Genomic DNA, 69,434 nt, shown 5'->3' with positions numbered 1-69,434 from the left:
GCCGGTATGATGGATGCTATCCAGCCTGTGTGCCCTGAACTGTCTCTGAAATGACTTTGTTGGAATTGTTTACTTGTTTTGCCTGCAATGAAAGGCCATTTATTTTCCTTTGCTTGTCGTATAGTTTATGAAGCACCAATAAACCAGCCTGGACATTTAAATGAAAGCGGTTCCTGTGCTACCTCACCACACACCCAAGTGAGTAATATTCCCACAGTACGCACATCCCTTTATGTAGCTGTATGTTTGTGCTCTATGTATGCAGTGGGTACGGAAAATATTCAGACTACTTTACATTTTTCACTCTTTATTTCATTGCAGCGATTTGGTAAATTCAAAAAAGTTCATTTAATTCACATTAATGTACTCTGCACAGAAATGTAGAAATTTATTGCCAATTTAATAAAAAAGAAAAACTGAAATATCACATGGTCATAAGTATTCAGACCCTTTGCTCAGACACTCATATTTAAGTCCCATGCTGTCCATTTCCTTGTGATCCTCCTTGAGATGGTTCTACTCCTTCATTGGAGTCCAGCTGTGTGTAATTAAACTGATAGGACTTGATTTGGAAAGGCGCACACCTGTCTACATAAGACCTCACAGCTCACAGTGCATGTCAGACCAAATGAGAATCATGAGGTCAAAGGAACTGGCCAAGGAGCTCAGAGACAGAATTGTGGCAAGGCACAGATCTGGCCAAGGTTACAACAGAATTATACTCAAGGTTCCTAAGAGCACAGTGGCCTCCATAATCCTTAAAAGGAAGAAGTTTGGGACCACCAGAAGTCTTCCTAGACCTGGCCGTCCAGCCAAACTGAGCAATCGTGGGAGAAAACACTTAGTGAGAGAGGTAAAGAAGAACCACAAGATCACTGTGGCTGAGCTCCAGAGATGCAGTAGGGAGATGGGAGAAAGTTCCACAAAGTCAACTATCACTGCAGCCTCCACCAGTCGGGCCTTTATGGCAGAGTGGTCTGATGGAAGTCTCTCCTCAGTGCGAGACATATGAAAGCTGCATAGAGTTTGCTAAAAAAACACATGAAGGACTCCCAGACTAAGATAAAAAAAGATTATCTGGTCTGATGAGACGAAGATAGAGCTTTTTGGTGATAATGCGGTATGTGTGGAGAAAACCATTCACTGCTCATCACCTGCCCAATACAATCCCAACAGTGAAACATGGTGGAGGCAGCATCATGCTATGGTGGTGTTTTTCAACTGCAGGGACAGGACGACTGGTTGTCATTGAAGGAAACATGAATGCGGCCAAGTACAGAGAGAGCCTGGATGAAAACCACTTCCAGAGTGCTCTGGACCTCAGACTTGGCCGAAGGTTCACCTTCCAACAAGACAGTGACCCTAAGCACACAGCTAAAATAACAAAGGAGCGGCTTCAGAACCATTCTGTGACTATTCTTGACCGGCCCAGCCAGAGCCCTGACCTAAACCCAATGGAGCATCTCTGGAGAGACCTGAAAATGGCGTCCACCAACGTTCACCATCCAACCTGACGGAACTGGAGAGGATCTGCAAGGAGGAATGGCCGAGGATCCCCAAATCCAGGGGGGAAAAACTTTTATCATTCCCTAGAAGACTCATGGCTGTACTAGCTCAAAAGGGGCTTCTACTCAATACTGAGCAAAGGGACTTATGACCATGGGATATTTCATTTTTTCTTTTTTAATAAATTTGCAAAAATTTCTAAATTTCTGTGTTTTTTTTTCAGTCAAGATGGGGCACAGAGTGAACATTAATGAAAAAAAAATAACTTTTTTGAATTTACCAAATGGCTGCAATGAAACAAAGAGTGAAAAATTGAAACGGATCTGAATACTTTACGCACCCACTGTACATGTATGTGTGTGTACTATGTGTGTGTACTATGTGTGCATACATGTGAGTGTAACATGCAATTTGTGTGTATCTGTGTGTCACATACTGTGTGTTTAGAATCCACATTTATAAATGTTGTTTGTACTGTCGGGAGTCCATAGATGTTTACATCAGCAATCGCCCAACGAACGAGCAAAATGCTGCCTATTCATCGAGTGATTGGATTGTTTATGCCACCACAGAAATCATTGTTCTCAGCAGCACATCGCTCAATGCAGACTGCAGATATGCTGCTGATAACATGATACTGTATGGGGACAGATTGATCTACTAGTGATTGTTCTGTCTTGATAATTCTTCCTCAGCCTGTGTAAAGAGGCTGTGAAACAAGCACAGAAGGACTTCAATATCGTCGCTCGCGCTCGTGTAACTCGACCTATGTAAATGCAACATAAATGTTTCCACATGATTTTGCAATATGTGAGCAATTGGGGACCCACCTTAAACTTTTGCCCATGGCCCCACTTTTTCTCAAAACGGCCCAGCATACATGAATATGCTCTGACCTAAACCCTCTATTATAGTTCCGGCAGGATTGTTAGTGTCGTTGTCCTGCTGGAAGGTGAACCTATGACCAAATTTCAAGTCTTTTGCAGCCTCTAACAGCTTTTCCCTCCAGGATCGCCAAGTATTTATCTCCATCAATCTTCCCTTCAACTTTGACCAGCTTCCCTGCCCCTGCTGAAGAAAAGACTCCCCACAGCATGATGCTGCCACCAGCATGTGTGACGGTGGGGATGGTACTTTTACGGTGATGTGCAGTGTTAGTTTTCTGCTACATATAGAGTTTTGAATTTTGCAGAAAAAGTTCTCCTTTGGTTACACCTGACCAGAGCCCCTTCTTCCACATGTTCGCGGTGCGACCTACAGGGCATTTTCAAAAATGTCTTTCTTCTTGCCTCTCTTCCATAAAGGCCAGATTTGTGGACTATACGACTAACAGTCATCATGTGGACAGATTCTCCCCCCTGAGCTGTGGATCTCTGCAGCTCCTCCAGAGTGACCATGGATCTCTTCTCTAATTAGTGTTCTCATTGCATGGGTGGACAGCCATGTCGTCGTAGGTTTGCAGTTGTGCCATACTCCTTCCATTTTAAGATGATGGATTGAACAGTTCCCCGTACAGAGCTTGGGCTATTTTTATATAACCTAACCCTGCTTTACTGTTCTCCATGACTTTATCCCTGATATGTCTGGAGGGTTCCTTGGTTTTCATGATGATATGTGATCCCAAATGTTTTCACACAAACATTGAAACTAAAATGTGTCTAGCAAAAACTAGCCCTTGTAGGGTGATGGAGAAATAAAAAAAGTTAAGGCTCTGGAAACAAGTGGAAAAAAAACGAAAAATGGAAAAAAAAAATTGTCTGTGGCTGAGGTGGGTTCAATTAAACATTTCTGTCTACCTGCATTCACCGCTAGGTGGAGCTACCTACATATAGAGCCTTGACTGATCATGCATCTATGTTTTGTATTCGAAGATACAATGTAAGATCCTGTCTGCAGCCACCACTAGGAGGAGCTCCCTGTATACAGAGATACATGATTAGATTCTGTCTGCAGCCACCACTAGGGGGAGCTCCCTGTATACAGAGATACATGATAAGATCCTGTCTGCAGCCACCACTAGGGGGAGCTCCCTATATACAGAGATACATGATAAGATTCTGTCTGCAGCCACCACTAGGAGGAGCTCCCTGTATACAGAGATACATGATAAGATCCTGTCTGCAGTCACCACTAGGGGGAGCTCCCTGTATACAGAGATACATGATAAGATCCTGTCTGCAGCCACCACTAGGGGGAGCTCCCTGTATACAGAGATACATGATAAGATCCTGTCTGCAGCCACCACTAGGGGGAGCTCCCTGTATACAGAGATACATGATAAGATCCTGTCTGCAGCCACCACTAGGGGGAGCTCCCTGTATACAGAGATACATGATAAGATCCTGTCTGCAGCCACCACTAGGGGGAGCTCCCTGTATACAGAGATACATGCTAAGATCCTGTCTGCAGTCACCACTAGGGGGAGCTCCCTGTATACAGAGATACATAAGATTCTGTCTGTAGTCACCACTAGGGGGAGCTTCCATTGAATTGAATGCTAGCTGTATAAGAATGCTCCTCCTAGTAGTGATGGCTGTTGGCAGAACATTGTCGCTATAGGGATATTTTCAGATAATGTTAGATAATATTCCTGTGGCCCTTTAGACAGAGCTTTACCTCCAATGGTCTCTGGTACTTTTAAAATCTTTTTTGAATAGCTGATTAAGTAAAAATATGGGCTTTATTTTGGACACTGATGATTCTGCAATATTTGGGTTTGTTAACCCTTCTCCTTCTAATAAGTAAACAATAATTAATCCAGCACTTGTATACCCTATCCGTGGCCAACTTCGCCTCCAGTGTATTTACCCTTTATTGTCCTCAGATAACCAGATTTGCACATGGTTTCTGACCGGCGTAATTCTTTCTATTGATTACTACATTATTTATAGGTGCAGCTTCACTAGCACTTCAGAAAATGGTGGCAAAAAAATATAAACTTAGGATCGATGGGCATTTGACCAGTGACATACTGCCAATGGCTGTCGCTATGGAGCCCATGAGCCAGAGAGTCCCCCCTTGTCATCGCCCGGTCAACTGCATCAGCATCCTGGATGCCAATACAGTTGACCGTAATGATGAGAGAAGGAGCGTCAGCTCCTTCTGCCATTATTCCCCCTCTGGCGTCTCAGCGCAGCGGGCATGATGATGTCACCACACAACACCCGCTGCCCTGAGATATGCAGGCGCATCATAGCACTTGCTGCTGATACCAAAGCTGTAGGGGAACAAGTAAAAGAGACTAATATTGTATTTTTTTAAATCAGTGAGTACATTGTGGTGGCCATAATACTGTATGGAGGACTATGGGGAGTGAATTATACTCTATGGATGACTATGGGGAGTGCATTATACTATATGGAGGACTATGGGGAGTGCATTATACTATATGGAGGACTATGGGGAGTGCATTATACTATATGGAGGACTATGAGCTGCATTATACTGTATGGAGGAGTATGGAGTGCTGTACACTATATGGAGGGCTATCTTGGAGCTATTATAATATTTGGAGGGCTGTGTGGGGCAATTATAATATTTGGAGGGCTTTGTGGGGGCCATTATAATATTTAGAGGGCTATATGTTGACCATTACAATATTTGGAGGGCTATGTGGAGGCAATTATAATATTTGGAGGGCTATGTGGGGACCATTATAATATTAGGAAGGATATGGGGGGCCATTATAATATTTGGAGGGCTATGTGGGGACCATTATAATATTAGGAAGGATATGGGGGGCCATTATAATATTTTGAGGGCTATTTGGGGACCATTATAATATTAGGAAGGATATGGGGGGCCATTATAATATTTGGAGGGCTATGTGGGGACCAGTATAATATTTTGAGGGATATGGGGGGCCATTATAATATTTGGAGAGCTATGTGGGGGCCATTATACTCTACACAATAAATTATTCTGTGTGAAAATTTGTGTGGAGGGCTGTGTGAGGGCCAATATACAGTGTTGTAAAGTGTGGGGCTCCATTGTGGCCTGTGAGGGGGGTCACAGTTGAGGTAGGGTACAGTAGGGTCATCATACTGTGCGTGTGGAGGAATTTGCTGTGGGGGTATCAAACAGTGTTTGGGGGGCACTTTTGTTGGCATGATGCTTTATGGGGGGGTAACAAAAGAGGATTCTAGGCCTTCCGTAGGAGGAAAATTAGTTTGTAAGGACAGCAAAGTTTTGATATTTGCTCTTCTGTTACCCAGCCAAATATTTTTTGTTTTAGTTGGAGGGGCAAATTAAACTTCTGTTATGGAGCTCCCTGATTTCCATGTATGCCAATGCATTTGACCTAAGCTCACATCACCCGTCACCCACTGACTGCTTAGTGTCTGTATAGACCTGATACCGTCTTGTTCTTTCTCTACATTACTGTACATATCAGACGTCATGGACGGTGTCACGGGTTTAACGTGACAGAGAGGAGTCAGAAGACCTTCACATTAAATGGTGCAGGTTTCTTTTAGCAGTGCACTTCTCAGTTGAGAGCTTTTGGAGGCTTTCCTGCATTAAGGCTCTCAGCTGTTCACTCTTAGACACTCCCATCTCCTATATAATCTGGGTCCTGGCTAGCACTCATTGTCAGAGCAAGCTTTTGCTTCATGGCTGGAGGTTGTGGTTGGTTGTTATTGGGGAAGGCGTTTGGTGGATTCAGGGATAAGGAACTAGTCCCTGGTCCTGGGACACCCGAAAACAAAGTCGTGACAGACTGTTGATTCCTACAGCAGGTACATGGGTTTCTGAAAGTCCCATTTGGATGAACTGGACAGTGACAGACATTTGTTGAATAAATCTGCAGAGGGTGAATATCCCCTTATTGTCCAGATCTGTTCATCTTATATCTTATATTCCTGTAATGAAGGGACCTGCGCTGAGAATGTTGTCTTATCTGAGCACAGATAGATACTGTAGATAGATAGATAGATATGAGATAGATAGATGATAGATAGTTGATATGAGATAGATGGCAGAGATAAAGATGCTTCACTGTAGGCATCAACGAGCCCCCACTATATTTTACTGTAGACATCACTGAGCCACTAAGATACTTCACTGTAGGCATCAATAATCCACCACCATACTTCACTGTTGTCATCACTGAGCCACCATCATGTCTCACTGTAGGTTGGGAGTTTATTTCATTCTTCCTCCTACAGATACATCGATGATCCATATGGCCAAAAAGTTCCAGTTTTGTTACAGTGCTTCCCAAAAATGAAATCCCAGAAGTCTGTGGCTTCTTTATGTTGCTTTTATGCTATTCAAGCCATTTTTTCTTGAACTCTTGGGTCAGTATAGATCACATTTCAGAGTTTGAGGATAAGATCTTCAGGATTTAGTTATTTTGCAGACTAAATCATGAGCGGCTGTTGCCACCAGATCTCACTGCAGGTGATTTGCATTCGAGGGGTTTGCACCACCTGCCTCCTCAGGAATATGGTGGCAGCCGATAACAGATTCATCTTTCTGCCACATACAGGCAGTGTAGCTGGAGCCATTGTATGTTTTTCCTTTTGTGTACAAGACAATGATCTCTTCACTTGTTTCTGTACCTCTCTATTGCCAGCAAAAGAATGTTAGTGACCATTGCCCACGATGAATGGGTTGGGATTCTTTAGGAACGTTTCCAGAAGCTGACGTCTAGCTATGCATCACATTAGCAGCAGGTCATAACAGCCAGAGGAGCAGCGGCTCATAACAGCCAGAGAGGCTCTGCTAAGTACTAAAAATGCTGGTCATGAAAGGGTGATTAATTACGAGACTGAAGTAGTCAGCAAAAGTGGTAATTTTTCCTGAGTTTGTAAAATGTTTCTTATATTAGTTGTGTTCAAATATTTACATTGTTCTTGTTGGTTTATTACAAACAGAAGAAAGGTTGTAATAAATTGAACTTACAATTTGGGGTTGTGAAAAGTTTCAATTGGAACTAGTGATGAGCGAATATACTTGTTACTCGAGATTTCCCGAGCACGCTCGGGGGTCCTCCGAGTATTTTTTAGCGCTCAGAGATTTAGTTTTCATCACCTCAGCTGAATGGGGATTCCCTAGCAACCAGGCAACCCCCACATGTACTTATTCTGGCTAACAGATGTAAATCATTCAGCTGCGCAAGAAAAACTAAATCTCCGAGCACTAAAAAATACTCGGAAGACCCCCGAACATGCTCGAGAAATCTCACTAATTGCAACTGTAAATAGATAGATGATAGATAGATAGGTGATACATGATAGATTGTAGATAATAGATAGATAATAGATGGATAGATACTACAGATAGATAGATAGATAGATAATAGATAAATAGATAGATAATAGATAGATAGTAAAAAACGAACAGCACAATAATTCACAGAGGGTACGAGGCCTCCAAGCAAACAGTATAATACTTGCCAAACTAAACAGAAGAAAAAAAAAAAGCCGAGGATGAGTGGGGCAGAATAAAGTTTTTTCACTTTTTTCCACCTGAAACAATTGGAGTCCTGCCTTCATTTTTTTCTTTTTTTTCTGATAGATAGATAATAGATAGATGATAGAGAATGAATGATGAGTTTTGGGAGGACAGCCCGTGCCTCCTCTCTTGTCAGCTTACATACAATGCACAGAGCTTCTCTCCGTCTGTGGCGAGGGGTTCTCATGGCCTCGACCTCTGAAATTACAGTTGCTCATTTCTTTCCCTGCAGTTCTGTGCAGACATTGTGTCCAATGGAAAGAAATCATAGCTAGTTGCTGGCGCTGCCCCATACCCATTCGTCAGGAGGAAAGCTCAATATTGTTACGTGGGACCGGAACAAATCATAGAAGGATCTGCTACACGGATGATTAGAGATCACATCCATGAATTATATTTGTTGTAAAAATAGGGGCTGCATATTGGAGGAGAAAGATCCTTACTGTCAGTGAATTGTTGCTCACATCCAATGGATGAAAATCTGACCAGCAGTGGTGAGCGAGCGTGCTGGGATACGGTGTTATCTGAGCATGCTCGTGTACTAGCTGAGTGTCTCCGAGTGCTCGAATAGTATTGTTGAGTCCCAGCGGCTGCATGACTTGGGACTGTGCACGTGTTGTGGCTTTTGAACAGCCGTGTGATCTGCAGCCGCGGGGACTCGAGCATTCTCGGCCTGATCAGAGCACGTTCGCTCATCACTAGTGACCGATCCTCGCTGAGGGTTTGTTACTAATAAGGGGCCCGGATTCATACAGACACCATTAATGTAATAAAATGTAACACATGTTTATAAAGGTCTTTTAAGTATTGCTGGGCGGTCTGGAAAGTGAGACCCCCACTGATTGCTCAGAGAAGGGCTGCATGAGTTCACTAGGAAGTCTATGAGTGTGCCCACCACAGGAGCTGTGCCGTTCTACCTGCTGGTGGTCTCTACTGTACTCCCACCGATCATCAGAGCGGCTACAACATAACTAAAAAACTTTCCAAAGTTCAGCCACACTTTGGCATTATTTTTGTTAAAGGAACCTGAAAGGAACCGCAGCAACTCAGCCACGAAGTGTAGACCCCATAATGCTACAGAGCAGGGGTCCGAGTGCTATGGGGCAGAGGACAGAAAGGACCACCGCTCTGCTGACCCCATAAATGCAGAGTCCAGACCTCCTCTGGTATCAGCACAAACACTGCGCCCCCCACCAGGAGCTTCATGGCCGAGCAGCTGCATGCGGCCGTACATCACCAAGCACAATGCCGAGTGTCGGAGGGAGTGGTGTAAAGCCGCCACCACTGGACTCTGGAGGAGACGTGTTTTGTGCAGTGATGGATCACACTTCTCTATCTGTGTCTGATGGAGGAGTCTGGGTTTGGTGATTCCAGGAGGACGTTACCCCCTGACTGCATTGTGCCCCCTGTACAGATGGTGGAGGAGGATAATGCTATGGGCTGTTATCAGGGGGCGGCCTCGGACCCTCAGCTCCAGTGATGGGAAATCTTCAGCATAAGACATTGTGGGCATATTTTTGAGAACAGGTTGAGGTTCGCCCTTCTCTGTCCCCCATGACTGTGCCCAGTGCACCAGCTCCATACAGACATGGAGGAGAACATGAGCGGCCGCACAGAGCCCAGGCCTCAGCCCTCCTAGACCGGGGATTGTGAGCCCGGACCCCCAACATCAGGGTCTGACCCCACAAATGTCTTCTGGATGAAGGGACAAAAATTCCCACAGACGCCACCGAAATCTTGTAGAAATTCTTCCCAGAAGAGCGAGAGCCGTTATATCTGCAGAGGAGCGACTCCATATTATGTCTATGGCTATAGAATGGGGGTCAGACAAGCTCCCGGCGGGGGGGTGGAGGGGGCACATACTTCTCTCCATGTAGTATATATATATAGACCTTAGTCTTTGCCCTCACAGCTGGGCTCGTGCAGCTTCTGTCCCTGCGGTGCGCGGTGTCTGCCAGATGATTACAGTAATGTCGCTGCCGTTGCATAATTAGATATTTGTCGGTCTCTTATAGTCAGTAAGAAGCCAGATGATAACAAAATTGCTGATCGACCAAATAAATTCAGATTTCAAGAGAGTTCAACGCAAGGACAGTAGTGGCACAACGATAAGGGTGTCAGCAGTGCACGGGTTAATGGTCAGATCGTGGAGACGACCCTAAGACACTGTCCCAGTCCTAAATATGTGTCCATACAGCAGTGCTGCTCATTGTATGGTGCCCCCACATTGGGGGATATGCAGGGGGCTTAGTTATAGGAGACGAAGAGGTCCCGTCTGGCTCCACGGTCTTCATTCTCCAACACGGCATATGGTGATCACGGAGGAGGATGCACACAAAGGATCGCTCACAAAAGCCCACCACTGTACTGAGGGGCCATGGTCACACCTTCACATTTCAGCAATAAGCAGGTTTCATGTTGACGGGACCAGTGGTGTAACTAGAGTCCGATGGGGCCTGGTGCGAAATTTGGACCTGGGTCCCCACCTGCATGTTGGTCAGATGTGTGGGACCTTGTAGCGTTCTAGGTCCTATAAAGACGTATGTGTTCGCCTCCATATAATAATGTCCCCCAGCTGATAATCTCCGGCATCATGGCCCTTATACTGTAATAATGTCTCTCATCCTAGGTCCCTTCCTGTATAATGGCCCCCATCCTATAACAATGTTCCCATCCTGGGCTTCTTTCTGGCATCATGGGTCCTATCCTAATATAATGACTTACATCCTGTGCCTCTTCCTTGTGCAGTGCTCCCCATCCTGAGCCCCTTTATTGTATAATGCCCCTCATTCTGGGCCCCTTCTTGTATAGTGCTACCCATCCTGAGCCCTTCCTTGTATAATGTCCCTATCCTGGGCCCATTTTATAATACTCCCCATCCTGTGTCCCTTCCTTGTGCAGTGCTCCCCATCCTGTGTCCCTTCCTTTTATAATACTCCCCATCCTGTGTCCCTTCCTTGTACAGTGCTCCCCATCCTGTGTCCCTTCCTTTTATAATACTCCCCATCCTGTGTCCCTTCCTTGTACAGTGCTCCCCATCCTGTGTCCCTTACTTTTATAATACTCCCCATCCTGTGTCCCTTCCTTGTACAGTGCTCCTCATCCTGTGTCCCTTCCTTGTACAGTGCTCCCCATCATCTGTCCCTTCCTTGTGCAGTGCTCCCCATCCTGTGTCCCTTATTTGTACACTGCTCCCCATCATCTGTCCCTTCCTTGTGCAGTGCTCCCCATCCTGTGTCTCTTCCTTGTGCAGTGCTCCCCATCCTGTGTCCCTTCCTTGTATAATACTCCCCATCCTGTGTCCCTTCCTTGTGCAGTGCTCCCCATCCTGTGTCCCTTCCTTTTATAATACTCCCCATCCTGTGTCCCTTCCTTGTACAGTGCTCCCCATCCTGTGTCCCTTCCTTTTATAATACTCCCCATCCTGTGTCCCTTCCTCGTGCAGTGCTCCTCATCCTGTGTCCCTTCCTTGTACAGTGCTCCCCATCATCTGTCCCTTCCTTGTGCAGTGCTCCCCATCCTGTGTCCCTTCCTTGTGCAGTGCTCCCCATCCTGTGTCCCTTTTATAATACTCCCCATCCTGTGTCCCTTCCTTGTGCAGTGCTCCCCATCCTGTGTCCCTTCCTTTTATAATACTCCCATCCTGTGTCCCTTCCTTGTGCAGTGCTCCCCATCCTGTGTCCCTTCCTTGTGCAGTGCTCCCCATCCTGTGTCCCTTCCTTGTACAGTGCTCCCCATCATCTGTCCCTTCCTTGTGCAGTGCTCCCCATCCTGTGTCCCTTCCTTGTGCAGTGCTCCCCATCCTGTGTCCCTTCCTTGTACAGTGCTCCCCATCATCTGTCCCTTCCTTGTGCAGTGCTCCCCATCCTGTGTCCCTTCCTTTTATAATACTCCCCATCCTGGGCCCCTTACTGTTATAATGTTCTGCTACTCTTCTGAAACACATAACAAAAAATACATGTATTCTTCTTACCTTCCTCCGTTCACACGACGTGTGGCGTCCACTTCTGTGGCTGACCTCAGTGTCCCAGCACAGGCAGCATATGACATCACTGCCATTCACCCCCCCTCCCCCCATGACTGGCATGTAGATGTCAACCGCCGGCCTCTGATTGGCCGTCAGGGTGTATTGCAGTGTAGGGAGCCGGCAGATCTCTGCACTGCAATAGACTTCAGATGAATGTACATCCAGTTGAAGTAGGCACTGGCATCGGCGGGCCACGCTCCCGCACAGACCCGGTTGTGGTCGCTTGCTCTGCGAATGCGATAGTTACGCTCCAGGAAGTAACGTAACACAGGATCCATGGCTGATACCAAAAAAATCACTCACTCTTCATTGTTAAAGACGTCGAGGAGAGGATTATGAAAAGCCTGAGGAAATCGATCCCGGCAGATGCAGGTCAGATGAACGACATGTCGCCGTGTACTGAAATCACTTCGCCTGAAGCCCTCGGGTGTCAGCAGTGCAAGGGTTAAAGGAGAATACAAAGAAGCATTTTAATTGGCTACTAGATGTCATGTTAGATGGCCAATCGGACCCGTTATAAGTTTATAACATAACATTGACCTCCCAGGAGGAACTGGGTCACACCCCTGAGGAATCACTATTACAAACCATATTAGCCAGAATCCATATTTAGCAGCGGAATAAAGAACTAAAATTGAATTATTTTTATTTTTATTATACCAATATATTTACAAAAACTTTATATACATTTCTGTATTTATTTTGTATTTATTTTTTTAAAATGTAATTGCTTTTTCTTTTTTATTTTGTCCTGTTTTATGCAAATGTAGCGAAAAGGAAACAGTCATGAAAATTATATTTATATTTTAGGATAAAATAATACATAAAATGGCCCAATCTGGGGCAGTGTCCCGCGCGCACCTGCAGAGATGATGCAAAATAAAACGTACAATTCAGCTTCTATTTTTGGATTTTCCATTCTGTCTTATTTTAGGAGCACAGACGAGATGCAGAGCAGCACAGGAGGAACACGTAGCGAAAAATGTGAAGGGTTATATCAGCAAGACCTCTGGGCGATGTACAGCAATCTAGGAGCACTATATTGCAGAATGGTTGCAGGGTTTGGCGCCATAGAGCTTCATACCAGGAGAGAACGGCAAAATCTATGAAACTACTGAATGCTCAGAAGTGGGAACTGCAAGGTCTTATATAGGAAAAGTATGGCCACCACTGATCATTATGTACCCAGATGTGGTAACAGCCTGGCATTATATAAGGTAAATCACAGCACTATGGGCCGCGACTATAAGTATTATGCACATGAATTACCAAACCAGACATCAAGATACAGACGGGTGTTTCCTGCCAAAAAATAATCAAATTGATCAAAACTCAGACAACTGCTACCTGTCATCAGCGTGACCATTGCATCAGCACATACCTGTCTGGAGAAGAGGGGACCGAGGTCATCTGCAATCAGCAAAGGAGCTAATGATGACATATCTGAGCAATAGTCTGCACAGGACACTGACCATCCACATATATTATTAATCCTGTATTATACCCCAGAGCTGCACTCACTATTCTACTGGTGCAGTCACTGTGTACATACATTACATTACTGGTCCTGAGTTACATCCTGTATTATACCCCAGAGCTGCACTCACTATTCTGCTGGTGCAGTCACTGTGTACATACATTACTGATCCTGAGTTACATCCTGTATTATACCCCAGAGCTGCACTCACTATTCTACTGGTGCAGTCACTGTGTACATACATTACATTACTGATCCTGAGTTACATCCTGTATTATACCCCAGAGCTGCACTCACTATTCTGCTGGTGCAGTCACTGTGAACATACATTACATTACTGATCCCGAGTTACCTCCCGTATTATACCCCAGAGCTGCGCTCACTATTCTGCTGGTGCAGTCACTGTGTACATACATTACATTACTGATCCTGAGTTACATCCTGTATTATACCCCACAGCTGCGCTCACTATTCTGCTGGTACAGTCACTGTGTACATACATTACATTACTGATCCTGAGTTACATCCTGTATTATACCCCAGAGCTGCACTCACTATTCTGCTGGCGCAGTCACTGTGTACACACATTACATTACTGATCCTGAGTTACATCCTGTATTATACTCCAGAGCTGCACTCACTATTCTGCTGGTGCAGTCACTGTGTACATACATTACATTACTGATCCTGAGTTACATCCTGTATTATACTCCAGAGCTGCACTCACTATTCTGCTGGTGCAGTCACTGTGTACATACATTACATTACTGATCCTGAGTTACCTCCTGTATTATACCCCAGAGCTGCACTCACTATTCTGCTGGCGCAGTCACTGTGTACACACATTACATTACTGATCCTGAGATATATCCTGTATTATACCCCAGAGCTGCACTCACTATTCTGCTGGTGCAGTCACTGTGTACACACATTACATTACTGATCCTGAGTTACCTCCTGTATTATACCCCAGAGCTGCACTCACTATTCTGCTGGTGCAGTCACTGTGCACATACATTACATTACTGATCCTGTGTTGTTTCCTTTATTAGGCTCTGTGCTCACTATCAGGGATAGCCGGGTTTTGGACTTTCTCGGGTAACTTGTTTTCTTGGAAGTGTTACCTTTATAACAAACATTGTATCTTTTTAATATAAAAAAAATAAACTGCTCCAACATAAAAGGAGCTCAATTAAACTATTACGGATTAATCTTTGCTGACTGTTTCTAATAAGAGAGATATGAGTGCAGCTCTGGAGTTACTGGAAGTGGCAAATTGTCTGAGTTGCTCCAGTTGTATAACAGGTTTGCTGTTCTTGATTGACGCGTCATGGCCGCTGCAGATGATATTACAATGTTCGTGAGATACATTTTGTAAGTGTACAGCCGCTTTGTACTCAGTTTTATCCAAGTGTAAAAAATGTGCAAAACAAGGTAGTAAATACTCCAAATGCTTCTCAAGAAAAGGCGAAAATGCACCAAATTCATCGGCAGCGTAATGCATTTTGCCGGATAGTTTGCAACAATGTATCAAACCAAGAAATACACTTATAAATCTCAGGACAGCTCACACAGGGTTTATTACAATGTATCAGTCCAGGAAAGAAGCAAAAAATGGACTCCTAGACCCAAGGCTGGAAGTTTTCACCTGCAGTCGTGTAACAATGTAACAAACTCCAGCTCTGTGACAGCGTTACATTTCTATAGAGAAATTGATATTTGAATAATAAACTCTGAAAACTTTGCACAAGAAAGGGAAACTTTCCAGTGACTGCAATTAAAGGAGGCGAGAGGGCAGTGAAGGGCAGACTGATGGTTTCCTAACCTCATTGTGAAAGGTAGAACTCTCCCCGATGTAATGGGAGGTTACGTCATAAAGCCGCGGTGTCACCCCCTGACTCAGCGCCCGTCTGCCCTAAATACAGTATGACGGGGCAGAGGGCACCAGGGCGAAGGACGGCGAAATCTAGGCTCAAAACTCAATTCTCAGTTATTAGAGGGGGGTCTTTTGTGAAAGCCCCTCATCTGTAAGTCTCTGGAGGAACCACCGTGTCCTTATAAGACGAGGGCGAAGCAATGGGTTCACTGTAATACATATTCTCCCCTATGGGGGCGCTGTAAGAAGGTGACCCCAAATCAGCGCACCATATGATCAGTTTATTATGGGAACCCTTTAAACTTAAAGGGATGGTTTCCAGCAGAACACTGATCTAAATAATATTATTTCCAAAAGACTTTGACGAGCAAAGTGTCAACTTCCAAGTCCACCAATTGTCCTGAACTGTAGAACCGCAGCTTTGTGTTCTGTACGTTTTCCCCTTCGTATGATATCAGCGCCCGACCTTCTGTTTTGTCTTGCAGTAAATATAGAAGTGATATAATATTACCACCGAGCAGCTCATCACTTCCTCCACCCAGAGATTAAGGGGGTATTCTAATCTTAAAAAATAATCATCTACCGTAATTGTTAGACTGGTGTGAGTCCCACGGTGGCCAGAATGCGATGAATACAACGTCCTATCACTATATGTGACCACCAGAACACCTAACAGGAGTACGTGCCCACGATCAGGAATTGCTGCCGTCTTCTTGATGCTGCCGTATTGTAGTGGTTATATTCTTGTACATAGGCGCAGTATTATAGTAGTTATATTCTTGTACATAGGCGCAGTATTATAGTAGTTATATTCCTGTACATAGGAGCAGTATTATAGCAGTTATATTCTTGTACATAGGAGCAGTATTATAGTAGTTATATTCTTGTACATAGGAGCAGTATTATAGTAGTTATATTCTTGTACATAGGAGCAGTATTATAGTAGTTATATTCTTGTACATAGGGGCAGTATTATAGTAGTTATATTCTTGTATATAGGAGCAGTATTATAGTAGTTATATTCTTGTACATAGGGGCAGTATTATAGTAGTTATATTCTTGTACATAGGGGCAGTATTATAGTAGTTATATTCTTGTACATAGGGGCAGTATTATAGTAGTTATATTCTTGTATATAGGAGCAGTATTATAGTAGTTATATTCTTGTACATAGGGGGCAGTATTATAGTAGTTATATTCTTGTACATAGGAGCAGTATTATAGTAGTTATATTCTTGTACATAGGCGCAGTATTATAGTAGTTATATTCCTGTACATAGGAGCAGTATTATAGCAGTTATATTCTTGTACATAGGAGCAGTATTATAGTAGTTATATTCTTGTACATAGGAGCAGTATTATAGTAGTTATATTCTTGTACATAGGAGCAGTATTATAGTAGTTATATTCTTGTACATAGGGGCAGTATTATAGTAGTTATATTCTTGTATATAGGAGCAGTATTATAGTAGTTATATTCTTGTACATAGGGGCAGTATTATAGTAGTTATATTCTTGTACATAGGGGCAGTATTATAGTAGTTATATTCTTGTACATAGGGGCAGTATTATAGTAGTTATATTCTTGTATATAGGAGCAGTATTATAGTAGTTATATTCTTGTACATAGGGGGCAGTATTATAGTAGTTATATTCTTGTACATAGGAGCAGTATTATAGTAGTTATACTCTTGTACATAGGAGCAGTATTACAGTAGTTATATTCTTGCACATAGGAGCAGTATTATAGTAGTTATATTCTTGTACATAGGGGCAGTATTATAGTAGTTATATTCTTGTACGTAGGAGCAGTATTATAGTAGTTATATTCTTGTACATAGGGGCAGTATTATAGTAGTTATATTCTTGTACGTAGGAGCATTATTATAGTAGTTATATTCTTGTACATAGGGGCAGTATTATAGTAGTTATATTCTTGTACATAGGGGCAGTATTATAGTAGTTATATTCTTGTACATAGGGGCAGTATTATAGTAGTTATATTCTTGTACATAGGGGCAGTATTATAGTAGTTATATTCTTGTACATAGGGAGCAGTATTATAGTAGTTATATTCTTGTACATAGGGGCAGTATTATAGTAGTTATATTCTTGTACATAGGGAGCAGTATTATAGTAGTTATATTCTTGTACATAGGGGCAGTATTATAGTAGTTATATTCTTGTACATAGGGGCAGTATTATAGTAGTTATATTCTTGTACATAGGGAGCAGTATTATAGTAGTTATGTTCTTGTACATAGGGGCAGTATTATAGTAGTTATATTCTTGTACATACTGTAGGATCAGTATTATATAAATCCTCTGTGTTTCTTAGTCACATTTATTACCTTATTATTCCTCATTTCGCCTTTGACTTTGACCTCACTGTTTATCTTTGTTGGTTGCTGACCAGATTGATCTTTCCATTATGGGTTACCCTAATTATTATTACATTGAGCTTCCTGGTCTGATCAGTCTTATTATTTTAGATATTTTCCTGCTTAGTGTCAATATATTAATATTTTGTTTCCAGATGTTAGGGATGTTTTTGTGGCATTGAGATGTCAGGGGGAGGGGGATGATCTCTAACCTAAAGGACACAGACTTAAGGTACCGTCACACTCAGCGACGCTGCAGCGATATAGACAACGAGCCGATCGCTGCAGCGTCGCTGTGTGGTCGCTGGGGAGCTGTCACACAGACAGCTCTCTCCAGTGACCAACGATCAGGGGAACGACTTCGGCATCGTTGAAACTGTCTTCAACGATGCCGAAGTCCCCCTGCAGCACCCGGGTAACCAGGGTAAACTTCGGGTTACTAAGTGCAGGGCCGCGCTTAGTAACCCGATATTTACCCTGGTTACCATTGTAAAAGTAAAAAAAAAAAACAGTACATACTCACCCTCTGATGTCTGTCACGTCCCCCGGCGTCCACAGGGTTAAAACTGCTTTCGGCAGGAGCGCTGCTAATGCACGCGCTGCTGCCGAGAGCTTCCTGCACTGAATGTGTCAGCGCCGGCAGTGAAGCAGAGCACAGCGGTGACGTCACCGCTGTTACGGCCGGCCGGCGCTGACACATTCAGTGCAGGTTAGCCGCCGGCCGGGGACGTGACAGACATCAGAAGGTGAGTATGTACTGTGCTTTTTTTTTACTTTTACAATGGTAACCAGGGTAAACATCGTGTTACTAAGCGCGGCCCTGCACTTAGTAACCCAATATTTACCCTGGTTACAAGTGAACACATCGCTGGATCGGTGTCACACACACCGATCCAGCGATGACAGCGGGTCATCAGCGACGAAATAAAGTTCTGGACTTCTAGCTCCGACCAGAGATATCACAGCGGGATCCAGATCACTGCTGCGTGTCAAACACAACGAGATCGCTATCCAGGACGCTGCAACGTCACGGATCGTCGTCGTTCTCGCTGCAAAGTCGCTTAGTGTGAAGGTACCTTTAGTTCACGACACCATTACTTGATTCTCGGGTGTATGGACAGGAGGATGGTTCATGAATGGTGCAGGAGATTGGTAATGGTGGGTTGGATAACAGATGAATGATGGAAGATGGATATCTGATGAATGGGTGATTATCATAAATGGAGATAAAAGTTATGCAAATCATATTACAAATAACTCAGCTATTCCAGAACCAGATATAACAGAAATAGATGAAAATCAGGAGTGTAACGATCGAAGTTGCAGATGGTGTAACAGTGACCGAGGATGTGCGGGAAGGGGCCCAACGACACCAATGTCACCTGGATGGCAGTGACATGTGCTGGAGAAGAACGGAAGTGGCCCAGAATTGGGACATTATACCAGGATGAGGGGCTTTATACTATAATAGAAATATTATACCAAGACGGGGACATTATATCAAGATGGGTCATTACACCAGAATGGAGAATATTATACCAGAATGGGGACATTATACAAAGATGAGGAGATTATACCAGAATGAGGGGACATTATATCAAGATGGGTACATTATTCCAGGATGGGAACATTATACAACGATGGAAGATATTGTACCAAGATAGGGACATTATACCAGGATGGGGACATTATGCCAGGATGGGGACATTATGCCAGGATGGAAGATATTGTACCAAGATAGGGACATTATACCAGGATGGGGACATTATACCAGGATGGAGACATTGTGTCAGGATGGAGACATTGTGCCAGGATGGGGACATTATGCCAGGATGGAAGACATACTAGAATATTAATATTATACCAGGATGGGAGACATTATACCAAAATGGGGACATTATTCCAGGATGGGAACATTATACAATGATGTCAGACATTGCACCAAGATGGGGACATTATTCCAGGATGGGAACATTATACAATGATGTCAGACATTGTACCAAGATGGGGACATTATTTCCGGATGGGAACATCATACCAGAATGGGAACATTATACAACAATGCGAGACATTGTACCAAGATGGGGACCTTATATCAGGATGGGAATATTATTCAGTGATGGAAGACATTGCACCAGGATGGATCATTATACCAGGATGGGAGCCTTTCTACAAAGATGAGGAGATTATACCAGAATGGGAGTACATTATATCAAGATAAGGACATTATTCCTGAATGGGAACATTATATAACGATGGGAGACATTGTACCAAGATAGGGATATTATACCAGGATGGGAGACATTATACCAGGATGGGGACATTATGCCAGGATGGGCGACATACTAGAATATTAATATTTTACCAGGATAGAGACATTATATCAAGATGGGGGCATTACACCAGAATGGGCGATATTATACCAGAATAGGGAGAATTATACTAGAATGGAGAATATTATTCCAGGTTAGGGACATTATACCAGGATGGGAGACATTATACCAAAATGGGGACATTATTCCAGGATGGGAACATTATACAATGATGGCAGACATAGTACCAAGATGGGTCATTATACCAGGATGGGAGCCATTATACAAAGATGAGCCTATACCAGAATGGGGGTATGTTATATCAAGATGAGGACATTATTCCAGGATGGGAACATTATATAATGATGGAAGACATTGTACCAAGATAGGTCATTATACCAAGACCGAGAGACATTATACAAAGATGAGGAGATTATACAAGAATGGGGGTACATTATATCAAGATGAGAACATTATACAGCAATGGGAGACATGGTACCAAGATGGGAGACATTATACAAAGATGAGGAGATTATACCAGGATGGGAACATTATACCAGGAAGAGGCCCAGGATGAGAGAAATTGTTATAGCATGGGCCTCATGATGATTATTTCAAGAATGAGCCAAGACGGGAGACATTACATGGGGGTCGAATACGTATGTCTTTACACAGTGGCATGTAAAAGTTTTTGCTCCCCTGGTCAATATTACTGTTGTTATGAACTGTGGGCCTAAAGTTAAAGATGATACATTTCCTTTGTACTTTAGACAAAAAAAATATAAATATATTTTCATCTGTTACATTTTGTAAATTACAAAAAGGAAAATGGGCTGATGCAAAAGTTTGGGCGCCCTTGGAGATTTGTGTGCTCAAGGATCTAGGATCTAGAATACTACAAGATCCCCTACGTCTGACCGCCATGCAGGTGGGGGCCAAGGTCCAGATTTTGCACCAGGGCCCATCGGATTCTAGCTACGCCACTGATGAAAATGTCCACAAGATGAAGGACTGGTGTTCTTCGGAATTCCTGGTTATAGGGGGGAATCGCTCTGTTCTCCAGCTGATTAGATAGCACAAGGCCAAGGTCGCCGCAGCTGTAAACTTTGCATGTGAACTTTTTTTCTTCAAAAACATAAACAAAAAAGTTTTTTTTTTGGTTTACACTGAAGAGTAAAATAAATGCCATGGCTCAGATGTCACCGGACGTGAGCGACGGGCAGCGCCACCCTACAGTCTTAGGACGTTGATGATTGCTACGTGACGAATCCCTGATTATCCCGTTCGTTAGCAGATCTGGATCATGTTTTGTTCTGCAGATGATCAGAGTCCAGGCGCTAATGAGACGGACACTGGGAAAGGAGGCGTCCAAGGGGATCGATGCTGCTCACAGCGTAGCACGGAGTTACACAATTCCCTCATATCTTACTGAAGGGTTAATCAAAGGTTAAGTTCCAAAATTCTAAAAATAAAATTCCAATTCGGAGTGTAAATTGTATTCAATTTTCATCAGCAAAAATCTTATCAGTCCTGAGCTTTGATATTGATTGGTAACCAATACCAGATGGGTGGTGGTCCGACTCCCGACAACCACCATCAGCTGTTAGCCGGAAGCTTCTGTTTTCTCCTCTCCTGCATTCACACTGCTTAAGGGGGTTGTACATTGTCATCTCTGCCCTTTAAATAGCACTTTTCGGTCCCGATGGTCACATGACTGCTGGGCGTCCCATCCAGTTCTCGGATTGTTAATGTCACCTCTCTTTTATGACAAATGACCAGGGCTCTTTGCAGTGCACTAGTTAAAGTGGTCTTCCCACCTTGTCATTTTAATGCATAGGATGGAGAGTTTCTGGTGATCGTGGAGAGAGGAGTCGTGCTGGGGCTGATGTTAAAAGTTTGGGAAAGGGGACAATATCCCAAAAGGTTCCCAGGCTATTAATAACAGCTGACAGCTGTTTGCTTCACCTTTTCTGGTTCACTTACAGGGGATTCCCCCCAAAATGGCATCAGGCCCCCCTATGAAATCTAACCAGCAAAGGCTAAACAGACAGCTGTGGGTTGATATTAATAGCCTGTGAACCTTTTGGGATATTGTCCCCTTTCCCAGATTATTAACATCGGTACCCAGGCGTGGGCTTTCCCTGTGCTGGTTATGAAAATTACGTGGGAGCCCACATCGTATTTTTTTATTTATTTTATACACAATGTACACAGCGGGTGCTGAATACAACTCCCATCATTGTCCCCTGATCTCGCTGATCTCAGGGAAACCAGGCAACAATGATGAGAGTTGCCTTCAGTAACTGGCACCTGGGGCACTCTGGGTTCATTTTTACTGGAAGGTGGGCACTCTGGACCATTACTACTGGAGAGGGCACTCTGGAGCCATTATTGCTAGATGGGCTCACTCTGAGCCATTATTACTACAAGGGGGGCACTCTGGACCATTATTACTGGAAGGAGGGCACTCTGGACCATTATTACTGGAAAGTGGGCACTCTGGACCGTTATTGCCGGAGGGGGGCACTCTGTGGCCATTTTTATTGGAAGGTGGGCACTCTAGACCATTATTACTGGAGGGAGCAATCTGGATCATTATTACTGGAAGGGTGCACTCTGAGCCATTATTACTATAAGGTGGGCACTCTGGACTATTATTACTGGAAGGAGGGCACTCTGGTCCATTATTACTGAAGGGGGCACTCTGGACCATTATTACTGGAAGGTGAGTACTCTGGACCATTATTACTGTAGGGGCACACTCTGAACCATTACTACTGGAAGGTGAGCACTCTGGAACATTATTACTGGAGGGGGGCATTCTGGGGACATGGTTACTCAAGGGGGCGCTCTGGGAACATGGTTACTGGAGGGGGCACTCTGGGGCACTATTATTAGACGGGGTACGCTGGGGGCATTCTTTCCTAAAGACGTTGGTCAATTGGTATTAACATAAGAGGGGGCATCATTACTAGAAGGACACTCTGGTTTGTGTAGGTGAGGAATAACTGGGGATGGTGATGTCAATGTGAGAAGTAACAGGTCCATGTGTTACCGACTCTGCAGAGAAAAGTCGGCAGGAAATCACTGTCTACTATATAATTGTCTAAGGGTCACTTCCGTCTGTCTGTATGTCCTTCTGTCTGTCTGTCTTTCTGTCTGTCTGTCACGGATATTCATTGGTCGCGGCCTTTGTCTGTCATGGTAATCCAAGTCGCTGATTGGTTGTGGCAAAACAGCCACGACCAATCAGCGACGGGCACAGTCCGGCGGAAAAATGGCCGCTCCTTCCTCCCCGCAATCAGTGCCCGCTCCGTACTCCCCTCCAGTCTGCCCTCACACAGGGTTAATGGCAGCGGTAACGGACCGCGTTATGCCGCGGTGTAATGCACTCCATTACCGCTGCTATTAACCCTGTGTGACCAACTTTTTACTATTTTTGCTGCCTAGGCAGCATCAATAGTAAAACGATCTAATGTTAAAAATAATAAAAAAAATAAAAAATTGTTATATACTCACCGTCCGTCGGCCCCCGGATTAGGAACAGGCCTTTCCCGCTCGTGGCGCTCCAGTAACCGGTCCATGCTGCGATCTTGCGAGACCGCAATGCACTCTTGAGACCGGAGCGCACGAGCAGTGTCGGTAACCGCTTCACTTGGATCCGGGGGCCAACGGAATAACTATTTTTTATTTTATTTCTTTTTTTTTAACAGGGATATGATGCCCACATTGCTATATACTATGTGGGCTGGGCAATATACTACATGCGCTGTGCTATATAGTATGTGGCTGGGCAATATACTACGTGGCCTGTGCTATATACTATGTGGGCTGGGCAATATACTACATGGGCTGGGCAATATACTACATGGGCTGTGCTATATACTACGTGGGCTGGGCAATATACTACATGCACTGGGCAATATACATGTGGCTGGGCAATATACTACATGGGCTGGGCAATATACTACGTGGCTGGGCAATATACTACATGGCCTGGGCAATATACTACGTGACTATACAATGTGGGCTGCGCAATATACTTCGTGGGCTGCGCAATATACAATGTGGGCTGCGCAATGTACTACGTGGGCTGCGCAATGTACTGCGTGGCTGTGCTATACACTACGCATACATATTCTAGAATACCCGATGCATTAGAATCGGGCCACCATCTAGTATATATATATATATATATATATATATATATATATATATATATATAGGAAAAGTGAACAATTCCATCAGAAATAACGTCAGCTGTAAGTCATTATCTAACTGTGCAGTGATCACATATGTTCTGCAGGACTGGTATCTCACTATATGGCGGTACCATCAATGTTTTGACACTGATTTCTTTTTTCATTAGTAACAGTTCATGCGATTCAGTCACTCTATAGAACTATGTAGTATATGGTGGTGTATAGCGGTTTTCTTAGTGATTTTGGTCTTTCTACAGTGTTTTGTTCCGTAGACATATTCACCCGCTATATGGTGGTAATGGTGGAGGTCATGGAGTGGCGGTATTATTTCAGCCTAGCATATTGATTTTTTGGCAATAATGGTTTTGTATACTGTGCTTGCACAGAACAGTATGCATCATCTTGTCGCTGTATGGCGGCACAGTGTGAACATACAGAGGACGTATACAGTAGTAATGTATATCACTGTACATGGAGAGGTGGCGGGGCGTATGGGAGACATGTCACTGCGCCTTGGACTAGGGGTGAAGTTTGCCATAGGATCATCCATGAGTGTTTACTAGATGCAGATCCTATTTCAGGGACCCCCACCTGATTTTGGAATCCGGCTCCGTGATCCTCGTCCCTATTGTCCAAGAATGAATGGAGAAGAGGCTACATGTTAGCGTCCACATGGGATCACTAAAAAGTGATTGAGCCCTTAGGGGCTAAAATGACAGGTCCAGCGCGGTCTGCTCTGCCTGTACAATAGGTGCTGGACTCTCCTAGGTCCTGCAGAACCTCTTGGTTTTCATACAAGGGGTGGATTGGGGTCTGGTCCTCCGGTCCAAGAAAAAGGGCGACGTGTCTATAAATGGTGGAGGGGTCTTATGTGACATTTTATATGGGGTCACCCTGGCTCATTAAAATGGCACACACTATGGGCGGATGCATCCTCCTGGGTATTGTAGTGCCTCCATAGACCTTTGCCTTATCTTAAAGACACAGTTTCAATGTCACAATATCTATAATTAGATTTGACCCCTGGTCCTCTCTCTTGGGGGGGACGACGTTTTGTCTTTCATCCTCGGCTGTCACCATTCACTTCTGTCCTGATTTCCCAATTTCCTTGTCTGTTTCTATATTGAAATGGCAGATTTATGCCAAATTGTTACCAGACAGAGGCGCGTCCAGTGCTAGTGCGGTGACAGACAGCACAGTCCAGCCAAGGACAGCACCCAGCCACCATTCCTGCACGGCTATGTCTGACCCGGGTGACACTGTCACAACACAATGTGGAGCTTCACCCCAGTCTGCAGGTCGGAAAATGATGTAGCAGAGCCGACTGACGTCAATCATCAGAAAACACCATAAGATGGAATGAAAATCCATTCCCCTCAGCTACATCCACATATCACTTCTGTGTTATTATCTACGCTGCAGAAGCCATTACACGCCCTCAAGTTTAACAAGATGTCAACCTTTGGTATTCCATTTTTTTTTTTCTAAAATTTTGCGCTAACTTTTTTCTTTATAGTTTACGGAATTCTCTAATTCTGATACAGGGCTCCAAATCCACTGAATATACAGAACATTCAGAAAATTACTACCGCCTGCAGCCACCACTAGGGGGAGCTCACAGTATGCAGTTTATATAATCAACTCACAATGTGTGAAGGAAGCTCCCCCTAATGGTGACTGCAGACAGGATCTTATCATGTATCTCTGTATACAGGGAGCTCCCCCTAGTGGTGGCTGCAGACAGGATCTCATCATGTATCTCTGTATTCAGGGAGCTCCCCCTAGTGGTGGCTGCAGACAGGATCCTATCATGTATCTCTGTATTCAGGGAGCTCCCCCTAGTGAAGGCTGCAGACAGGATCTTATCCTATATCTCTGTATACAGGGAGCTCCCCCTAATGGTGACTGCAGACAGGATCTTATCATGTATCTCTGTATACAGGGAGCTCCCCCTAGTGGTGGCTGCAGACAGGATCCTATCATGTATCTCTGTATACAGGGAGCTCCCCCTAGTGGTGGCTGCAGACAGGATCTTATCATATATCTCTCTATACAGGGAGCTCCCCCTAGTGGTGGCTGCAGACAGGATCTTATCATGTATCTCTGTATACAGGGAGCTCCCCCTAGTGGTGACTGCAGAAAGGATCTTATCACGTATCTCTGTATACAGAGAGCACCCCCTAGTGGTGGCTGCAGGCAGGATCTTATCATATATCTCTGTATAGGGAGCTCCCCCTAGTGATGACTGCAGGCAGGATCTTATCATGTATCTCTGTATACAGGGATCTCCCTCTAGTGGTGGCTTCAGACAGGATCTTAACATGTATCTCTCTATACAGGGAGCTCCCCCTAGTGGTGGCTTCAGACAGGATCTTAACATGTATCTCTGTATACAGGGAGCTCCCCCTAGTGGTGGCTGCAGACAGGATCTTATGTATCTGTATACAGGGAGCTCCCCCTAGTGGTAGCTGCAGACAGGATCTTTTCGTGTATCTCTGTATACAGGGAGCTCCCCCTAGTGGTGGCTTCAGACAGAATCTTATCGTGTATCTCTGTATACAGGGAGCTCCCCCTAGTGGTGGCTGCAGACAGGATCTCATCATGTATCTCTGTATACAGGGAGCTCCCCCTAGTGGTGACTGCAGACAGAATCTTATCATCTTATCCTGTATCTCTGTATACAGGGAGCTCCCCCTAGTGGTGGCTGCAGACAGGATCTTATCATGTATCTCTGTATACAGGGAGCTCCCCCTAGTGGTGACTGCAGACAGGATCTTATCATATATCTCTCTATACAGGGAGCTCCCCCTAGTGGTGACTGCAGACAAGATCTTATCATGTATCTCTGTATACAGGGAGCTCCCCCTAGTGGTGGCTGCAGACAGGATCTTATCATGTATCTCTGCATACAGGGAGCTCCCCCTAGTGGTGGCTGCAGACAGAATCTTATCCTGTATCTCTGTATACAATGAACTCCCCCTAGTGGTGGCTGCAGACAGAATCTTATCCTGTATCTCTGTATACAATGAACTCCCCCTAGTGGTGACTGCAGACATGATCTTATCATGTATCTTTGTATACAGGGAGCTCCCCCTAGTGGTGGCTGCAGACAGGATCTTATCATGTATCTCTGTATACAGGGAGCTCCCCCTAGTGGTGGCTGCAGACAGGATCTTATCATGTATCTCTGTATACAGGGAGCTCCCCCTAGTGGTGGCTGCAGACATGATCTTATCATGTGCACGCAGGAGGCGCACGTGGTTCGTGGACCCACTGTGCCGTGGACTGAGGAGATCCTGGAGGGGTGTGCCTAAGTGAACAGGTAACTCTTCACTATAGCCCCTGATGGTGGGGTTAGGCTTGACACTGGATAGACACCAGGTACTACTCCAGGACAGACCTCGGACACACAGCATCTCCCCCCAAAAGGGACAGTGCACTGTAACCGCAGATGCAGGCCGGTAGTGTAGGTATACTGTCTGGCACAGCTGACTCACAGTCAGGCAGTTACTGGCAGACACAGCTGATATACAGATGTGCGCTGGACTTGCACAGGTGATGTATAGGCAGGTGGATACGGGCAGACATGGCTTGTATACTGGCAGGTCAGTGCAGGTGGGCATGACTGATATACTGGCAGAGGAAAGACCCAGGTCAGACTTTACGGACAGGAACAGCTTCAGTAAGAACTGGCTGACAGACAGGAAAGGTTCCAGTTCGTAGGCGCGGACAGGCAGGGAACCACAAGGTGTGGTCAGGCAGGGTACCGAAAGTGGAGAAAAAGGAGTAACAACGGAGCATAGGTTTAAAATAGTAAATTTTATTTAGATAGCAAGCATAAAGTGCATAATAATCATAATTAAGGTGCAAAAGGATGGTGCAGGAGTGGTGAGTTACCGCCGGTGCGCAGTGCTGCTACATGCATCGTGTATCAAGTACATGGGAACGGGCAGCCATAATCAAAGCTCAGCCCGTAGGTAAAACAATGTACCAAAGCCCAACAATATAAAAAACAGCACTTACCAAGATACCGCAGCTGAACAAAGTGCACCGGATCGGCTCCTCCCAAAGCAAGGACCCCCGACGCGCGTTTCGCCTTATAATTAGTGAGCTTTCTCAAGGGGAACGTTAAAGATAGGTACGGAGGTCGCATGCGGGCCGCATGCAGAAGTAGGCGGAGCTAGCGGCGGAGGTGCGGCCGGTGGCGGGGCTTCACGGAGGAAGTCCGCAGCCTGCCGCAGATCAGGTAAACGCTAGTGTGAAACTAGCCTTAGAGATAGGTACTAGTACAGATACAGCAGGTTTAGTGAAAGATCCAGATTTAGATACAAACAGGTTCAGGGATAGGTCCTAATTCAGACTAGACCAGACACAGGTACAGGTTCAGGCCTGGCCATACAGACCCAAGGAAGCAGGTTCAGAGACAGACATAGGACAAAACCTGGCAACTTAGTAGTTGTACCAATAATAAAGGAGAATATTGCTCAGGCACATCAACAGGTAAAGGTGCCTTAAGTACCAAGTGCCTCCCAGCAATTGGCTTTGGACACATTAGAAGCACACGCACTGTCTCTTTAACAATCAGGAAGTTACCGCTTGTGCGCCCTAAGAACGCTTCCAGGCAACAAGCACAGCAAGCAGAGGATAAGGAGCCTACAGCACGGCCAAGAGTGGTAAGTCGGTGTCTCTGCATGGTGGAGGATGGGAAGCCATACAGGGACGCAGACAGTAGTGTTACAGCACCCCCCTTACGCTCCCTCTTTTTCAAGCCTACAAGGATCGTCTGCAGAAGAAGTGAAGTCCAACTCTCCCCAGGACCCCGTAGAGTCCAGTACATCAAGACATCCTTGGATAGAACAAAGCGGGTGTAATAACAGGAACTTTAATTGCCAAGTCTCTCTCTGCCCGGCAAGATCATCTTCCACCATGGAAGATACAACAAGCTAGACTTCCTCTGCCTGGTTGGTGGATAGCAGAGACCTGAAGGCTTCCGCCTTGATGTTTTTGTCAACCGGTCACTTGAGAACTGAAGACACCCTCACAGGGTTCATCTTCTGCCAGGTGTCCAGAAAAATATGTCCTCGAGGCGCGGCAGGTTCCTGGGAACTGTTTACTGGTACAATCGTTGGAGATGTGTGAAGAAATAGTCATCACTTCCCTTTTTTCGGATACATCAGAACACCATGACTCGACGACTAGCAGACCAGTAATGACTTGACTGTCCACTACTACAGTTAAGGTCACAGGTGGAGAGAGAATACTCTTGCCAAGGGTAGCCTCTCCTACAGACTCAAGGCTTCAGAGTACTTCAGGCTTCTCAGGACAAAAGACGTGTAATGTTCTATATAACTGCTGCAATCGCTTTATCCCTCGGTACGTCGGCGTTCAGAGTGCTGCTCAAGCAGCCAAACCCGGTCAACTTGCATGATTTCAGAGCAGATGGCCAACCCATGAAGCTGGGGAACAAGTGGTCTTTGGAAAGATGGAGCTAGGCATGACGATTTCCTCACATGCGTCACTACTTCAGTCCGCTCCCAAGCTCAGAAGGGAAGATGTAGCAGGAGATTCGTGACTTGGCTCATCGAGGACCCCTCGGTAGGCAGCCAGCAAGATCTGTAGGTCCGAGGTGACTGGATCCATTGTCTCCTACGAAGGGTTGAGCCCAGTAGCGTAGCTACCGGGGGGGGCAGAGGGGGCCATCGACTCAGGCACGGTGCTCTGAGGGGGCCCACCTGGAGCTACGCTACTGTAACTGCATCGGCGTGCGCAGCGCGCCGATGCAGTTACATTCTGCGGCAGAGCAGGAAGAATCAATCTCCCTGCTCTGCCGCTATGGGGCCACTGAGCAGGCGGGGGGCCCGATGCCAGCAGTGGGCCCTCGCCGTCATCGAATGGTGAGCTGTATCGGCAACTAGCCGATACAGCTTACTGCATTGATGAGGGAAGGAGCGCTGCGCTCCTTTCCCCATCATCCCCCTGTCAGCGTCTGACTTCACTTGCAGACGCCGACACTGACAGTGGGCGCGGTGACGTCACCGCCCTGCGCCCGCTGTCAGGACAAGAGCAGGAGCAGGGAGCGCCGCTGGAACAAGGAGGAACAGAGGTGAGTATTGTGGGTTTTTCTTTATAGGGGCTGCCTAATACACTACAGGATCTGACTATGGGGGGGGCTGCCTAATACACTATAGGATCTGACTATGGGGGGGCTGCTGCCTAATACACTACAGGATCTGACTATGGGGGGGGCTGCCTAATACACTACAGGATCTGACTATGGGGGGGCTGCTGCCTAATACACTACAGGATCTGCCTATGGGGGGGTGCTGCCTAATACACTACAGGATCTGCCTATGGGGGGGTGCTGCCAAATAGGTGCTGCCTAATACTACAGGATCTGCCTAAGGGGGGGCGCTGCCTTATACACTACAGGATCTGCCTATGGGGGGTGCTACCTTATACCACAGGGTCTGCCTATAGGGGTACTGCCTTATACTACAGGGTCTGCCTATAGGGGTACTGTCTTGTACTATATTGAGGACTATCTGTCACATCTATATATATAATTGTCTAAGGGTTTTTCCGTCTGTCTGTCTGTCTGTCCTGGAAATCCCGCGTCTCTGATTGGTCGAGGCCGCCAGGCCTCGACCAATCAGCGACGGGCACAGCATGGCGACGATGATGTCATAATGGAAATCCCGCGTCTCTGATTGGTCGAGGCCGCCAGGCGACGGGCACAGTATCGACGTAGATGTCATAATGGTTGCCATGGCAACGATGATGTCATAAAGGTTGCCTCGACCAATCAGCGACAGGCACAGTCTGCCGTGAATTCTGGAATCATCATTGTCCATATACTACGGTGACATGCATATTCTAGAATACCCGATGCATTAGAATCGGGCCACAGTCTAGTTATACTATATGGAGGTTATCTATGGGGCCATCATACAGTGTGGGGATTACAGTAAAGGGGCCATCTTACAGTGTTGGAGCCATCAAACAGTTTGGAGTCTACTAAGGGGTCAGTATACTGTGTGGGTGGTACTATACATTGAGGGGGCATCACACTGTGTATAGAGGAGCTGTACAGGGGGAGACTCGGGACATTATTAAATGTAAAGTGGGCACTTATTGTTATAGGAGAACTCAGGTTATTGTGGCTATCAAAGGGGCACACAGGGCAATATTACTTTCTAGGGGGCAAAATATGGGCAGTGTTTTCTAGGGCACTTGCACCTGGCATTACTATATTATAGAGGGGTGCTTTAGAATTGACACAGCAGGTGCAGTAATAAGGACACATATGGCAGCAGCGGCTCAGTATTGGGGTATCAGGTGCAGTAATAGGGACACATACGGCAGCAGCGGCTCAGTATTGGGGTATCAGGGGCAGTAATAGGGACACATACGGCAGCAGCGGCTCAGTATTGGGGTATCAGGTGCAGTAATAGGGACACATATGGCAGCAGTGGCTCAGTATTGGGGTATCAGGTGCAGTAATAGGGACACATACCGCAGCAGTGGCTCAGTATTGGGGTATCAGGGGCAGTAATAGGGACACATACGGCAGCAGAGGCTCAGTATTGGGGTATCAGGTGCAGTAATAGGGACACATACCGCAGCAGCAGCTCAGTATTGGGGTATCAGGGGCAGTAATAGTGACACATACGGCAGCAGCGGCTCAGTATTGGGGTATCAGGGGCAGTAATAGTGACACATACGGCAGCAGCAGTTCAGTATTGGGGTATCAGGGGCAGTAATAGGGACACATACCGCAGCAGCAGCTCAGTATTGGGGTATCAGGGGCAGTAATAGGGACACATACGGCAGCAGCGGCTCAGTATTGGGGTATCAGGGGCAGTAATAGTGACACATACGGCAGCAGCAGTTCAGTATTGGGGTATCAGGGGCAGTAATAGGGACACATACGGCAGCAGCGGCTCAGTATCGGGGTATCAGGTGCAGTAATAGGGACACATACGGCAGCAGCGGCTCAGTATTGGGGTATCAGTGGCAGTAATAGGGACACATACGGCAACAGCGGCTCAGTATTGGGGTATCAGGGGCAGTAATAGGGACACATACGGCAGCAGTGGCTCAGTATTGGGGTATCAGGGGCAGTAATAGGGACACATACGGCAGAGGCTCAGTATTGGGGTATCAGGTGTAGTAATAGGGACACATACGGCAGCAGCGGCTCAGTATTGGGGTATCGGACAGTAATAGGGACACATACGGCAGCAGAGGCTCAGTATTGGGGTATCAGGGGCAGTAATAGGGACACATACGGCAGCAGCGGCTCAGTATTGGGTATCAGTGGCAGTAATAGGGACACATATGGCAGCAGCGGCTCAGTATTGGGGTATCAGGTGCAGTAATAGGGACACATACGGCAGCAGCGGCTCAGTATTGGGGTATCAGGTGCAGTAATAGGGACACATACGGCAGCAGCGGCTCAGTATTGGGGTATCAGGGGCAGTAATAGGGACACATACGGCAGCAGTGGCTCCGTATTGGGGTATCAGGGGCAGTAATAGGGACACATACAGCAGCAGCGGCTCAGTATTGGGGTATCAGGGGCAGTAATAGGGACACATATGGCAGCAGTGGCTCAGTATTGGGGTATCAGGTGCAGTAATAGGGACACATACGGCAGCAGCGGCTCAGTATTGGGGTATCAGGTGCAGTAATAGGGACACATACGGCAGCAGCGGCTCAGTATTGGGGTATCAGGGGCAGTAATAGGGACACATTCGGCAGCAGCGGCTCAGTATTGGGGTATCAGGGGCAGTAATAGGGACACATTTGGCAGCAGCAGCTCAGTATTGGGGTATCAGGAGCAGTAATAGGGACACATACGGCAGCAGCGGCTCAGTATTGGGGTATCAGGGGCAGTAATAGGGACACATACGGCAGCAGCGGCTCAGTATTGGGGTATCAGGTGCAGTAATAGGGACACATACAGCAGCAGCGGCTCAGTATTGGGGTATCAGGTGCAGTAATAGGGACACATACGGCAGCAGTGGCTCAGTATTGGGGTATCAGGGGCAGTAATAGGGACACATACGGCAGAGGCTCAGTATTGGGGTATCAGGTGTAGTAATAGGGACACATACGGCAGCAGCGGCTCAGTATTGGGGTATCGGACAGTAATAGGGACACATACGGCAGCAGAGGCTCAGTATTGGGGTATCAGGGGCAGTAATAGGGACACATACGGCAGCAGCGGCTCAGTATTGGGTATCAGTGGCAGTAATAGGGACACATACAGCAGCAGCGGCTCAGTATTGGGGTATCAGGTGCAGTAATAGGGACACATACGGCAGCAGCGGCTCAGTATTGGGGTATCAGTGGCAGTAATAGGGACACATACGGCAGCAGTGGCTCAGTATTGGGGTATCAGGGGCAGTAATAGGGACACATACGGCAGCAGTGGCTCAGTATTGGGGTATCAGGGGCAGTAATAGGGACACATACGGCAGCAGCGGCTCAGTATTGGGTATCAGTGGCAGTAATAGGGACACATACGGCAGCAGCGGCTCAGTATTGGGGTATCTGGTGCAGTAATAGGGACACATACGGCAGCAGCGGCTCAGTATTGGGGTATCAGGTGCAGTAATAGGGACACATACGGCAGCAGCGGCTCAGTATTGGGATATCGTGCAGTAATGGGGACACATACGGCAGCAGTGGTTCAGTATTGGGGTATCAGGAGCAGTAATGGGGACACATACGACAGCAGCGGCTCAGTATTGGGGTATCAGGTGCAGTAATAGGGACACATACGGCAGCAGCGGCTCAGTATTGGGGTATCAGGGGCAGTAATAGGGACACATACGGCAGCAGCGGCTCAGTATTGGGGTATCAGGTGCAGTAATAGAGACACATACGGCAGCAGCGGCTCAGTATTGGGATATCAGGTGCAGTAATAGGGACACATACGGCAGCAGCGGCTCAGTATTGGGGTATCAGGGGCAGTAATAAGGACACATATGGCAGCAGCGGCTCAGTATTGGGGTATCAGGTGCAGTAATAAGGACACATACGGCAGCAGCGGCTCAGTATTGGGGTATCAGGTGCAGTAATAGAGACACATACGGCAGCAGCGGCTCAGTATTGGGGTATCAGGTGCAGTAATAGGGACACATAAGGCAGCAGCGGCTCAGTATTGGGGTATCAGGGGTAGTAATAGGGACACATACGGCAGCAGCGGCTCAGTATTGGGGTATCAGGTGCAGTAATAGGGACACATACGGCAGCAGCGGCTCAGTATTGGGGTATCAGGGGCAGTAATAGGGACACATACGGCAGCAGTGGCTCCGTATTGGGGTATCAGGGGCAGTAATAGGGACACATACGGCAGCAGCGGCTCAGTATTGGGGTATCAGGTGCAGTAATAGTGACACATACGGCAGCAGCGGCTCAGTATTGGGGTATCAGGTGCAGTAATAGGGACACATACGGCAGCAGCGGCTCAGTATTGGGGTATCAGGTACAGTAATAGGGACACATACGGCAGCAGCGGCTCAGTATTGGGGTATCAGGAGCAGTAATAGGGACACATACGGCAGAGGCTCAGTATTGGGGTATCAGGTGTAGTAATAGGGACACATACGGCAGCAGTGGCTCAGTATTGGGGTATCAGTGGCAGTAATAGGGACACATACGGCAGCAGTGGCTCAGTATTGGGGTATCAGGGGCAGTAATAGGGACACATACGGCAGAGGCTCAGTATTGGGGTGTCAGGTGTAGTAATAGGGACACATACGGCAGCAGCGGCTCAGTATTGGGGTATCAGGGACAGTAATAGGGACACATACGGCAGCAGCGGCTCAGTATTGGGGTATCAGGGGCAGTAATAGGGACACATACGGCAGCAGTGGCTCCGTATTGGGGTATCAGGGGCAGTAATAGGGACACATACGGCAGCAGCGGCTCAGTATTGGGGTATCAGGGGCAGTAATAGGGTCACATACGGCAGCAGCGGCTCAGTATTGGGGTATCAGTGGCAGTAATAGGGACACATACGGCAGCAGCGGCTCAGTATTGGGGTATCAGGGGCAGTAATAGGGACACATATGGCAGCAGTGGCTCAGTATTGGGGTATCAGGGGCAGTAATAGGGACACATATGGCAGCAGTGGCTCAGTATTGGGGTATCAGGGGCAGTAATAGGGACACATACGGCAGCAGCGGCTCAGTATTGGGGTATCAGGGGCAGTAATAGGGACACATACGGCAGCAGCGGCTCAGTATTGGAGTATCAGGGGCAGTAATAGGGACACATACGGCAGCAGCGGCTCAGTATTGGGGTATCAGGGGCAGTAATAGGGACACATATGGCAGCAGCGGCTCAGTATTCGGGTATCAGGTGCAGTAATAGGGACACATACGGCAGCAGCGGCTCAGTATTGGGGTATCAGGGGCAGTAATAGGGACACATACGGCAGAGGCTCAGTATTGGGGTGTCAGGTGTAGTAATAGGGACACATACGGCAGCAGCGGCTCAGTATTGGGGTATCAGGGACAGTAATAGGGACACATACGGCAGCAGCGGCTCAGTATTGGGGTATCAGGGGCAGTAATAGGGACACATACGGCAGCAGTGGCTCCGTATTGGGGTATCAGGGGCAGTAATAGGGACACATACGGCAGCAGCGGCTCAGTATTGGGGTATCAGGGGCAGTAATAGGGTCACATACGGCAGCAGCGGCTCAGTATTGGGGTATCAGTGGCAGTAATAGGGACACATACGGCAGCAGCGGCTCAGTATTGGGGTATCAGGGGCAGTAATAGGGACACATATGGCAGCAGTGGCTCAGTATTGGGGTATCAGGGGCAGTAATAGGGACACATATGGCAGCAGTGGCTCAGTATTGGGGTATCAGGGGCAGTAATAGGGACACATACGGCAGCAGCGGCTCAGTATTGGGGTATCAGGGGCAGTAATAGGGACACATACGGCAGCAGCGGCTCAGTATTGGAGTATCAGGGGCAGTAATAGGGACACATACGGCAGCAGCGGCTCAGTATTGGGGTATCAGGGGCAGTAATAGGGACACATATGGCAGCAGCGGCTCAGTATTCGGGTATCAGGTGCAGTAATAGGGACACATACGGCAGCAGCGGCTCAGTATTGGAGTATCAGGTGCAGTAATAGGGACACATACGGCAGCAGCGGCTCAGTATTGGGGTATCAGGGGCAGTAATAGGGACACATATGGCAGCAGTGGCTCAGTATTGGGGTATCAGGGGCAGTAATAGGGACACATACGGCAGCAGCGGCTCAGTATTGGGGTATCAGGTGCAGTAATAGGGACACATACGGCAGCAGTGGCTCAGTATTGGGGTATCAGGGGCAGTAATAGGGACACATATGGCAGCAGCAGCTCAGTATTGGGGTATCAGTGGCAGTAATAGGGACACATACGGCAGCAGTGGCTCAGTATTGGGGTATCAGGGGCAGTAATAGGGACACATACGGCAGCAGCGGCTCAGTATTGGGGTATCAGGGGCAGTAATAGGGACACATATGGCAGCAGTGGCTCAGTATTGGGGTATCAGGGGCAGTAATAGGGACACATACGGCAGCAGCGGCTCAGTATTGGGGTATCAGGGGCAGTAATAGGGACACATACGGCAGCAGCGGCTCAGTATTGGGGTATCAGGGGCAGTAATAGGGACACATACGGCAGCAGCGGCTCAGTATTGGGGTATCAGGGGCAGTAATAGGGACACATATGGCAGCAGCAGCTCAGTATTGGGGTATCAGCAGGATGAGGAGTTTGTGCAGTTTGGGAATAGATGGTGATGGGGCTGGAATGTGAGAAGTGAAATGTGTCTTTGTTGTAATCTCTGCAGACGAGTCCTGGGTGGAAGAAGTTGTTATGTCGGTCTGGGCCATATGGAAAAGACGGGAAAAGTGAACAATTCCATCAGAAAACATAAGCGGTAAGACATTATCTGTAACTGTGCTGTAATCTCATATATTCTGTAGGACTGGTATCTACCACTGACAATATGGTGGTAATATCTATGTTGGTTCTCCTCCACTATTAGGGCGCGTCACCGAATTGTAATCAAGGATACCTGGTTAGGGGCCACTCAGAAGCTTCGCCCCCCCTGAACCAAAATCCTAGCTACGCCTCTGGTTGAGCCATGTTATGGCATCTCCTGCTAAGTAGGATATAAGGAATCCTACTTTAGCCAGATTGGAGTGAAAATTATTACCAAAAAGTTCGTAGTGCTGCATGCACTGCACCAGGAACCCACGGCACTGCTTAGGATTCCTATTATACCGTGATGGATCAGATAGGACTGATGTGTAAGCTGCAGGTTGCATAGGCATGGTCACAGCAACTGGAACTTGGATGGATGCAACGAATGTCAGGGCCTCCATTCGGGTATCCAGCATCTGTACATGAAATAACATTTTTTCCTGTCGTTCTCACTGCCAAAATAGAATCTTATTATGTATCTCTGTATACAGGGAGCTCCCCCTAGTGGTGGCTGCAGACAGGATATTATCATGTATCTCTGTATACAGGAAGCTCCCCCTAGTGGTGACTGCAGACAGGATCTTATCACGTATCTCTGTATACAGGGAGCTCCCCCTAGTTGTGGCTGCAGACAGGATGTTATCATGTATCTCTGTATACAGGAAGCTCCCCCTAGTGGTGACTGCAGACAGGATCTTATCACGTATCTCTGTATACAGGTAGCTCCCCCTAGTGGTGACTGCAGACAGGATCTTATGTATCTCTGTATACAGGGAGCTCCCCCTAGTGGTGGCTGCAGACAGGATCTTATCATGTATCTCTGTATACAGGGAGCTCCCCCTAGTGGTGGCTGCAGACAGGATCTTATCATGTATCTCTGTATACAGGGAGCTCCCCCTAGTGGTGGCTGCAGACAGGATCTTATCATGTATCTCTGTATACAGGGAGCTCCCACTAGTGGTGACTGCAGACAGGATCTTATCATGTATCTCTGTATACAGGGAGCTCCCCCTAGTGGTGGCTGCAGACAGGATCTTATGTATCTCTGTATACAGGGAGCTCCCCCTAGTGGTGGCTGCAGTCAGGATCTTATCATGTATCTCTGTATACAGGGAGCTCCCCCTAGTGGTGGCTGCAGACAGGATCTTATCATGTATCTCTGTATACAGGGAGCTCCCCCTAGTGGTGGCTGCAGACAGGATCTTATCATGTATCTCTGTATACAGGGAGCTCCCCCTAGTGGTGGCTGCAGACAGAATCTTATCATGTATCTCTGTATACAGGGAGCTCCCCCTAGTGGTGACTGCAGACAGGATCTTATCATGTATCTCTGTATACAGGGAGCTCCCCCTAGTGGTGGCTGCAGACAGGATCTTATCATGTATCTCTGTATACAGGGAGCTCCCCCTAGTGGTGGCTGCAGACAGGATCTTATCATGTATCTCTGTATACAGGGAGCTCCCCCTAGTGGTGGCTGCAGACAGAATCTTATCATGTATCTCTGTATACAGGGAGCTCCCCCTAGTGGTGACTGCAGACAGGATCTTATCATGTATCTCTGTATACAGGGGGCTCCCCCTAGTGGGGGCTGCAGACAGGATCTTATCATGTATCTCTGTATACAGGGAGCTCCCTCTAGTGGTGACTGCAGACAGGATCTTATCATGTATCTCTGTATACAGGGAGCTCCCCCTAGTGGTGTCTGCAGACAGGATCTTATCATGTATCTCTGTATACAGGGAGCTCCCCCTAGTGGTGGCTGCAGACAGGATCTTATCATGTATCTTTGTATACAGGGAGCTCCCCCTAGTGGTGACTGCAGACAGGATCTTATCATGTATCTCTGTATACAGGGAGCTCCCCCTAGTGGTGGCTGCAGACAGGATCTTGGATCTTATCATGTATCTCTGTATACAGGGAGCTCCCCCTAGTGGTGGCTGCAGACAAGATCTTATCATGTATCTCTGTATACAGGGAGCTCCCCCTAGTGGTGGCTGCAGACAGGATCTTATCATGTATCTCTGTATACAGGGAGCTCTCCCTAGTGGTGACTGCAGACAGGATCTTATCATGTATCTCTGTATACAGGGAGCTCCCCCTAGTGGTGGCTGCAGACAGGATCCTATCATGTATCTCTGTATACAGGGAGCTCCCCCTAGTGGTGACTGCAGACAGTATCTTATCATGTATCTCTGTATACAGGGAGCTCCCCCTAGTGGTGGCTGCAGACAGGATCTTATCATGTATCTCTGTATACAGGGAGCTCCCCCTAGTGGTGGCTGCAGACAGGATCTTATCATGTATCTCTGTATACAGGGAGCTCCCCCTAGTGGTGGCTGCAGACAGGATCTTATCATGTATCTCTGTATACAGGGAGCTCCCCCTAGTGGTGGCTGCAGACAGGATCTTATCATGTATCTCTGTATACAGGGAGCTCCCCCTAGTGGTGGCTGCAGACAGGATCTTATCATGTATCTCTGTATACAAGGAGCTCCCCCTAGTGGTGACTGCAGGCATATTTTAGGCACGGTTCATAATTTGGATTATTGGATGCTTTTCTGCAGTTGTTGTGCAGCACAGACAGATGATTTTAGAGCAACAGGGCAGTGCTTGGAACAATTGATGCTGGATAGACTGGAATGCAACTGTACCCGGCAGCAGAATACTAATAGGACGCCACGGAGTCGAGTCTGCGGCACTGAAATGTTGACTAGCAGTGTAGCAGAACTGGGAGTGAAGAGAGGCTCAATGGAGAGATCAGCAGAATAGAACAATGTAGCAGAGCCCCGCGATGCAGCAGAGTGGAGCAGGTCAGACTCTCAATGAGGATTTAGCAGGAGACTCCCCATTAGGATGCAGCAGAGCCCAGAGTCATTCTCAGTGAGCCCGGAGAATAACATAGGATGTAGCAGAGCCCAGCAAGTAGACTAAAGGCGAGGAGGCACAGCTACCTGCGCTGAAGAGTAAAAGCATCACATAAAGGAGAAAGGAAGTTATATGCCATAAAACGCAAAAATGTATTATAGTATATTAAAAATAACAAGTAATACAATGAAAATCAATGGGGACACAAGTACCTGCGCTGAAGATTAGATGAGGGAGGAAGAAGTGATTGTAGCGGGTGGGCTGCCATACTGCCCAGACCTGCAGAAGTCGCATCAGAGACCACCCGGTGGGGAACAGAAGGGCCTGGGACATATACAGTCACCTAATGATGCAGTCCTGTATAGAACCAGGTGACAAAGTCAGCTCTGCTGCATCACCACATAGACAAATATAAAAAGGGGTGAAATCACTGGGCCCCTCAGCTACTGAGCTACTAATTACCAGACCCCAAACTGGACATTTATTAATTGTGGCAGCGGCTGAGCAGGGTTTGTGCAAATCTCCAGAGCAATGATGGAGCAAGACGTTACCAAAGACCCCATTGTTCCCCATCACCAGGGCCGGTGCCAGCGGCAGCACTGATCACCCTCCATGTGCAGGTCCAGCAGCTGGCACCTCTGCACCAGGGCCGGCACCAGCCTTCACTCCTCCCCCCGCAGCCGCCGCTTGGTTGCGTCCTCCTCCCGTCTATATATAGAGGGCGCAGCGCTCGGCCGCCAGTACCGTGCAGAGTCCGGGGGTGTGCGGTACTGCAGGAGGCGGCTGCACCATGAAGACGATCATCGCTGCGTACTCCGGGCTGCTGCGGGGTGAGCCGGGCTCCTGGCACTGCCATTACTGCATATGCCAGCGGCCCATTACTGCCGTGCCGGCGGCCCTTTATTGCTGCCCTTTACTGCATATGCCAGCGGCCCTTTACTGCTGCCCTTTATTTCCGTGCCGGCGGCCCTTTACTGCTGCCCTTTATTTCCGTGCCGGCGGCCCTTTACTGCTGCCCTTTACTGCTGCCCTTTATTACCCTGCCGAGGGCCCTTTACCGCACAATCATTTCTAGGTTGATTTGCTGATTAGTGATTGGGGGCATCTGCGGCTGATTCCCCCATTATCCGGGGGAGACCTCCTGTACCGTTATCTGCCATTACTGGGTGCATCACATCCTGACCTCTGGGCTGCAGAGCCTGCCCTCCTGTGGTTGGGGGCTTGTGGTCTGGAGTAATGGTGTAGGGTCCTCTGTACTGGGGCTGCTGGTTTCTATCAGACAGATGTAGCAGAGCTGGTTGTGTTCTGCATTATTTGCTGCACTCTGGTATGATAGATGATGACGCAGAAACTTGCAGTCCTATGTAAGGCTACATAGAAATAATTGTTGAACTTGTTGACTAACTCAACTCAGCTACATAAGTGCATTTTTCTACTGCATCCTCCATAGATGCACATGCATTAGTCTGCATCCTGTGGCTTTAGATTGGGGTAGGACTACCACACCCAGCAAGACCTCCCTAATGAATGTAGGAATTTATGTTAAACTGCTCAATAAATGCTGATGTAGCAGAGCTGGATTTGTCATGCCAAAGATGCATGGTTTGCAGTCTGCTCAACATGTAAAATCCACCTGTTTATATTGCATAGAGCAAAGTCCTATCTCTTCCTCTACTTATGCATCTGTGGGCTTGTTGGGGCTTGTAGTTCAACAGGTGGCAGAGCAAAGCACTATCATCTATCCAGGAATGTCACAGAGCGGAGTTAGGCTACGTTCACACTTGCGTTGTGCGCCGCAGCGTCGGCGCCGCAACGCACAACGCAAACAAAAACGCAGTTGCGTTTTGAACAAAAAACGCAGCGTTTTGCGCCGCATGCGCCCCCCCCAAAGTCTAGACGATGTTTGGCATTTTTATTAGAAAACGCATGCGTCGTACAACGCACCACGACGCAAGTACTTGCGTCGTCTGCGTTGTCAATACAAATCAATGGTAAAAAAGGCGCATCGACGACGCAAAAGCGACGCAAACACGACGCATGCGTTTTTTAAGAAGTCGGCGCCGCACAAAAAATGCAACATGTTGCGTTTGCTGCGCCCTGACAGGTGCGCCCTAACGCCGCATGTGGCGTACAACGCACCAAAACGCATGACAACGCATGTACATGCGGCGCCATGCGGCCCCAATGTTAAAGATAGGGCCGCACGACGCATGCGTTTTGTTGCGGCGATGACGCTGCGGCGCACAACGCAAATGTGAACGTAGCCTTAGTCAGTGTGTGACAGTTTATATGTAGTATTACATAGGACTGCAGGAATCTGAATTGCCATTACTCGTTTATCAGAATAGATCACCTGCAGTCCTGTGTAACTGTTGAGCGCAATGACCCGCACAGCTCTGCTACATCTGCCTGTTTGAAGGAAAAAATGAAATGTGCCCAATTAGTGCATTAATCTGTAAGCTATGGCTCTAACGAAGCTACAACCCTCATTATTCTGCTGTCCTTGCATGCTGGGAGTTGTAGTCCCACCCCGGTTGGAGAGACAGGTAATGCAAGGGGTATGTCCCAGGTGTAGTTAGTAATCACTGGCACATGATGCCGGGGTCTGCGGACCACCATAGCATAGAGGATGTGCAGAAGACGGAGCTTCTCATGGAGAGGAAGTAAGAGGAATGTTTGCGTTCCAATATTACAGGAAGTTTATCATAGTATCGGGGTCTTGTAGATTGTATAATGAACCCCCCGACCCCCACACAAATATGTGATCATGATGTAAAGCGCAGACTGATACATTGTAACAAGGACAGGAAATATTTGTTCTTCACCTGACAGAACTGGGCAGACTGGAAACCACAGTAACAAACCCTCAGCTGTGGATTTCTGGCCACGTTTTCAGCCTTCAGATGTCAATTAGATTGTTTCCATTCACTGATGGCGGCAGCGGTCTGGATGGTGAGGAGGCGTACAGAGGTGGAGGAGAAAGTTACAGGACTTGTGCTCAGACAACAATGGGTTAAAAAGTGTTACATTACCTTTACTAGTAACCATTAATAATCTCCCCGCTGCTCAGGTGTTCTGAACCGGCTGCAGCTATGACTTGTGACTGCTGCAGACAATCACTGGCCACACATGAGATCCGAACCTGAGCGGCTGATGAGCCAGTGACTTATCACCGTGGATGATGGAAGTCAGGTTATTGCTGCATGTACATTCATCATCCATATGCACCCTCATGTAGAAAAATAGTGAGTGCAGCTCTGGGGTATAATACATCATGTAACTCAGGATCAGTAATGTAATGTATGTACACAGTGACTGCACCAGCAGAATAGTGAGTGCAGCTCTGGGGTATAATACAGGATGTAACTCAGGATCAGTAATGTATGTACACAGTGACTGCTCCAGCAGAATAGGGAGTGCAGCTCTGGAGTATAATACAGGATGTAACTCAGGATCAGTAATGTATGTACACAGTGACTGCACTAGCAGAATAGTGAGTGCAGCTCTGGGGTATAATACAGGATGTAACTCAGGATCAGTAATGTAATGTATGTACACAGTGACTGCACCAGCAGAATAGTGAGTGCAGCTCTGGAGTATAATACAGGATGTAACTCAGGATCAGTAATGTAATGTATGTAAACAGTGACTGCACCAGCAGAATAGTGAGGGCAGCTCTGGGGTATAGTACAGGATGTATGTAACTCAGGATCAGTAATGTAATGTATGTACACAGTGACTGCACCAGCAGAATAGTGAGTGCAGCTCTAGGGTAAAATACAGGATGTAACTCCGGATCAGTAATGTATGTACACAGTGACTGCACCAGCAGAATAGTGAGTGCAGCTCTGGGGTATAATACAGGATGTAACTCAGGATCAGTAATGTAATGTATGTACACAGTGACTGCACCAGCAGAATAGTGAGTGCAGCTCTGGGGTATAATACAGGAGGTAACTCAGGATCAGTAATGTAATGTATGTACACAGTGACTGCACCAGCAGAATAGTGAGTGCAGCTCTGGGGTATAATACAGGATGTAACTCAGGATCAGTAATGTAATGTATGTACACAGTGACTGCACCAGCAGAATAGTGAGTGCAGCTCTGGAGTATAATACAGGAGGTAACTCAGGATCAGTAATGTAAAAATGTCTCTCTAAATTGTTTTCCGTGAAGGAATGCCCTTGGACACGCTTCCATTTCTGTATTTTGTGCTTGGCGCCCATCCATTCTCTGCCTTGTTCTCCTCCCTCCATTCTCTGCACAGGTTCTTGTTTTCTTCAGTACCTGACACTATACATAATTACGCTTTGTTCCTCCTCATGAAATAACCAGTGGCTTCTCGGTGGCTCCCTGCGATCCGCTGTGAGAACCGACTGTAGGATTTCATGGTCATTTACTATTTATAAGCCTCTTGGACCAGGTTCCATTGCTGGGAAGGTGGAGATCATTGGCCGGTCACAGAGCTGGATAACGAGTCGCCTCATTTTTTTTAGCTCCTATATATCAAATTTTACGTCCTGTTAGGGCCCCTGTATACAATAAATTTCTTTAATCTGGAATCCAATGTTTCCAGCAGTGTGGGGGCATTTAACCAGTCTAGCTTCTCCATTTTGTGTTTGTGCAATGCGTCTAATTGAAATAATTGTTTTCTTTCTTCAAGATTCTAGATCAATATTTAGAGATACTTATGTTTTTATGCCATAGTACATCATATAAGAGATCTTTATTTTGCAATGAGCTCCCTCTAGTGGTGGCTGCAGGTAGCCAGCATTCTGTATTTCAGAAATTCGCAGTTCTGTATCCAAATACTGAAATTGCAGAAATTCTTTATTAAATGTATCAAGTTGTTAAAGGTAAGTAGAGCCTTGAAGAAAAATACAATATTCTTCATCTGTTGACTGCTCTGGACATGGTGTAGTTTAATATTCATATCAAATCATAGTAGGCATTCTCGGACTCTCCAACAGGCAGGACATGCTGGGATTTGTAGTTACACCGGTCTCCATAAAAGTTAGTTGGACTTACAATATACTCCAGAAAGATTAATTTCCGGTCCTTGCATCTCGGAACAGGATGGAGGGCAGCGGCCGGACCTCTGGCACTGAAATGGTGCTGATAAAATATGCCGCGGATAAGCTGATCAGGAAGATTTGTGGAGGCGAAGTCCAGTGTGTCAGGTCTGGAGCGGAGACCCATTGGTTTATGAGCCGTGTCCTTAGTTAACTGTTCCGGCCACAGTAAGGGAGATCCAGGAATTGGGTGACTAAAAGTGCCGCCATGTTGGGTGCTGCACCCCAATCCTCTGCTAACTTCTTTCCAAAGATACATCTGCTTTAAAATGTAGATCTTCTCTAGTCACATACAAAGCTGCATTCAGAAATCCTACCGGTCTGGTTTCTGTACATAGGATACTACAGTGCGTTGAATGTTGTTGTTGTAAGTTTGGCGTTTTAGTGCACTGCAGGTTCTAGAATACTCCAGTCACACCCAGAGCTGCATTTAAGGCTTTTGCTTGGAATGTGTCACATCCAGAACTGCATTCATGGCTACTGCTTGAATTTTGGGCGAATAAATTAAACTAATGAGGGATCTTTATCTCTGCAGGGACGGGATCCAGCATCCTCTCCACAGTCCATGACCTGCCCTCCATCCCCCGGCTGTCCAAGTCTCGCGTGGAAAGACATCTTCAGATTTTCTCGGTGTTACAATGGGTTCTCAGCTTCCTTGCTCTGGGTAAGATCTTTACTGCTCTACCAGGTGACCTCCATTTATGGCAGGTGCTGCAAAGCTGCAGGGGTAAAAATGGGTTTAAAATCTGCTTCTTCTAATGTGTTTCTATGTCTCCCAGGGGTGGCGTGCACCATCATCCTCCTCTACATCTTCTGCACCGACTGCTGGCTCATCGCTGCTTTATATCTAGCCTGGTTGGTGTTCGACTGGAATACCCCCAATAAAGGTACGATTATTCCTTCCCTCACTAACTCTGCGTAAATAAATAGTTCAGATTACAAAGTTTCTTACAACCATATCTTCTAAGAGAATCTCTTTCTACACTTATGAGCCTCTTCTGCTCCACCTGCCTTCTAGTCCGAAACCTCCCCCAGCCCAAACCCATCTTAGTCATTACAAGATGGCTTGTCGGCTCACTGAGTCACTGGAGGATCAGATATCTGCTGCTGCTTTCCAGTAAGTATTTCTTCTCGCAGGGCTGGCTTCACAGCTACACTGCTGAGTACCATTGTATAATGGCTTCCATGCCGCTGCTGGACATTAGCTACATAGGAGAACCGGAATCCCTCATATCTGTGTATGTTAATCATGGCAGCCAGTCTTCACCCACTGAAAGTTGTAGATTGAGCTTGAGGAGAAGAAAAGTGCTGAAACATTTTCTAGAACTATAACAATACTTTTTTTTACTTTATTTTTGTTGCTTTTTTTGTCCTGATTAGCCTTTGTGTGAAGGTACCTTTACATTGCTAAAGCGACGCTGCAGCGATACAGACAACGATGCCGATCGCTGCAGCGTCGCTGTTTAGTCGCTGGAGAGCTGTCATACAGACCGCTCTCCAGCGACCAACGATGCCAAAGTCCCCTGGTAACCAGGGTAAACATCGGGTTACTAAGTGCAGGGCTGCGCTTAGTAACCCGATGTTTACCCTGGTTACCATTGTAAAAGTAAAAAAAACCCCCACATACTCACATTCCGGTGCCCGGCATTCGCTTCCCTGCACTCCTCCTGCATCCTGTGTCTGCACTGTGTGAGCGCCGGCATTACAGAGCACAGCAGTGACGTCACCGCTGTGCTCTGCTTTCACTTTACGGCCGGCCCTCAGTCAGTGCAGGAAGCAGATGGCAAGGGACGTGTGACAGACATCAGAGGGTGAGTATGTACTGTTTGTTTTTTTTACTTTTACAATGGTAACCAGGGTAAATATCGGGTTTATCCCGCGCTTAGTAACCTGATATTTACCCTGGTTACCATTGTAAAACATTGCTGGTATCGTTGCTTTTGCTGTCAAACACGACGATACACGCCGATCTGACGACCAAATAAAGTTCTGGACTTTAATCAACGACCAGCGATATCACAGCGAGATCCAGATCGCTGCTGCCTGTCACACTCAACGATATCGCTAACCAGGACGCTGCAACGTCACGGATCGCTATCGTTATCGTTTAGTGTGAAGGTACCTTAAGATGACGGGCTCCTGTGTCTGGATCTCTCCTCACCATCTGCTTCTTCACCAACAAATTTCTTAAAAATGCGACGTGATTTGGATTTTCATTGAATTGATTTTGTGCATCTTTAGTAAAGACCTTCTTACATGGGCTGATGGGTCCTTATAACACTGGTCTCAAACAAAACTCATTCATGGGTGCATTGTCTGTGGCCCTAAAATCATAGCTGAAGCCAACAAGTCGCCCCAAATTGGGGAATGTGCTGCCTACAACATGCACTGTTAGGAGCTATTGTATTTCTTATCCTGTATTATGCTCCAGAGCTGCACTCACTATTCTGCTGGTGCAGTCACTGTGTACATACATTACATTACTGATCCTGAGTAACATCCTGTATTATACCCCAGAGCTGCACTCACTATTCTGCTGGTGCAGTCACTGTGTACATACATTACATTACTGATCCTGAGTTACATCCTGTATTATACTCCAGAGCTGCACTCACTATTCTGCTGGTGCAGTCACTGTGTACATACATTACATTACTGATCCTGAGTTACCTCCTGTATTATACCCCAGAGCTGCACTCACTATTCTGCTGGTGCAGTCACTGTGTACATACATTACTGATCCTGAGTTACCTCCTGTATTATACCCCAGAGCTGCACTCACTATTCTGTTGGTGCAGTCACTGTGTACATACTGTACATTACATTACTGATCCTGAGTTACATCCTGTATTATACTCCAGAGCTGCACTCACTATTCTGCTGGTGCAGTCACTGTGTACATACATTACATTACTGATCCTGAGTTATATCCTGTATTATACCCCAGAGCTGCACTCACTATTCTGCTGGTGCAGTCACTGTGTACATACATTACATTACTGATCCTGAGTTGCCTCCTGTATTATACCCCAGAGCTGTGTGGGGGAAGCGGTTACATACAAGTCTATATATCAATGAACAATGTATCTGTGATGGAGTGGTACTGAGGGGGTCCTGCCATCGGGGGGCTTACAATCTACAAGATACTGGGGAAGGAGACTGTAGGTTGGGTTGCGGCAGCTCCGGTGGTGACAGGTTACGTTTTAAGGTTCCTAATGTTGGAGACAATTGGACTTCTTGCATTCCGGAGGATGGTGGACACTCGGGAGAAGTCTTGGAGGCGGTTGGGTGAAGAGCGTCATTGAGCGCAGGAGAGGAGCAGGTCTTGTGAGGACCGGAGATTACGTGAGGGAAGATATCGGGAGATTAGTTCGGAGATATATGGAGGAGACAGATTATGGACGGCCTTGTAGGTCAATGTTAGTAGTTTGAACTGGATTCGTAGGGTAATTGGGAGCCAATGAAGAGATTTGCGGAGAGGCGGAGGAGTAGCGAGGAGAGATGGATTATTCGGGCAGCAGAGTTGAGGATGGACTGGAGAGGTGTGAGAGTTGGCATGGAGGCCAAAGAGGAGGATTTTCCAGTAGTCGAGGGAGATAAGGGTGCTAACACTTCAGTACATCCAGAGTTGAATAACGTTTGGATTCTGGAAACATTTGTGAATTGTAGGTGGCAAGAGCTTGGCTGTGCGGTGTGAAGTAGGACTAGATGTAGTCCAGGGGCGTAGATCGGAGCATCAGCGGATAGGTGGTACTAGAATCCATGGGACTCTTGAGTTTTCTCAATCCAAAAGTATTCATGGAGAAGAGTAACGATCCAGGACAGAGCCTTGAGGGACACCAACAGAGGATGCGTTGAGGAGGTAGTGTGGGAGATGCTGAATGTGTGGTTTGAGAGGTATGAGGAGATCCAGGATAGGGCGAGGTCTTTGTCAAGGGAAGAAAGGATCTGTAGTAGGAGGCAGTGGTCAACTGTTGCAGGCAGAGGACAGGTCTAGGAGCACAGAGAATTGTCTGCTGGCTTCGGCAGTAAGTCGTTAATAATTTTGGTCAGGGCAGTTTTGGTGGTGAGGACAGAAGTCTGATTGTGGGTTGTCGAAGAGCAAGTTGGATGCAAGATGGGACCTGTTTGAGGAGTTTGGAGGTGAAGTTGAGCAGTGATTTGGGGTGACAGCTGGATTTAGAGGTCGGGGGATGGTTTATTCAGGATCGTGGCAGGTATAAGCACAGGGGAAGGCGCCGAGGTTAGCAATGGGTTGAGGGGATGGGTTATGGCAGGGATAAGCCTGGTGGGGAGGAGGTGGGATTTGGAATAAAGCGAGTGAGCTCTCCTTCAGTGATGGTGGGGGGCAGGTTATACGGGTGGTGGTCTGGTGTTTGGACGGTCGGTGGTTGCTCAGTGAAGACATTTCTTGTTTGCTGCACATTATAAAAAGATCGACCTCATTTCAGCTGGAGGTCGGAGGAGGGAATTAAAGGGATGGTCACCACGGAATGACTGTTTAAACAAAGTGCAGACACTTGGTGCACCATGGCACGGCCAAACTGTATGTGCACCGTCCCAGGTTTCAATCTGTCTTCTCCCCTCTTTGGCTCTACAATGCCAGAGCTGTCAGTGGGGGGATTAGAGATGGTGGGAAGGGGGCTCTTAAATGTTCGGCCACTCCAGCAGAGGGCTACAGAGTCCAATGCTGACGAGTGGTGGGGTGAGAATATGGCGGAGAAGAGCAGGTGTGTGACTGTCCTGGTGGGGGAGGTTTTATTTTCAAGGGGGTATTAACTGCTGGACTTGGGAGAGGGCAGGAGAAGATGTCAGGGATGAGCATGTGAATAGATGGTGGTCAGATGGGGACCAGGTGGATGAAGATGAGGTTTTGTGTCCATCTGTGTGAGTGGCTGTGGAGGAACATTGTGTGACCAGAGAATAGTCCTGATATACATCCTGTATTATACTCCAGAGCTGCACTCACTATTCTGCTGAAGCAGAAAGCAACGAGTTTAGACTGTATTTACTGAGCGAGGAAGGAGTGCAGCACTGGGGTATAATACTGGATATAACTCAGGATCAGTAATGTAATGTATGTGCACAGTGACTGCACCAGCAGAATAGTGAGCGCACCAGCAGAATAGTGAGTGCAGCACTGGGGTATAATACTGGATATAACTCAGGATCAGTAATGTAATGTATGTGCACAGTGACTGCACCAGCAGAATAGTGAGCGCACCAGCAGAATAGTGAGTGCAGCACTGGGGTATAATACTGGATATAACTCAGGATCAGTAATGCAATGTACACAGTGACTGCACCAGCAGAATAGTGAGTGCAGCTCTGGATTCAGGTCATGTTACAATAGAGCTATTACATGGTAACGATGCTTCAGCTGTAGCAGTAACTCTTCCCATTCTTGATACACTCCTCAAGTTTCTGCTCATTGACTGAAAACCAGTGATCATAAAAGTTGTGACATTGTGTTCCTCTGTCCGGGTTTCTGGGCCATTTACCGCTCATCAGCCGTCATCTCATCTTTGATTCTCATTAACCCTTTCCAGGTGGCAGACGATCCTCATGGGTGAGGAACTGGGCCATGTGGCGCTACTTCAGGGACTACTTTCCTATACGGGTGAGTGTTTCTGGTGTCTGTGACTTTGTTATAAATTGGGGGCAAAAACATTAGAACGGTTTAGTTTTTAGTGACTGTGGAGCCTCCTGATCGCCAAAAATAAAAGCAGAACGTGGTACGGACGGCAGACGACCAGTTACTAGTCTGCACTTCCATTTTGGGGTTCAGTGGGGTCTTGGATCTGGACCTCCACCAATCAAAACTTCTGACACATGACTGACTTGTGAAAAGTTTCATTAAACTTTCATCCATAACTTTATGGCCCCTTGTGATTGGGGAGGGTCTCGCCTCCTCATGGGCCATGTTACCCCCCCCGGACCCTTCGTTGACTTGTGACTCCATGGACTGTCGGGACTTTGTCGGGACTTTGTCGGGACTTTGTCGGGACTTTCCCAGGCTGAGGATAATTTCTTTGTCACGGCCACTGATGGGACTCGATGTGTGCGGGCTGCAGGGAGCTGGCAGATCTCTATCATGGTGGCCTCATGTGCTGCCTTGTAGCTCAGTGGGCACCAGGTATGAGATGCCGGCTGCAGACTTTGGTCTGAGACATTGATGGCTTCTTCTATTGTCTTCCAGCTGGTGAAGACTCATAACCTGCTCCCCAGCCGCAACTACATCTTCGGCTACCACCCTCACGGGATCATGTGCTTGGGGGCCTTCTGCAACTTTGGTACTGAAGCCACTGGAGTCTCCAAGAAGTTCCCTGGTATTAAGCCTTACCTTGCCACGCTGGCTGGGAACTTCAGGATGCCGGTATTAAGAGACTACTTAATGTCTGGAGGTGAGTTCTGACCTCTGTGTAATATCTTCTAGGCACAGGGAATTGTATTTTAAGAAATTGTCCGACAAGAGAATCCCACTCCCTGTGTCTGGGGATGGTTCTAGTTCTCAGCTATTGGGGTAACGACGCCCTCACTTTGCCAACAGTGCGGACCTTCCAAAAGAACCCCCTGTAAGTATGAATTCCCATAAAAGAATGTCATCCAAAAATGAATTTTTGTTTAAATCCTGTTTAAGTGTCTATAAAATGATCTTTAATGAAAATAAGACCTCCGTGCAATTAAAACAATGGCCACTGGGGCATTTTAGACTCTAACTTCCTGTTTCAGTAAATTCACATGTACATTAGCAGCAACAAACTGACTCCAACCCATCTATGGTACGAGTGCATCTAATGAGCGTGTGCAAAAGTAATTGTACAGGAGGAGGTGAGCTGTGACATCATCTATTGTGAATGGTGGATCCTGTTATCTACTGTATATAGAGGTGTAATCAGTCATTGTACAGGAGGAGGAGGTGAGCTGTGACATCACCTATTGTGAATGGTGGATCCTGTGTTATCTACTGTATATAGAGGTGTTATCAGTCATTGTACAGGAGGAGGAGGTGAGCTGTGATATCACCTATTGTGAATGGTGGATCCTGTTATCAGTCATTGAAAGCCTGCCTCTGCTAAGGAGCTTGCTGAAAACTCTTCCTGAAAGAACAATACCTGAGTCTAAAATGGCCTCGGTGGCCACTGTAAAAATGGCGAGATTACTTTTTTTTTTCACTTTAACTTGACTTTTTTTTTATCCCCCCAAAAAATGTTTAAAAAATGACACTTAAGACCAAAGGCTATTCTGACAACATGTTCCCTTTTTAAAGGAGATATCAAAGATTAAAAAAACAATGGCTACCTTTTAAAAAGTCAGATTCACTGGTTGTCTAGTATTTACTTACTTTGCCTTTAAATCACACTGTGCTGCAATACCATGAGTGACCTTCGGACGTGTGTGGTGCTGTTTTCGGAACAAACTAGTGAAGTTTTTCCAACACAGAATGTGAGAAGGTAAATTAAATGCCTCAATGACGCCTTATTAGAGTTGCAGCAGTGCCAATGTCCACAGCCAGCTGACCTGAGCTGCAATACCACTAACAACCTGTGTACAAATGTGGCGCTGTTTTTTTTTTTTTTTTTTTTGTTATGATCAGATTTGGAGCTTCTGCAGGGATTTAATCACTTGTTGGATGGCGTCCGTCAGCAGGTGACCTCCTCTCGTCCTGTTTCCTGTGTCCTCTCCCCCCCCCCCCCCCCCCCCCCCCGTCCTGAAAATAAAGCATTTGACTTAAGTGACTAAAATAGCCGAGCGTTAACTCTCCACCTGTGGCTTTATTCCAAAGTGGCGGCGTCTTGCCAGACTTTTGTAGCATTGATGACAATCTGATTCAAGGTCACGGAGAGAAAGGTCCGAGGTCTACAGAACAGAGTGCTGATTGACCGCAGTGCACAAGCCAGGCACTGAGAGCGGGGAATTTTATTTTACTTGTTAAGCTAAAATTTATGGGGAGCAGAGGAGGCAAGACTGTGGGGATCACTGGGTCCATGAGTTATTCCAAAGTAATCCACTACTAGCTGTAAATTATTCTCACAATAACGTTAATTTATGACTAATGTAAAATGTGCTGTAACTCACTACTGCCCCCTGGTGGCCAAAATAAATATGCAAAATAAATTGCCATTGATGAAACTGCAATTACTTCTGTACAAAATAGATAAATGTTGTTGGTTTATTTCTACAGGAATCTGTCCTGTGAACAGAGACACGATAGACTACATCCTATCCAAGAATGGAACTGGAAACGCCGTGGTGATCGTGGTCGGAGGCGCTGCAGAGTCTCTGGACAGCCGACCGGGTAAAAACTCAGTGACCATAAAGAAGAGAAAAGGATTTGTGAAGATTGCAATACAACACGGGTAAGAGAAGGAATGGCTTGTAACTAAAAGCATGAGCGATCATAGGGGCTGTATTATAGTAGTTATATTCTTGTACATAGGGGCAGTATTATAGTAGTTATATTCTTGTACATAGGAGCTGTATTATAGTAGTTATATTCTTGTACATAGGGGCAGTATTATAGTAGTTATATTCTTGTACATAGGAGCAGTATTATAGTAGTGATATTCTTGTACATAGGGGCAGTATTATAGTAGTTATATTCTTGTACATAGGGGGCAGTATTATAGTAGTGATATTCTTGTACATAGGAGCAGTATTATAGTAGTTATATTCTTGTACATAGGGGCAGTATTATAGTAGTTATATTCTTGTACATAGGGGCAGTATTATAGTAGTTATATTCTTGTACATAGGGGCAGTATTATAGTAGTTATATTCTTGTACATAGGGGCAGTATTATAGTAGTTATATTCTTGTACATAGGGGCAGTATTATAGTAGTTATATTCTTGTACATAGGGGCAATATTATAGCAGTTATATTCTTGTACATAGGGGCAGTATTATAGTAGTTATATTCTTGTACATAGGAGCGGTATTATAGTAGTTATATTCTTGTACATAGGGGGCAGTATTATAGTAGTTATATTCTTGTACATAGGAGCTGTATTATAGTAGTTATATTCTTGTACATAGGAGCGGTATTATAGTAGTTATATTCTTGTACATAGGGGGCAGTATTATAGTAGTTATATTCTTGTACATAGGAGCAGTATTATAGTAGTTATATTCTTGTACATAGGGGCAGTATTATAGTAGTTATATTCTTGTACATAGGAGCAGTATTATAGTAGTTATATTCTTGTACATAGGAGGCAGTATTATAGTAGTTATATTCTTGTACATAGGGGGCAGTATTATAGTAGTTATATTCTTGTACATAGGAGCAGTATTATAGTAGTTATATTCTTGTACATAGGGGGCAGTATTATAGTAGTTATATTCTTGTACATAGGAGCAGTATTATAGTAGTTATATTCTTGTACATGGGGGCAGTATTATAGTAGTTATATTCTTGTACATAGGGGGCAGTATTATAGTAGTTATATTCTTGTACATAGGAGCAGTATTATAGTAGTTATATTCTTGTACATAGGAGCAGTATTATAGTAGTTATATTCTTGTACATAGGGGCAGTATTATAGTAGTTATATTCTTGTACATAGGGGCAGTATTATAGTAGTTATATTCTTGTACATAGGGGCAGTATTATAGTAGTTATATTCTTGTACATAGGGGCAGTATTATAGTAGTTATATTCTTGTACATAGGAGCAGTATTATAGTAGTTATATTCTTGTACATAGGGGCAGTATTATAGTAGTTATATTCTTGTACATAGGGGCAGTATTATAGTAGTTATATTCTTGTACATAGGGGCAGTATTATAGTAGTTATATTCTTGTACATAGGAGCAGTATTATAGTAGTTATATTCTTGTACATAGGAGCAGTATTATAGTAGTTATATTCTTGTACATGGGGGCAGTATTATAGTAGTTATATTCTTGTACATAGGGGGCAGTATTATAGTAGTTATATTCTTGTACATAGGAGCAGTATTATAGTAGTTATATTCTTGTACATAGGGGCAGTATTATAGTAGTTATATTCTTGTACATAGGAGCAGTATTATAGTAGTTATATTCTTGTACATAGGGGCAGTATTATAGTAGTTATATTCTTGTACATAGGGGCAGTATTATAGTAGTTATATTCTTGTACATAGGGGCAGTATTATAGTAGTTATATTCTTGTACATAGGGGCAGTATTAGTTATATTGTACATAGGGGGCAGTATTATAGTAGTTATATTCTTGTACATAGGAGGCAGTGTTAGATTGTTAATCTTATACTTGTACAGATGTGTGTAGTCTCCACAATGTCTCTTCAGCTTTGACACTGCAGCAGTCCAGGCTGAGAGTTGCAGTCCTTGCTGGGAGTTGTAGTTTCTCAGCAGCTGGAGGACTACAGGTTGGAGACCCTTCCTTCATTGCAGCCCATAGATATATTTTCTGTATTTCCATATAGGGCCGATCTTGTCCCGGTCTATTCCTTCGGGGAGAATGAGGCTTACAAGCAGGTTGTATTTGAAGAAGGCTCTTGGGGTCGGTGGATACAGAGAAAATTCCAGAAATATGTGGGATTTGCCCCATGTGTCTTCCACGGCTGCGGGTTCTTCTCTGCGGACAGCTGGGGTTTGGTGCCCTATGCTAATCCAATTACCACTGTGGGTGAGTAGATACTTTGTATGCGAGCTACTTATTGACTAGTTATTAGTGATCGACTAGTAAAATGCTTATTTCTCTGTCGCCCATGACGGCACCACGGAGAGAGGGGATCCGCCCACCAAGGACCGGAAATCTACAGATAAGGCGGTACCACTCTCCCGCATCAGTTGGTTTCCTGTCCTTGATGGGAGACCTACAGACTTACCAGAAGATCGTCGTGGGATTCCGGGGCCAATCAGTCCGACTCAGGCAGCTGGGGTCCCTCTGCCTCGGCTGGTGTGGTGACCCGAGGCGCCACCGCTGGGGCTAGTGGGCCTCTAGGGTGTGCGGGAGAGGTGACATGGAGTTCGCGGTCACCTCCCTAGGTAAGATGCAGCGGCGGCAACATCCAGGGGGTTCCCTCTGTGGTTGCGGGAGAAAGCAGCACGGCTCTCCCCTTCAAGCGTCAGTCTGCACACTGCATTGCCAGGGGCGTGCAGGGGCCACGCATTAAGGCTGCAGGCAAACCGGGAGCTCCGGTGAAGCAGCGTCTCATGTGCGCCATGTGGGCGCCATCTTGGGCCACCCGCGCGTGCGTGAGAGGTAGAGGCGCTCCTGCGTGTGAAGGGAAGCCGGATGGATGCTTCTTCGCAGGCACCGAGTGGGCGCTTCTGTGCAGGCGCCAGAAACAGGAGAGGCGCTCGACAGGAGCCGCAACTATTGCGCAAGCGCGCTTTTTAAATCAGACAGCGGGAATCTCGGCCGCATAAAAAGAGGTAACCCCAGTTACCAGGAGGCGCAAGACCGCAGCATAAGCAGCGGCACAAGCCTCAACACCAGAGAGCAGCACCACCTCAGAGCGCAGCAGCAGCGCAGAGCGCAGCATCGGCAGCCACAGCATCAGCCAATTGATGGCGGCCTACGTGTGGCCATAGATACAATCAGAATGAGTGACATGGCATCACCCTTACCTGAGTCACCACCACCACCATCGGCATCGCCGCAGCAGCAGCAAAAACGGCGACAGCAAAAAGGACACCAGGATACCACCGGTAAAGAACGCCAAAGGTCCCAGCATAGCAAGGAGTCCAGTACGGCGTCGGGGGGAAAGACTGACGTAGAGCATCCTTAACCGGTATTTATGGGTCCTTGAGGTGGTAAGTGATCTTCGTGAAAGTTAGAGACAGTAAGGGTATTATTTGTCTTTTTCTCTAGGGGAAGAAGAGCTTAGGGAAAACCAAGCATAGGATTTGTGCCCTGTGTAGAGAAGATCTTCCAATTACCTGGGAGAAGAGACTCTGTAGTATATGTATACAGCAAACAGTATCCGAGGGGCTTCCCGGGTTTGCAGCTGACCTCAAAACCCTGATTAAGAATCAGGTAGAAGACACCTTTAAGTCTCTTAAGAGGGGAAAAAAACGGAGGAAGACTAGACACAGGTCCCCGTCCCCGGTGTCTAATACAGACAATGATGATGTGGACTCAGATTCATCTGATTCCTCCTCCTCCTTCGTCTTCTTCCTCTGGGGGTCACAGCTGTTTCCCCTTAGAAGACACCGATGGCCTCATTAAAGCAGTGAGGAGTACTATGGGGTTAGTACTCACACCCCAAAAGGTCGGTTCAGGACACCATGTTCGGGGGTCTTGAGCAAAAGAGGGCTTTTCCACTCAATGAGACTATTTCCGCGCTAATCAAAAAGGAGTGGAAGAAACCCCTAAGAAAGGCATTATTGACGCCAAAGAGGAAGTACCCCTTTGAGGACGAATCTTGCTCCTTCTGGGAAAAAGCCCCCAAACTAGATGTAGCCATTGCTAAGGCATCTAAGAAATTCGCCCTCCCTTTTGAGGACATGGGGGTCTTGAAAGACCCTATGGACAAAAAAGCAGATGCCTTTCTCAAAAGCACCTGGGAAGCATCTGGAGGAGGTCTAAAGCCGGCAGTCGCCGCCGCATGCACGTCCCGTTCATTAATGATTTGGTTAGACCAACTGGAGGGCCAGCTAAAGGGGAAAGCATCCCGTGACTCCATACTCAGCACCTTGCCAGTACTAAGGGGGGCGGCTGCGTTTTTAGCTGATGCTTCTGCTGATTCTATTAGATTGGCCGCCAGGTCAGCGGTCTTCTCTAACGCGGCAAGGCGCGCCCTGTGGCTTAAGTGCTGGCCAGGGGACTTACAGACAAAGTCTCCGAACACAACTCAGTCACTAACCTGGTGGGCATCGCAAAGGAATCTTTCCCAGGGAGTCCCGTGGGTAATCCCAATCTCAAAGATACTGATGACAGATTCAAGCCCGAGGGGCTTGGGGGCTCATTTGGGCGACCTAGTGGCTCGGGGTACCTGGCCAACATCCCTGCGGGAGGAATCCTCCAATATGAAAGAGCTCCTAGCGGTCAGGTTCTCCCTCCAGGAATTCTTGGGGGCCCTTCGCTCCCACCACATCAGTCATGTCAGACAACCGGGTGGTAGTAGCATACCTGAATCACCAGGGGGGGACTCGCTCCAAAAATCTGATGGAAGTAACCAAAGAAATCTTTCAGATAGCCGAGAACAATCTTTTATCCCTGACAAGTCTGCACATAAGGGGGGTGGACAACTACAAAGCGGACTTTCTAAGCCGCTCCAGTTTAAAGCAAGGGGAGTGGGAACTAAATCAGACGGTATTTACCCAGATTACAGAAAAATGGGGGGGGTTCCCAACATGGATCTCTTTGCCAACAACACAAACAAAAAAGTAACCTCCTTTTGCTCCATAACTCCTCGGGGGAACCTAGTGGCTCTCGATGCGTTTCTGATTCCATGGCGGCATCATCTGGCCTACGCATTTCCCCCTTTTGCCCTGATTCTGGCAGTGCTGAGGAAGATTCGGGAGGACGGGGCTCATGTAATCTTAATAGCCCCGTTCTGGCCGAAGAGACCTTGGTTCTCTTGGATGAGGAGAATGTCGATATCCGACCCGTGGGTACTCCCGGACCTCCCAGGCTTACTCTCCCAAGGCCCGGTCAACCATCCACAAGTTACGAACTTACACTTGACAGCCTGGCATTTGAGAGGAAGCTACTAGAGGATAGAGGATTTTCACCAGGGTTAGTATCCACTCTTTTACAAAGTAGGAAACCGGTTACAACAAAACAATACGGGAAGATATGGAAGAAATTCCTATCATCGGGCTCCAAAATAGGGGAAAAGGTTCCCCTTAAAACTATATTAGAATTTTTACAAAATGGGTTGGAAATCAGTTTAGCCATGAGTACCCTGAAAGTCCATGTGGCAGCATTGGGAGCTCTGTTTAATTACAATTTGGCAGGGAATCGGTGGGTTTCAAGGTTCATCAGGGCAGCAAGTAGATCGAGGCCAATTCCAATTAAAACCGCCCCTCAATGGGATTTAAATTTGGTCCTTAAAGCCCTGACCAGGCCTCCCTTCGAACCCTTGGAGAGTGTCCCGTTAAAACTCCTATCCCTCAAAACGTCCCTGCTGGTTGCCCTCACATCCGCTCGTAGAATTAGCGACATACAAGCTTTATCTGCTAACCCTCCATACACTCAGGTTTTAGAGGATAGAGTTATTCTCAAAATAGACCCAGCATACCTCCCGAAAGTGGCTTCCCGGTTCCATAGAACTCAAGAGATCTCTTCCCTCCTTCTGTCCTAACCCTAAAAATAAGGAGGAGGAAGCTTTACATACGCTAGACGTAAGGAGATGTCTCATGCAATACCTAGAAGCCACTAAAGAGAGTAGGGAGGATGCCGCTCTTTTTGTGTGCTTTCAGGGTCCCCGGAAGGGGAAAAAAGCCTCCAAAGCCACTCTGGCAAGATGGATCACGGACGCTATCAGCTTGTCATATTCGTCAAGTGGAATGTCCGTTCCAGGGGAAGTCAAGGCTCACTCAAGGGCAGTGGTGGCTTCTTGGGTGGAGAAGGCCAGAGCTTCTATCGATCAGATATGTAGAGCCGCTACTTGGTCATCACCTTCCACATTCTATAGGCACTATAGATTGGACCTTATCTCCTCTTCGGACCTTACCTTCGGTAAAAGGGTTCTGGAAGCGGTGGTCCCTCCCTAAATGTACAATCTATGAAATCTCTCCGTGGTGCCGTCATGGGCGACAGAGAAAAATATAGTTCTTACTGATAACGGTATTTCTCTGAGCCCATGACGGCACCCGTACATTCCCTCCCTTCGCTCATGGGTGTGCACGTTAATATAGTGCCATAGTTTATTTTATGATAGGTCACGCGGTATCTCAATTAAGTTAATCTAAAGTAATGTTGAAACTAATAAGCTGTTCCATAGTCTCCCATCGTTCTCTAGTAAACAACTGATGCGGGAGAGTGGTACCGCCTTTTTATCTGTAAGTTTCCGGTCCTTGGTGGGCGGATCCCCTCTCTCCGTGGTGCCGTCATGGGCTCAGAGAAATACCGTTATCGGTAAGAAATATAGTTTTTGTTTTTTTTTTCTTTTCCCTTCACTTTCGGACAAAATTTGGGCAAGTAATGTGGCAAAAACAGCAAATGGGCAACATGATGTAGAAGGTAAATTCCAGGTGATAACATTTTCTGGTTATCTACTGGCACCCAACAAGTGGCCTCAATGGCCACCTCTAATGTAGCCTCAATGGCTCGTATAAAAAAAAAAAAAAAATCAGCTTAACGACAAAATTGCTGGTACGAAAATGTGTCAAATTCATTAAGAGGCACAGTTTTTTAATGAATTTGTAGCTTAACTGCTGTGCACCTTCACCAGAAATGTGCTCCAGTCTGGGGGCATATACTCTGAATTTGTTGGAGTCATTGGCCACACTGGATCCCTCCCGAACATTTCTGTTTTATAAAGTGTCTGCCATGTAAATGAGAAGACGCACAGTTAATGCTTAACAGCGGCTGCAAGTGAACACAGCCATCTGTTAGTCAGATGGGGAAAAGCGAAAGCAGAGAGAAATGCATGACCAGGAACTAAAGAGCAAAGTGCATGTTCCCTTGGGGGGAGAGATTGGAGGAGACACCAGGTCAGGTGATACATGTGTTGCAGTTAGGAATGATAAAGGGCAGAGTTGGGACCTGGACTGTAGCAGGACAGACATGTGGTGCAATGAGGTTGGCTTTTAGCCGCCATTACAAGTGACTATATACAAGGCAAGAACAGACTTGCATTTACATTGTTGAACCTTTTATTGGTCTCTAATCTGTTAACCTTGGTTTTGTATCCATATTATTCAAATTACTGTTAGAATAATTAATTTTGTGATAAGTTACAGCTGTGTCCTCATGCAAAAACTTTGGAGTAAATGGCAGAATATGCTTAACACTTGAAGTTTTTCTTTTGCAGTATTTCTCCAAAATTTGGGCAAAAATCTTGAATTTTTCCACTATAGTGAAATGTGTGTTTTTTTTTGTTTTTTTTCCTCCAGTTGGAGAACCCATCACAATCCCAAAGATGGAACAGCCAAGCCAGAAGGACATTGACCTCTACCATGGCATGTACATGACCTCTCTGGAAAAGCTCTTCGACAAATACAAAACAAAGTTTGGTTTGTCAGAATCTGACATGTTGGAGATCAATTGAAGCCGCTGCGCACTGAGCAATTACCGTACGGGAAAGAGCTTATCTTGAATCGGACGAGTGTTCGTGACTCATCTACAGGAGCTTCGTCAGCACCCAAGCTCTAATATGTTGTCCTTTTTTAGATATGATACAGCAGTTCTCGTTTCTTGGTAACGACTGCATCTGCTCCAGTGATTTGTCTCTGTGCTTAATGATGGATGGTTCCTGGCTGGTGAGAATGAATATCTAAGGACCTTCTGGCCTTCATGATGCCACAATCTGTTGTACTCCCCAATGACTTGCTCCGGTTGTGACCTGGACATTGAGCACTGTCTGGAGATATCTCCTGCTGAGCCTCATTAGGAAGTGAGACGTCAAGACACTGTAGACTTTCCCATGCTCCAGTTATGGTTGGAGAACGTCCATGATGGAAGAACCAGGAAGTTGGTTGACCCATAGACATCTCGCTACATGTGACCAATCCATACTGTGTGCGAAGGGTATTTCTTGAGTAGATGTAGCCATTATTACAGTCAGTGTTGTGTTTAGTATCTTTCCAGCTCTTGTATCTTACTCTTGCCCTTCCAATATGGAAGGACCTAAGGTAGATATTGATGTCCAGTTGTAGTGTCCCTCCAAAGGAGACTTGAGGTGAGGACTTGTTGCCCTTTAAAGACTGTTTTTGACAAGTCTACATGACCAGATGACAGGATTACTTTCTGTGACATCACCTTATGTACGGTGATATCACTAGTACTTGGCCCAGGAGACTAAGGCAGTCTTTGCTTTGACTTGAAGACCACACTAGGCTCGGAAGCTTCCATTGTGTAAGCCCTCTTAACAAGAACACTGGCCTCTTTGCAGTAAAATTACTTTGCATCCCCATTAGAAACTTTAACAGCATGGTTGCCAGTAGCATACATATCCCAGTGTGGGCGCCAACTACTCAATCTTGGGTCAAGATGGTTATAAAACCTTCTCTTGGCTCACACCATCCTTCTTTCTCCCATGGGACACCAATTATCTATTTGCTCCCTTTTTAGAGGTAATTCTCCTTTATTCCCAACTCCAAGGTGAAGGGGCCAACAAAAACTTGGTTTGGTTACCTATAACATGGACCTGTCCTGATCTCTATAACTTCATCAAACCTTCACGTCATTAAGTAAAAACAGCTGGTCAGTACTGGCTGACTGCTCATGGCACAAGTAAGATCCTCGTTGGCACAAAAGTTACATATCTGTACTAAACCTTAATTCCATGACATGTCTGCCCAATGCCAGTCTACTGCTTTACATAGAACAGCCCAAAGAAAGTAATGTACTGTTGTAGTATATAGAGGGTCTAATTACCTGTAGACATTAAACTCCATACACTAGGGAAGTGGCCATTTGTGGGCTTCTTTACCGTGCTGGTGCCCAGCTATAACGTTATGGGGTGGCACAAATATTGCAGCACTTTTGTTTTAGTCAAGGCTTTTCACTTTCTATGGCTGGCGCCAATATATATACATTTTTTTTTTTTTTATAAATCCCCAGATTCTAAACCTCGTCTCTCTGCACAAGGGGTTTTCTTGACTCCCTTTATCTCGTAGCACAAGCAATGCAAGTTGGTAGTGACCCCCTATTTTTTTTTTATTTTTTTTTAAGGGTAAAAACCAAATATCAATTTTATAACTTTTTTTTTTTTTTTTTTTAATGGTATAGATGGCTGTCAGGTTCACACCAGCCCAAAATGAATTTGCACTGTTAGGCCATTGGAATGGTCTGGTAAGAACCAATGCCTCTAAAGGGTAGTGGTCTCTAATTGGGAGCCACCCAAATATGGCGCCATTCCGACACCCTAAATGGTGGGTGCCATTTTTAGTTCCAGTGTGGACCCTGCCGTAACCATTTCCTGCCCACCATTCAGCTCTAAGAATGTCTTTTGTAATCCGAGGACACAAATTATAAAGTGCATTTTTTTTATTTTTAATGAACTGGTTAACGGATAATTATCGCGTTCCTCGTTAGTGGTGTTCTCCACAACCTTTCTTCCCGGAGCGGATTGTGTGATGTGTGGACATCGGACGCGTCTGTAATTAATTACAGTGCCTTGATCTGTTCTGTGGTACTTTATGATGCGTTTTCTCATCGCTCAGCTGTAATATATATATGCATTATTTTTGTACAAGTAGCTATAAATAAATCTATGATCTGATATCGTACAACTTCTAGTACCGTCTTGGATTATTTGTACGGGACCCTTTTATTATACGGTACGATCTAAGATTCGAGCAGTACAATAAAACTGCTAATGACCATGAAATGACTCTGTTCATTCTGTCCTAGTCAACACAGCAAAGCTGGCAATGAAGAGGCTGAGTAATGGAAGCATCACCGTTGGGAAACCTTGCAGTAATCATGATTTGATATTGATAGCGCTCATCCAAATAAGTCCTAAGGTTCAGAGACCGTGTTTGAGTGTCCATTTAAGTGCACACAATGAAAAGCACTCCATATAATAAACTTGATGCGCAGTAATGTTATAACAACACTGCTGTGCGCATGTTCAGTCCTGGGTCACTGCTTCAGGGTTCAGTAACCTTGAGGTGGTTATAAGTGTCCTGCTCAGACATCTGAAGATTTTCAGAAACTACAGCGAAAAGCTGCTAAAAAAAGTTGTCAGAGAAACGTTAGAGGGGTCTGCTGACATCAAAGAATACGAAGTCACAAACCTTAGAGAAGGGAAGATTTACTGGTCTATGCCAACAGAAGACGCTGACGTACACAACTGACTCCTATAAGGACCGCATCACATACTATCCATAGGCTGCAAACACTGATTTATACCTCGGTAAAGAGAAGCATTATATCTTATACTGTGTATGTTATACTCCAAATACAGAAATCCCATATATGGACACTTGTGTTGTGCACAATTAGTGCTTCCACCAGCAGAATAGTGAGTGCAGCTCTGGGGTATAATACAGGATCAGTAATGTAATGTATGCACACAGTGACTGCACCAGCAGAATAGTGAGTGCAGCTCTGGAGTATAATACAGGATGTAACTCAGGATCAGTAATGTATGCACACAGTGACTGCACCAGCAGAATAGTGAGTGCAGCTCTGGGGTATAATACAGGAGGTAACTCAGGATATGTAATGTAATGTATGTACATAGTGACTGCACCAGCAGAATAGTGAGTGCAGCTCTGGGGTATAATACAGGATGTAACTCAGGATCAGTAATGTAATGTATGTACACAGTGACTGCACCAGCAGAATAGTGAGTGCAGCTCTGGAGTATAATACAGGATGTAACTCAGGATATGTAATGTATGTACACAGTGACTGCACCAGCAGAATAGTGAGTGCAGCTCTGGAGTATAATACAGGATATAACTCAGGATCAGTAATGTAATGTATGTACACAGTGACTGCACCAGCAGAATAGTGAGTGCAGCTCTGGAGTATAATACAGGAGGTAACTCAGGATCAGTAATGTAATGTATGCACACAGTGACTGCACCAGCAGAATAGTGAGTGCAGCTCTGGAGTATAAGGCTACGTTCACACGATCCTTTTTTCTCTGCGGATTTTTCATGTCCTTTTTTGGAAAATCCGCAGTGAAAACCGCGGTGCTTTTTTTTCTGCGGATTTGTGTCCTTTTTCTACTGCGGATCCCACTGCGGGTTTCCAACTGCAGTTTCCTATTGGTGCTGCTGGAAACCCGCAGCGGAATCCGCAGAAAGAATAGACACGGTACTTCTTTTTTCCGCAGGCAAATCCGCGCGGATTTTCCTGGGGAAAAAAGGATCGTCGGCACAGCGGGTTTTGTTTTCCATTGGGTTACATTGTACTGTAACGTACATGGAAAAAGGATGTGGATCCGCAGCTGCAATTCCGCTGCGGATCCGCACCAAAAACCGCACCGTGTGAACGTAGCCTAATACAGGATGTAACTCAGGATCAGTAATGTAATGTATGTACACAGTGACTGCACCAGCAGAATAGTGAGTGCAGCTCCGGAGTATAATACAGGAGGTAACTCAGGATCAGTAACGTAATGTATGTACACAGTGACTGCACCAGCAGAATAGTGAGTGCAGCTCTGGAGTATAATACAGGATGTAACTCAGGATCAGTAATGTAATATATGTACACAGTGACTGCACCAGCAGAATAGTGAGTGCAGCTCCGGAGTATAATACAGGAGGTAACTCAGGATCAGTAACGTAATGTATGTACACAGTGACTGCACCAGCAGAATAGTGAGTGCAGCTCTGGAGAGGAGGATGCCTGCCCAGGATGTATGCTGCTTATTTCCTGATACATAACAGCTGTGCTATAAAGTCTCTTCAGGCTGTTAGTTTCATGTACACCTGAGTGTTGGCGTCGCAGGGAATGACCGGCCTGTTACACCGCGTGCACTGAGTCTGTGTTCCGTGTCATTATGGAACATGGTGCATAATGGATTCAGGTCTGTGTCCCATGATTCCTATTCCAGCCATGGCTCCATTAGACGGCGGCTCCAGACTTCGTTTCGTCCATCCTGGTTGGGGAATCTGCCTCTTCGGGGGCCGCAGTCTGTTAACTAGACGGTACAATGGATGCAGTGACGGGAGCAGGCCTCGCTCCGCGCCTCCCATTCCACCATCAGACCAATATCCTTAAATGTAGATTGAACCTTTTGAGTTTAGGATGTGCAGGAAGATGGTGACCTGAGACCCCGTTGTGTCTGGATATGGCCGCACTCCCTGCTCCGGACCCTCTGCTCACTGCCTTTCATTTTGAATGTTGAAATTTGCGTCCCTTCTTATATGGATGATATATATAGAGTGAATAATTTTCCCTAACTTTTTTTTACACAAATTACTAAACTTTCTCTGCTATAAAAAAAATGCCGATTTATATATGCTGGGCATCGCCTTAATCACTGTGATAGTTCATTAACATACTAAGAAAACATGGATTCCTTTAGCATAAGACATGGGATTACAGATATCAAGGAATTATTTTATTCTTCTTTCTATGACCTACGAGACTGTACAGACGGCATCTGTTCTGACAATCCCTTTAAGAAAGCCATGTACTGCAACTCTGGAGAAAAAGAGTCAATTTCAAAGTGTTGGCGCCATCTAGTGGTTAAACAGAATATAACAAAGTCTATTTTTTCCATGATTTGCAGGTGAATGCAGTCTATTGTTCCCTGTTATCCACCACTTGGGAGAGGCTGTAATGCAGTACTATTATAAGATGATTTATTATCTTGTGTGCACAGCCGATCCCGGGTCAGGAGGAGCAGATCCTGCCGGATGGTGATCTGTGCTGTGTGCACCCAACTAATAGACAGATGAGATTCCGAAATCTGGATATTCTAGAAGATTTCCATGTAATCGTGAAGGAAACGTCAAGTGCAGCCATTGTGACTCTTTGTATGAAGTCCGGGGCTGCAGTGAGGACTTCAGCCTGACATTAGCAATACAATACCAGGCTGCCCGACCTGTGCTCACCGCCGCTGGCCCAGACCTTCTATCACCAGTGAACACTGAGCTGTGGCAGAGAGAAATTGTAGCTCATAGCTCTGCACTACAATCAAAATGTCTCCTGGCTCTGCGGCTGACGTATTTACCGTGTGTATATCGGACTCAGACACTGACACACATTATTCATACAAAAATAAAAATTGTGACGTGTTCCCTTTATGGCTCAGTTCACACGTCCAGCTGTAATCTGTTTCTAACAGGTCGGTGAGAAAAAAAAACTAGATCCGCTACAAATTAATTACCCCCACTAATGTGATGGCTGCAGCACCTTCTCTTTGGTGCGACATGTGATGTTCAGTGATATTGATGATGTTTCCCATAATTGCGTTGGTCTGGAGCGCAGGCGATAAGTTTTCTAAAGAACTCACAGCTGTAAATTTAGAACACAGGTGTATATTACACTGCAGGTGTAAATTCAATACTGCTTACATAACATGTATGCAATCGGAGATCTGCTGTATATATTACATAGGAGAAACCGAGACTGGTGTGTATACAGGTCCTTCTCAAAAAATTAGCATATAGTGTTAAATTTCATTATTTACCATAATGTAATGATTACAATTAAACTTTCATATATTATAGATTCATTATCCACCAACTGAAATTTGTCAGGTCTTTTATTGTTTTAATACTGATGATTTTGGCATACAACTCCTGATAACCCAAAAAACCTGTCTCAATAAATTAGCATATCAAGAAAAGGTTCTCTAAATGACCTATTACCCTAATCTTCTGAATCAACTAATTAACTCTAAACACATGCAAAAGATACCTGAGGCTTTTAAAAACTCCCTGCCTGGTTCATTACTCAAAACCCCCATCATGGGTAAGACTAGCGACCTGACAGATGTCAAGAAGGCCATCATTGACACCCTCAAGCAAGAGGGTAAGACCCAGAAAGAAATTTCTCAACAAATAGGCTGTTCCCTGAGTGCTGTATCAAGGCACCTCAATGGTAAGTCTGTTGGAAGGAAACAATGTGGCAGAAAACGCTGTACAACGAGAAGAGGTGACCGGAACCTGAGGAAGCAGTGGACTGAGTCTGGTGTGGAAACATCCAGAGCCACCGTGCACAGGCGTGTGCAGGAAATGGGCTACAGGTGCCGCATTCCCCAGGTAAAGCCACTTTTGAACCATAAACAGCGGCAGAAGCGCCTGACCTGGGCTACAGAGAAGCAGCACTGGACTGTTGCTAAGTGGTCCCAAGTACTTTTTTCTGATGAAAGCAAATTTTGCATGTCATTCGGAAATCAAGGTGCCAAAGTCTGGAGGAAGACTGGGGAGAAGGAAATGCCAAAATGCCTGAAGTCCAGTGTCAAGTACCCACAGTCAGTGATGGTGTGGGGTGCCATGTCAGCTGCTGGTGTTGGTCCACTGTGTTTCATCAAGGGCAGGGTCAATGCAGCTAGCTATCAGGAGATTTTGGAGCACTTCATGCTTCCATCGGCTGAAATGCTTTATGGAGATGAAGATTTCATTTTTCAGCACGACCTGGCACCTGCTCACAGTGCCAAAACCACTGGTAAATGGTTTACTGACCATGGTATTACTGTGCTCAATTGGCCTGCCAACTCTCCTGACCTGAACCCCATAGAGAATCTGTGGGATATTGTGAAGAGAAAGTTGAGAGACGCAAGACCCAACACTCTGGATGAGCTTAAGGCCGCTATTGAAGCATCCTGGGCCTCCATAACATCTCAGCAGTGTCACAGGCTGATTGCCTCCATGCCACGCCGCATTGAAGCAGTCATTTCTGCCAAAGGATTCCCGACCAAGTATTGAGTGCATAACTGAACATTATTATTTGATGGTTTTTTTGTTTGGTATTAAAAAACACTTTTATTTGATTGGTCGGGTGAAATATGCTAATTTATTGAGACAGGTTTTTTGGGTTATCAGGAGTTGTATGCCAAAATCATCAGTATTAAAACAATAAAAGACCTGACAAATTTCAGTTGGTGGATAATGAATCTATAGTATATGAAAGTTTAATTGTAATCATTACATTATGGTAAATAATGAAATTTAACACTATATGCTAATTTTTTGAGAAGGACCTGTATATCAGATAGGAGACACTGAGAACTCTGTATATGCATCATATAGGAAATACCACGACTGCTGTATATACATGTCATAGCGGATACCAAGGCTGATGTACATGCATCACATAGGAGACATAAAGGCAACCACATCACATAGGAGACACAGAGAATGCTATATACACATCACGTAGCAGACACTGAGACTGCTGTATTTACAGATAGGAAACAATGAGATTGCTCTATATACAGTACATCACATAGGAGACACCAAGCCTGCTGTATTTACATCACATAGGAGACACCAAGCCTGCTGTATTTACATCACATAGGAGACACCAAACCTGCCACATGACATTGGAAACACTGAGACTGCTGTATATACATCACATAGGAGACACCAAGACTGTTGTATTTACATCACACAGGAGACACTTATACTGCTGTATATACATCACATAGACACTAAGTCTGCAGTATTACATATCATAGGAAATACCGAGATTGCTGTATATACATCTCATAGGGAACACTGAGA

At 45.9% G+C, this 69,434-nt stretch overlaps 1 protein-coding gene across 1 annotated transcript; it reads left to right on the top strand.

Moving 5' to 3' along the window:
- Positions 1-40,805: 40,805 nt before the first annotated feature.
- Positions 40,806-63,530, top strand: DGAT2 (diacylglycerol O-acyltransferase 2). The gene is made up of 8 exons (XM_077298736.1): positions 40,806-40,929; positions 45,709-45,837; positions 45,953-46,060; positions 50,723-50,793; positions 51,373-51,577; positions 53,359-53,533; positions 55,604-55,806; positions 61,191-63,530. Exons 1-8 carry the CDS (start codon positions 40,890-40,892, stop codon positions 61,343-61,345), a joined length of 1,086 nt encoding a protein of 361 aa, XP_077154851.1. The 5' UTR covers positions 40,806-40,889; the 3' UTR covers positions 61,346-63,530.
- The last annotated feature ends 5,904 nt before the right edge of the window (positions 63,531-69,434 follow it).

This window comes from Ranitomeya variabilis, chromosome 3 (assembly GCF_051348905.1).
Source record: "Ranitomeya variabilis isolate aRanVar5 chromosome 3, aRanVar5.hap1, whole genome shotgun sequence".
Lineage (NCBI taxonomy): Eukaryota > Metazoa > Chordata > Amphibia > Anura > Dendrobatidae > Ranitomeya > Ranitomeya variabilis.
The sequence above is the reverse complement of the archived record's forward strand: the minus strand, read 5'-3'. Positions and strand labels throughout refer to the sequence as shown.

Excerpts from the sequence above, each read along its gene's own strand:
- DGAT2 (XM_077298736.1), top strand. The coding sequence starts at position 40,890 with ATGAAGACGATCATCGCTGCGTACTCCGGGCTGCTGCGGG. Across the intron at positions 46,061-50,722 it reads CTGGAATACCCCCAATAAAG|GTGGCAGACGATCCTCATGG; the intron begins GTACGATTATTC and ends AACCCTTTCCAG. Across the intron at positions 50,794-51,372 it reads GGGACTACTTTCCTATACGG|CTGGTGAAGACTCATAACCT; the intron begins GTGAGTGTTTCT and ends ATTGTCTTCCAG.